The 72,089-nt window shown below is 45.5% G+C and overlaps 1 protein-coding gene and 1 non-coding gene across 2 annotated transcripts; one reads left to right on the plus strand and one right to left on the minus strand.

Annotated features, from left to right (window-relative positions):
- The first annotated feature begins 19,100 nt into the window (after positions 1-19,100).
- LOC120671670 lies at positions 19,101-19,207 on the plus strand. The gene has a single exon (XR_005673769.1). It is a non-coding gene; the product is annotated as a small nucleolar RNA R71 (small nucleolar RNA).
- A 13,262-nt stretch (positions 19,208-32,469) lies between these two features.
- Positions 32,470-38,295, minus strand: LOC120669252. The gene is made up of 3 exons (XM_039949033.1): positions 37,950-38,295; positions 36,721-37,848; positions 32,470-32,921 (listed from the first exon to the last, which is right to left on the minus strand). The coding sequence occupies exons 1-3, from the start codon at positions 38,293-38,295 to the stop codon at positions 32,470-32,472; spliced, it is 1,926 nt and encodes a 641-aa protein (XP_039804967.1).
- Between the last annotated feature and the right edge of the window lie 33,794 nt (positions 38,296-72,089).

Below are 72,089 nucleotides of genomic sequence, written 5' to 3' on the forward strand. Positions count from 1 at the left end.
TCTCAGAATATACTTCAAGCAGATATCGGTAACCATAGTCTAATTCTATTACAAACGACCGAATATTACAAGAGAGAGCTAGAGATGAACCCATACCAAACTCTCGAGCAACTCCGGCGACTCGATGACTCCTAGACTTCTCCTAAACTCCACTAAGCCTAAAGACTTTGCAAGGAATGCAAGAGAGGAAGAGGTGTGTGGTGTGTGTGTGTGTGTTCTATTCTCTACCCCTTCTATTTATAGCAGGGAGCCACTAGCCGCAGCACCCCAAACCGATGTTGTGAGCCAATAGGGAAGCGCCACGTGCCTTGGTTGAGGTGGTGGGGCCCACAGGCCTAGACGGCCGACCAGGTAGGTCGGTCGGTCTGCCCGGGCCGCCAACCACCCCCAACTTCCTGGAGTGGGCTTGTCTTGGTCTCAACTTGTCCTAAAGTTAAGGCACGGCCTGCCCCAGCTGGGTTTGCTTCAGTTCTTGGGCTTCACTTGGTCCATTTGAGTCTGAATCGGTACTCTGATATTTTCTGTGATTTTGTGTTGGGCCAAAGTGTGCTTGTAACCTGCATATTAGCTGGAAAACACAACTTGCATATTCTAAAAGGTAAAGTGTGATTTAGGAACTTTATTGGATAAATATGCGTGTAAGGAATGCAAACTCTCATGATTTTCTGATCAAGTTGACACCTGGAAATGGTCGTTAGTGAGCGTCAACAAGATCCCCCAAGCTGTCCAATGCTTGTCCCGAGCAAAGTAGGACAAATTAGGTTGTTGATCAGAAAATCACTTTGACTCGTACCTTACCTGTCATGTCATAGTATGAAGCAAAGAGATTCATCTATAAGCTTAAATAAGTTAGTTAGCATACCTTTGCTCAATTACCTTACTCCCTCATGGGGCTTTTTAGCTGTCTCCTTGTCTTTGGCTGTTGAGAGTTAGAATGGTGCATAAAACAGTACTTACTTGTTCATAGATCCTCAATCCATCTGGAGACACTTTTTTTTTGAAAGATTTTTGAAAACATGGCAAAGCTCCAGGATAACTCTCTCGAGGCACTCATCTTGTATTTCCTTACCAGGGCAGTGTTTGCCTTTGATCTTCCCTACTACTCAAGGTAGGATAAGAACAGAGCACACTTGTATTCTATTTATTGTAAAGTCAAAGAGAGGATCCATGGAGAAACAAGTCATGCAATCTCGATCAAAAGGTGCAAGTGTATGAATGGATGGATAGATGGATGAATATGGCTTACTCCTTGAGGTAATGACTTTTCTCTCTCGAATCATCCCTGTCTCTCTTTTTTTTAAGACATGGTTACCCCCTTTTTCTCTCTTTTTTTATTGGGTCATGCTTCTTTGGCATGCCATCTTTTCTCTTCTTTTTAGGGCAACCATAATCTAACTTTATTTTATTTCAGGAATATTCTACGAGAGAGATCACCAAGACATGGAGCATTTATAGATGTGAAGTGGATGGTGGTGCTAATTCCCAGTGTAGAAATATAACAAATGGATGGGACGTGTACATGCTTATGATCGAGAAAGCATGAAGAGCATCTTACTAGGCTCACCCAATTAGACAAAACTCAACAAAATATCAAGCAGCATATGTATAAGGGTTTTTCATGGAATATGACATATGGCTCTGGTAGGACATTGCATATTGCTGGGAAACTTGCCTTTAATTTTTTTTAAATTTTCTTTTTTCGAAAACAACTCCAGACTTCAAGCATCACTAGAACAAGCATGCATAACCTTATTTACCATATCTAAACTCACAACAACTTAGACTCGGATCAAGCATATGCAACCCACGGAACTTTCAGGCTTATTGGCAACATATTTGTATAACCAACGAATATAAACTTAAGAGAACTCTTATTTTCAAACTAGGCACAACAGACATGATAGAGCAAAGAAAAACTCATCCTTTCAACTTATCAAAAGGGAGTTAAAACATTCTTACCGCGCATCATGGAAAAGGGAAATAAAGCAGTAAATTTTTATTTTGTTTTTGGAAGTTTTTATCAATTTTTATTGAAAGCAAATAAAGGGATACAGTTGACTTAGGGGAGGGAACCTCCCCCATGCTAGCTCTTAGTTTAGGGTCAAAAAGCAGGACCTTTCTCCATACCTGATCAGGTTGAGGTCGTTTCATCCGTACCTGGAGAAGTAGTAGAGGTCGATGACGTCTTGTTCTTCTTGTGCCACACCTTCTTGGTCTTCTTTGGTGGTGTAGGTGGCGCAGGAACAGGATCCTCGGATGTTGGATAGACGATTTCCAGATCTTCCCATACTGTATTGGTGATGAAATCAGGGATCTTCTAATCATCTTCCACTGGCTCGGTTGGTGGAGTATGAATTTCCCAATCCTCCCAAGCTGGCTTGGAAGAGGGGTGATAGTCTTGATCATCCCAACCGGGCTCTACCCATAGCCCTTGTTTCTCACTATCCTCTTGAATCAGGAATACCTCTTTCTTATTTTGGAACTTAAATTTCATGGTCCTTCCCCTGATACAGAGGCTGATTCTTCCTCTCCCCACATCAATTCTGGCATTTGCATCCTTGAGGAATGGTCGCACAAGTATGAGCGGAATTCCACGACCTCCTTCCATATCAAGGACTACGAAGTCCACCAATATGTAGGTATTCTTGACTTTTACCATTAACCTTTCCACAACTCCTTCTGGATATCTTATCGTGGAATCTGCCAGCTGAACACACATAGTGGTAGGAGAAATTGATGGATAGCCTAGCTTCTCGAAAGTCACCTTGGGCAGGATGTTAACGCTGTCTCCAAGGTCACAAAGGGCATGATCAAATTCATAATCAAAGATTGAGCACCTGATCACTGGGGTTCTGGGATCTTCTCTTATTGTGACTGCCAACTCGCCCCACGCACCTCTTCTTGGGCGTGTGAGCTTCTCTCCATAGCAGTGGAATGTCCGGCTAAGGGGCTCTTTCCACATAGCATTGATGACATTCACGCTTTCTAGAGTTGATTCGGGTTGCCCCAGAATTTTTCCTAGTTCAGCAGCAAGTGTAGCAGCAGCTAGTTGAGCCAATTGATTTTCTAGCGCCTTATTAAAACTCAGCTGGTTCTTCATAGCAGTGGAGAATCCGTCCATCTTGGCATGGATGGTCTCCATGGATTTATCTGTAGCGGCCAACTTCTTCTGAAGGGACTCATTGATCTTCGCTTGGCCGTAGACAAGATCTTTCAAGGTAGGCTGGTTAGGACCGAAAGAATTCGAATTCCCATTACCTCCTTGATAATATGGGCGTGGTTGATTCCACTCCTAACCTCCTTGTGGACGAAACCCATTGCTATTGAGGAATAGAGCTTCTTCTTGGATTTCTGGGCAATTGTCGCCCGAATGTCCAACATTCCCGCAGACCTCGCATGTCATGCGAGTTTCCAAGGCTTGAAGTGTTTGCATCTGAGCCTTATCTTGGGATTAATCCTCAAATTTCTTGAGGAGGAGATCAAAATTCATAGCGAGCATGTCGGCCTCCTTGACGGAGTGCATACCTCACGGGCGCTGTTGGAGGCGATCATCGCTCCAACCTTAGTTGGAAACCATCTTCTCGATCAATGATGTAGCTCTTTCAATGGTCAGCGAGAAGAAAGCTCCACCCGCAGCGGCATCCACATGTGACACCTCTGGTGTCAATTTAGCCACAAGAAGACAATTAGCATATCCTCACACTTAAATGAGCCAAGAAAGCTTAAATAAAACCTCATCAAATTGCTTTTGCAAATCTGTGTGTAAATGTATGTGTGTATGTGTTTGAGTGCAATAAGCTTGAAAAACAATGTTTGGTACACTTTTAAAACTTGACTTGACATGAGTGGTAATAACACACTAAAGTACACCTTTCATAATGATCTACAAACTTTCTATGCAAATCAAATCCAAACTGGAAAGCCCTCAAATGCAAAGATCAATGGAACCATTATTTGATTTATGAAGAGCTACTAGTTTAAACAAAATAAAAATTCGAACAAAAGGTTAAACATTCCATTGGCTCATGATAACAAAGATTTATACAAAACACTAATGCATCCTTGTATAGGAGTATGTGTGGATAGAAAACTTGTTCCTTTAATATTCTCAAAACTTTCAAGCTAAACTTGTCATAACAATGTAGTTAAAAGACACACTCATATTTTTGTGACACAGTTTAATTTAAAAAGACTTTTTGCTAATTTAGAATTTAAACAAATCAAATAAATAGGAGTTCAATTTCTAGTAGTTAGGAAATTGAAATAACTTTCAAAACAATGCAAACATGCATATGAAAATAAATAGACATATTCACCATGTCATGTTAAACTAAAACCTAGTTGAAGCCTATGAGTAAAAGTGCAAAATTCACATGGAATGATAAATACTTCAAATGGCAGTTTTTGAAATAATTAAATAACTCTCAAACCATTGCTCAAATGAAAAAGTGCATAACACGAATTTATAGATCTCAAAAAACTTAACAAAAATGGTATTAAACACTTTTTCATTTGAGGCCATTAAGAAGGAGATAATATTTATTTATAGTGCAGTCCCTGGAAAATTTAGAAATCATGAACAAGTCCCTAGCTTCATCTTCTACCTCTCTCCTCCCCTGAACCGTGCCTACGGCCGGAGCCGTACGCCGGCGTCACCACCTGGCCGGCCACGCGCCGAGCCCAGCCCTGGCCAGCTGCCTTCCCTCGCGACTTGTCCAGTCCATCGTTTCCCTTAACCCCGAAGCAAACCCACAGCCCTGCTCTTGCTCGCCACGCTCTCATCGCCTCCCCTGTGCGCATGCTATGAGGATGGCTGCCGGCGCCACCTGTCCCAGCCACTTGGCTGCGCCACACATGAAACCACCTCGTGCGCCCCTGGTTTTCCCAAAACCGCCCCCTCTTGGCACCATCTGAGCTCGCCATGCGCCCCCGCCATCTGTGCGTTCGCCACGGCGACGGCCATTGCCGAGCTCCTGAGCCACGCACCTCCCCCTGCTGAGCTGCCCCAGTTGGCGCTTTCTCCTGCTGTGCCGCCCCAGGAAACCCTCTTTCTCCTCCTGCGACTATAAAAGGGCAGAGCCCCAACCCCGCGCGCGCCCAGACCATTGCCGGCGAGCAGAGCTCGGCCCACCGTGGAACCACCCCTCCACCCCCACATTCTCCAATCCAAGCTGCGCACGACCTCCTCCACCCCATACGTCACCTCCCACAGCCATCCCCCTCCGCCTTGGCCCGCCGGAATTGCCCAGAACTATCGCCGGACTTCCATTGGCGCCGGCGAGACCCGCCCAACGCCGAACTCCACTCCCCGACCTTCCTCTGCACAAGCCGACCCCTGGAATGGAAGCTCCTCGGCCTCCTGAAGCTCTCCGACCCATCTGCTCCCTCCTTCCCTCACCGGAGCATGGCCGCCGGCGACCAGAGCCACCGCCGGCCACCCATCTCCGCGAACCCGCCTCCTCCGACCCACGAGAACCCAAAGGTGCGGCGTGAACCCCTCTCCCTTTCCCCCCACTTGCCCCTCGACGCCGACGACTCTCCTCGCCGGGAACCGCCGCGCCAAACCTCCCCTATTCTGTACTTCCATCCAGGGACCTCCAGTTAAAAGAAACAAATATTCCAGGGTCTAATCTACAAAATGTGCATAAACTTCAAAACAGTGAACTTGTAAAATACATAACAATTCGTACAAAAATCATAAAACTGCAATATCAACTGTTTTGGAATCCTTGGAACAAAATCTGCAACTTTTGTTACATTCGCATTTTCAGTTTTTGTTTTTATTTTAATCTATATTAAAGATTAAATTAAATAGCTCATAAATGTATCTCATGTTTTAGAGCAATGCTACCTCTGATTTTTGGGTGGTAGCTTCACTTCTATGAATAGAATCTTGCATAAAAATTTCATGACCAGAAACCAAATATAACTAGGTGTTTCATTGAAGCTTGTTTAATCTAAGGTTAAATCTTTGTAGAACAGAAGTTACACATAAATGTTGAGGTGCTAGACCTAGATTAATTATTTTGAACATGATGTTTCATTAAGGATGTTAGGCTAAAAGTTTCACAGTATGGTCTAGGTACTATGAGAATGTTAGCATAAAATTGTGGTATGCATTTCAAATGTTTAACTAAGGTTTTGATTTAATCCATATATAGTGACACTATATCATGATAAATAGTTTTAGCATCTGGAAAAATCTGAATTTTGTAGCAGCACCTCTTATTGAATAGATGAACCAGTATATAAAGGTTGACAGCTAAATTCTGAGTAGAAACAGACATACATTTAACCCATGATTATCCAAGGTATATGATGTTTATTTTATTCTGGTTGTTGTACTATGTATGTATTCATGAAACTTGTACAGAACTATGTTATTGTTGTATAGAAGTCACCCAAAAAGTTTAGGATGTTTTACTTAAAAAGAACTAGCTCAAATAATTATGTATATGCTGAGTTAAGTAAATGCAATACTAAATATTCTGCTGTATAAAAATTCTGATATTTTTACGGAAGCATATTCATGCTTAGGAAAGGCTCTAGTAAAATTTTGAGACCCATAAACACTCTGAAACTCTATGTATAATTAGATCATGATAAATGTAGGTTTAGTTTGGATAAATTTTTGCTTCTGGATTAAGCATAGTAAAATTATGAAACATTTACTGTATGGTTAGTTCTGTATAAATACTTGCATGGTTAGTTCTGTATAAATAGATTTTTATTCTAGCTGTGGCTGTGTAATTCATTTTTCATGTTTAATTGACTGCACCAAATGAGCTGAAATTTGTTCAGTAAACACTTTGTTCAGAGAACTACCTTTTGTAAAAAATTGCAACATCAGAAACTATGTATAACTTCAGTTATGAACATTACATTGTTTCTCTAATATTAATTAGGACAAGTACATTTTCTGCACATTGATAAAATGGAAAAACAGCAAACCCTTGCTTTATGAGCTAAGTACGAAAAATTACTACTCTATAAACGATTACCCAAGAATATGTAAATAAGAAACTTTTTAACCAAAAATTGTGCTTTATTGGATTACAACCTTATAGTGAAATATCTAAAGTTAATGGACTCTAAGCACAACTCATGAACATGCATTTGCATATAGATGCGGGTATTCTCATCGACGGAACGAATGAATTGCTGCCGGAGTCCGAGAAGGATTATTCTGAAACTCAAGCCAATCTAATTGATTTGCTAACTGAATTTGCTGAAGACCCGAACTAATGTTCGGAAGAGCCCAAGGCTACTTTTGAACAGTGCCCAAGAAGGCAAGCCCCGGTGCATAATCCCATTATTTTACGCATTATATTCATCTAACTATTTGTATATGTTGTAATAATTTTATTGCGCATTTACGTTTTCTAGGAGTTAATCGAAAACTTTAGGTGCATGATCCCTAGGTACCTATGTTTGTTATCCGGATCTTTTTCTTGACAAGTTGCCCCGCTAACTAGGTACGGTAGAAGTCGAGAGGTTTCCTGCCTTTCGCGAGATTATAGGAGTTGACTGACTTTAATTCCTGCTGAAATATAAGGACAACGGGCGGGGTTGTGTAGTTGTGATACCCCACTGGTGTAGTCGGAAATGGTTAAGGTCGCGGTGTGTGGCTCATTTTGTTAAGCGTTTGAAAGTACTAGCCACATGCCGAGAAATATGGTAATCGGTAAGCTTAAGTACCTGATTGGACCGGCGAGTGGAACGACCATTCACCCTCTTGGTAGAAGTAGGTTTTATTTTTGTCCGAACATATGGGTGCAGAGTGGTCGGACTCTGTAGTCAGGGAGGGTGACCCGGATCCACGGACTGGAAAGAAAGGGGAACAGTAGCGTGGGCGGGAGCGAAGTCGATCCCCATGCATTTGTGTTAGGTTCCCCTGGCCAGGTTGAAATTCGATTCAGAATCGTCCGCCTCTCACGGCATGAGATTGCTTAACGTTTTCGGTCACATAGAGTAACAAGTTCAAGTTGATGATGATAATACTGCTGTATGGTTAAATGATTGCTCTACCATGTTTGTATAGAGTTAGATGCAAACTTAGAATGGTTAATTCAACTAGAATATGGTAAAGTTAAATTCTAAAAATAAGGATCAACTCTTAGTGGCATTTTTGGCAAAACAAACCCCACCAACCAAAAAGCCTTGCATGTCTAGTTATCGGACTATGTTATATCCGGTGACGGGTAAGTCTTACTGAGTATTAGTATACTCATCCTTGCTTGTGGCACTATTTTCAGGTACTAACTTCGAAGATCTGATTGCGAGTCTTACTTGGCCGTGTACCTTGCCTCCGGGCTGGTCTGTTGAGTGGGATGGCCCTTCAGCTGGTGCTGACCACCATCCCACTGAGTGATGCTTTTCGCACTGGCTTTATCGATGCGTCAGACTTTTCGCTAGTGGTCGTTTACTCCTTCCGCTGCAATAATAAGACATGAATAATTTGTGTAGTTCGGACTTCTGTAGTACTTTGCTACTCTGAATATGATTTGTTATAAATTTCCTTTCTGCTGCAAACTCTGAGATGTATGAGATGATCTGTGTTGTAATCTCTGGGCTCACCTTCGTGTGAGTGTTGTCTGTGCGATCCTGGAATAGCATGGCTTTTATCAAGGCTTCACTCGAGGAACTACCGGTGAGTGCCAATTTGGGTCAGAGTTGCTTAGCAACAAAGATCAGTGCACCCGGGCCCAGTAGTTTTTGGTGGTTCCGCCACAGCTGGCATCAGAGCTCGCAGACAGCCTACCAGAGATGGCAGCCTCGGTTTTCAAAACAACAAATTACAACTTGACTTCAAATCTACTAAAGTTTTTGAAAGAGTTTAGGATCTCCAAGGACAAGTCTAGAACGTAAAGCCCTAGGGGATCTTATGGGTATAATAAGGTGGCTTATATTGTATGGCTAACTTCCAGCACATTAATTTTCAGTATTTAAATTCTATAATTTAAATTCTGCAACTACTTTGTCGCCGCGGAGGTATGCTTGCTCAGTCAGCTGAGGGAGTCTGACCTTCCCGTCGGTGATGCGAGCCTAACGCTGGAGATCAAGCAGTGGCCTACTTGAGCTGCTGCCCATATACCAACCCTCGGTTGATTATATGGGGAGTAATGGTTCGAAAGTGGAATTCAATTCCCCGTCAAAGACGGTTTACAGTCAATACGTTATTTCGATGACGTATGCTTAACGTTGTCCATACGGCGGGAATTGTATGGATACCGATTCTATAGTGATCGGTAATGTATGAGAACACTTTCGTGAGTGCTGGCATGGAAGGTTCATTTATATGCTATTAATTTTCGGCTGGTACGCTAACTCGAAACCGAATCCTAGGCTAGATAGTTATATCGAGTAGTTATATAGCGAGAGACGTATTACGTAAGCCACCGCTAACTACTTGCGTAAGACCAAGATTACTTGGCAGTTCTTTTCTTTGGTGAGGATGATTAGGATCTGCATTCATCTCTAATTCATCATCAAAGAAATGTGCAAAGAAATCGCAATAAAAAAGGATTTGAACCTATCCTTAAGGATAATCTAGGTAATCTGTAAAAATCTAGAGATTATGGTTTCCTCGAATTTCTAAAATATGAAGATCACCTCAAATCGAGTTTGGATTGTAACATTTAATGTAGCTACGTAAAATTCCAAGCTGCTGTAAAAATGTGAGAATTTTTTAAGCTTCCCACCTTAGTGTTTTCAAATTTATAGTAACCTTCTACAAATTTGTTAACTTGGAACAGACTCTCTAAACTGAATTTTTCAACCATCTTAAGTTGCTCATTTCAAAAATCGTTCATCAAAAGTTGTAAGTAACTTAATGAAGAACCTAATGTAAAATTTTGAATTATCTTTGTCAAGTGGATTGGTAGCTATGATCAAATTACTGACTCTTTGGACCACCTGTTTTTCTGGTTTGACATCACTTCAAATCCTCGAGAATATCACCTTGATAGGATCTGAACTGGCCTTATCAATGAGTAGATGAAATGTTCCTCAGTATCCTAGGCATCTTCTGTAAAAATTTGAAATTTTTTGGATTGCTATACATTAGAGAACACTAGAGAGTTTGTTTCCTCTGTTTTTCTGTGTAGCCGTAGAGTTCTACCATTTGAATTTTTTACACCAATAAAAAACCTCTAATGCAGAAAAGTTAAACATGAAACTTGTAGAAAACTTAACAATAAAGCTTCTGTTAAATTTTGAGAATTTTTGACCAAGTATATTGTCCTTGGTGAAGAAAACACTAGCTCTCTGTTCGCTTAATTTTTTGGACATACAGTAAGGAAGACTTTTAAGAAAAAGACCAACATAGGGTTTGATATAGACATAGCCTTGACTAGAAAAATTGTGCACAATGATATTAGGAATGCCCTAGAAAAATTTCAAAAATTTTTGGACCCCTCAATTTAGAGTGATGAAACTCTAAACTTGCTTCCGGTACAATTGAAATCTCATTGTCTAGTTTATACCCTACGGACTATTGCTGAAATTTTCACCCTTGTTGATGACTCTTCTTGGCTGTGAGTTGAATAATAAAGTGGTCACAAAATTTCATGACCTAAATTCTCACAAATTTTTAGCTTCTTAATATTAGTATACTCCAAGTTATAGGCAAAATACTATTGCCGGCCTGCTGAAAACAGCCAGAACAGAGAAGCAAAGACTGAATATTTCAACCATCTTAACCATTGTTTTAGCCTTGGGGTTGAATACCAAAGTTGTTCCGAATTTCCTAAGCTACATGCCTACAAAATTTCAGCTTCATTGGATATATATAGCAGGAGTTATGCCCTAAATACCGAGACTCTGTCTAGAAAACCAGAGGTGTAGTAATGGAATTTTTCGACCATCTTACTCTTGGAATTGGCCTCTAAGTTGACCACCAAAGTTTTAGCAAGTGAAATTATCTAGCTTCTTTCAAAATTTCAAGGCATTTTGATGAACGGAACGTGAGTTATGAATTTTATCGTAACCTGCAGCTACCTGCACATTCGGTTAACCATGCCTTTCGAGTTCTACTCCTCTGCACATCTATCCTTTGAATCATACAAATGTTAGGGACTGTTTTTTTTCTGGTGTTAAGCCTTCCATATTTTTGAAGCACATTGTCCATCAACCTTTGGATGCTGGTTATCAATAGCTCAATACAAAGACGAACGAAATGAATGACTAAAAGTGTTTTTACTTGGACAAGTTGAAGAAATTCTCTTTGCCCTTCTTGCTCATATGGTTCTTTTAAAAACTAAAAATGGTGCACGAAAATGCTAGAATATCATGCATAATCATTACTGCAACATTCATGCATTACATATAGCTAAAGTACTACCGATGCATTGTTAGTGCATTTCCATGGTTAAACCACTTATGCATCTGGAAGGATTTGTGAATATAATCGGGTTCCTCATCTTCCTTCTTGCCACGAGCATTAATTGGGTTGCTATATTTTTACCTTGACGTGGTGTTCGTCACTGACCAATGGTGCCGCGACAGAACCTAGGGCCTCGTGTGTGCTACCGCAACACGATTGTTCTACTAGGTGCACGCTGGTATCTTGGTTAGTGATAGTGACTCCTCGGCAATCTGTTTTTCGCAACCTGAATGCTGTGTTGATTTGTTTGAGTTCTATTTTGATTCAACAAAAATTACGAGTACTTGCATGACCATCCATTAGTTAACCTGCATTGCAACCTGAGCACCGCATGCCTACATGCATGATCATCCTACCAAATAGATATGCCACATCATGCATCTAAACCATGTGCATCAACAATTACACACCATGACCCGCATATCAACCAACTAGCAGTAGACAAATGCATCACACCATATGCATCACTTCATCAAAGTATGGTTATCTCATATTTGTATTGCATCATCATAAGCATACTAAGGGTGCGTCACCTAATTGCATGCAACAAACCTGCATCATAAGTGGCCATTGTATCATCTATATCATGGCATTGAAACATCATGCATCTTTCTCAAAACAAGTACCAACTATTAAATAAAAGCATCTTGAGCAAGAATGTCTTGAGAAAAGTTTGCTTCTGCCGAAGAATAAGATCTCCATACTAGAAAGCTGTCAGATATAAGTGGACCGCCAGGTACAGAAGAGAAACCCAAATTTTTAGACCTGATCAACTACCTCAAAATAAGTTGAGCCTGTGGAACCAAATGTAGTAAAACAAATATCCTTACTGCTGTAAAAATTTGAAAATTGTTAGAGAAGTGTAACCCACAAAATTTAGTCTTTTGGTAAACCCCTATAATTCTATCAACTTGTAGCAGTCTGGCCACATGTATTTTTCGACCCACATAAAAGCTTTTCCTGAGAAAACGTTCAACATGAATATTGTGGATAACTGATTCTAGAAGCTACTGAAAAGTTTTGAGAATTTTGTTTCAAGTGGTTTGGTACTTATAATCAAAATACTAGCCCTCTGTTCAGTCTGAAATCTGGGACAACCTTTAGGCAAACACTTAAGGATTTGACTATCTTAAGCTCTGTTTATGAGTAGGAGTTGACTAGAGGAAATGATCACAATTATCTTAGGAACCTACAGTAAAAATTTGAGAATTTTTAGACATTGGATTCATCAGTTATGCTCAATTTTATCAACTGCCCAAAATCTGTTTTGCAAAAGAATCGTCAAGTACAAGCTCTCTTAAAGATCGGAGAAACCCAAATGCTTGGCTGCGACAAGGATAGAGTTTTATTGTTCGAATCTTCATAGTGGATCAAATGAATCGTGATATCTGAAAACCAATTCTTGATAGGTCACCTCTTTCCAAAGCTTTCCAATCACATGGGTATTAACTAAATGTATCAAGACCCTAGGCAAAATTTCTCGCTAAGTATATCTTACAATGCTATACCGAGACCACTTGTGAATAGCCATTACACTCCAACTTTTGCCGAATAAGGATTTCATGATTGGTTTTCCAAGCATCTCTCCAAGGCTTGATTCCATATGGATCATTATTGACAACCTACACCTTTCCTTCAATTACATACTATTCATACTACCAAAAAGTGTGCCAGTATTCATATTGATCACTTTGTGGTCTACATATCATACCACATACAATTATTTCCATTAGTGGTGCTCAATTCTTAGCAGGCTTTGGGAAATCCCTTGCAATCTTCTCCTGGTACCAAACTGATCTGAAGTTCAACTTATCATCCTGGAACCGACGGCCAAACTGAAAAGTGGACCGAATCTTAAAAGACATGCTAAGATCTTACATCATTCATTATGAGAACCATGAAGACAAATGCCCGTTTTTAGCAGAGTTCTCACCCAGCTATCAAGCAAGCTTGAAAATGGCACTTTTTAAAGCCTCGTATGGTCAAAGGTGTCGAACTCCTCTAAGTTTGTCGCAAACCGAAGACCACTAAATATTTGGACCAGACTTGATAATGAGGAAGAATAACCAGCGAAGATAATACCAGAAAATCTTAAGGCTACCCACTCTAGCGAAATGAGTTATTCTGATAAAAAGAAGAAACCCTTTGCAACTTGAAATTGGTGATCATGTCTACTTTCTGGTTTCACCAACCAAAGGCACACACACTGTCCACACGTAGCATATTTACCTGAATCTCGGGACGAGATTCTTCTTAAGGGGGGTAGGTTGTGACACCTCTGGTGTCAATTTAGCCACAAGAAGACAATTAGCATAACCTCACACTTAAATGAGCCAAGAAAGCTTAAATAAAACCTCATCAAATTGCTTTTGCAAATCTGTGTGTAAATGTATGTGTGTATGTGTTTGAGTGCAATAAGCTTGAAAAACAATGTTTGGTACACTTTTAAAACTTGACTTGACATGAGTGGTAATAACAGACTAAAGTACACCTTTCATTATGATCTATAAACTTTCTATGCAAATCAAATCCAAACTGGAAAGCCCTCAAATGCAAAGATCAATGGAACCATTATTTGATTTATGAAGAGCTACTAGTTTAAACAAAATAAAAATTCGAACAAAAGGTTAAACATTCCATTGGCTTATGATAACAAAGATTTATACAAAACACTAATGCATCCTTGTATAGGAGTATGTGTGGATAGAAAACTTGTTCCTTTAATATTCTCAAAACTTTCAAGCTAAACTTGTCATAACAATGTAGTTAAAAGACACACTCATATTTCTGTGACACATAGTTTAATTTAAAAAGATTTTTTGCTAATTCATAATTTAAACAAATCAAATAAATAGGAGTTCAATTTCTAGTAGTTAGGAAATTGAAATAACTTTCAAAACAATGCAAACATGCATATGAAAATAAATAGACTTATTCACCATGTCATGTTAAACAAAAACCTAGTTGAGGCCTAGGAGTAAAAGTGCCAAAATTCACATGGAATGATAAATACTTCAAATGGCAGTTTTTTAAATAATTAAATAACTCTTAAACCACTACTCAAATGAAAACATGCATAACACGAAAGTTGTAGATCTCAAAAAACTTAACAAAAATGGTATTCAACACTTTTTCATTTGAGGCCATTAAGAAGGAGATAATATTTATTTACAGTGCAGTCCCTCGAAAATTTAGAAATCATGAACAAGTCCCTAGCTTCATCTTCTACCTCTCTCCTCCCCTGAACTGTGCCTACGGCCGGAGCCGTACACCGGCGTTACCACCTGGCCGGCCACGCGCCGAGCCTAACCCTGGCCAGCTGACTTCCCTCGCGACTTGTCCAGTCCATCGTTTCCCTTAACCCCGAAGCAAACCCACAGCCCTGCTCTCGCTCGCCACGCTCTCATCGCCTCCCCTGTGCGCATGCCACGAGGATGGCCGCCGGCGCCACCTGTCCCAGCCACTTGACTGCGCCACACACGAAACCACCTCGTGCGCCCCTGGTTTTCCCAAAACCGCCCCCTCTTGGCACCATCTGAGCTCGCCACGCGCCCCCGCCATCTGTGCGCTCGCCACGGCGACGGCCATTGCCGAGCTCCTGAGCCACGCACCTCCCCCTGCTAAGCCGCCCCAGTTGGCACTTTCTCCTACTGTGCCGCCCCCAAGAAACCCTCTCCCTCCTCCTGCGACTATAAAAGGGCAGAGCCCCAACCCCGCGCGCGCCCAGACCATTGCCGGCGAGCAGAGCTCGGCCCACCGTGGAACCACCCCCTCCACCCCCACATTCTACAATCCAAGCCGCGCACGATCTCCTCCACCCCATACGGCACCTCCCGCACCCATCCCCCTCCACGCTGGCCTGCCGGAATTGCCCAGAACTATCGCCGGACTTCCATTGGCGCCGGCGAGATCCGCCCAACACCGAACACCACTCCCCGGCCTTCCTCTGCACAAGCCGACCCCTGGAATGGAAGCTCCTCGGCCTCCTGAAGCTCTCCGACCCATCCGCTCCCTCCTTCCCTCACCGGAGCATGGCCGCCGGTGACCAGAGCCACCGCCGGCCACCCCTCTTCGCGAACCCGCTTCCTCCGACCCTCTCCCGACGAGCCACGAGAACCCAAAGGTGCGGCGTGAACCCCTCTCCCCTTTCCCCCACTTGCCCCTCGCCGCCGACGACTCTCCTCACAGGGAACCGCCGTGCCAAACCTCCCATGTTCTGTACTTCCGTCCAGGGACCTCCAGTTAAAAGAAACAAACATTCCAGGGTCTAATCTGCAAAATGTGCATGAACTTCAAAACAGTGAACTTGTAAAATATATAATAATTCATAGAAAAATTGTAAAAATGCAAAATCAACTGTTTTGGAATCCTTGGAACGAAATCTACAACTTTTGTTACATTCGCATTTTCAGTTTCTGCATCTATTTTAATCTATATTAAAGATTATATTAAATAGCTCACAAATGTATCTCATGTTTTAGAGCAATGCTACCTCTGATTTTTGGGTGGTAGATTCACTTCTATGAATAGAGTCTTGCATAAAAATTTGATGACCAGAAACCAAATATAACTAGGTGTTTCCTTGAAGCTTGTTTAATCTAAGGTTAAATACTAAGTATTTGTTCTTGCTGTTCTATAGTATATTTTTGGGTGAAACTTTTTCAGTGCACTTGAGATGATAAAATAACAGTACTGTAAAAGTTTAGAAGCCATTTCAACTGTATATCTAAGGTTTTGATTTAAGCTATGTTTAATGGTGATAGTGCATGATAAATAGTTCTACTACTTGGAAAAATATGAAACTTGTACCAGGTGCTAATCTTGGGTAGTTGAACATGGTAACAATATTTGGAAATCAGATTCTTTGTAGAACAGAAGTTACACATAAATGTTGAGGTGCTAGACCTAGATTAATTATTTTGAACATGATGTTTCATTAAGGATGTTAGGCTAAAAGTTTCTCAGTATGGTCTAGGTACTATGAGAATGTTAGCATAAAATTGTGGTATGCATTTCAAATGTTTAACTAAGGTTTTGATTTAATCCATATATAGTGACACTATATCATGATAAATAGTTTTAGCATCTGGAAAAATCTGAATTTTGTAGCAGCACCTCTTATTGAATAGATGAACCAGTATATAAAGGTTGACAGCTAAATTCTGAGTAGAAACAGAGATACATTTAACCCATGATTATCCAAGGTATAGGATGTTTATTTTATTCTGGTTGTTGTACTATGTATGTATTCATGAAACTTGTACAGAACTATGTTATTGTTGTATAGAAGCCACAAAAAAAGTTTAGGATGTTTTACTTAACAAGAACTAGCTCAAATAATTATGTATATGCTGAGTTAAGTAAATGCAATACTAAATATTCTGCTGTAGAAAAAATCTGATATTTTTACGGAAGCGTATTCATGCTTAGGAAATGCTCTAGTAAACTTTTGAGACCCAGAAACACCCTGAAACTCTATGTATAATTAGATCTTGATAAATGTAGGTTTAGTTTGGATAAATTTTTGCTCTGGATTAAGCATAGGAAAATTATGAAACATTTACTGTATGCTCAGAAACATATCTGGAACAACCAGTAAAATTTTGAGTACCAATACTTGCATGGTTAGTTCTGTATAAATAGATCTTTATTCTAGCTGTGGCTGTGTAATTCATTTTTCATGTTTAATTGACTGCACCAAATGAGCTGAAATTTGTTCAGTAAACACTTTGTTCAGAGAACTACCTTTTGTAAAAAATTTCAACATCAGAAACTATGTATAACTTCAGTTATGAACATTACATTGTTTCTCTAATATTAATTAGGACAAGTACATTTTCTGCACATTGATAAAATGGGAAAACAGCAAACCCTTGCTTTATGAGCTAAGTACGAAAAATTACTACTCTATAAACAATTACCCAAGAATATGTAAATAAGAAACTTTTTAACCAAAAATTGTGCTTTATTGGATTACAACCTTATAGTGAAATATCTAAAGTTAATGGACTCTAAGCACAACTCATGAACATGCATTTGCATATAGATGCGGGTATTCTCATCGACGGAACGAATGAATTGCTGCCGGAATCTGAGAAGGATTATTCTGAAACTCAAGCCAATCTAATTGATTTGCTAACTGAATTTGCTGAAGACCCGAACCAATGTTCGGAAGAGCCCAAGGCTACTTTTGAACAGTGCCCAAGAAGGCAAGCCCCGGTGCATAATCCCATTATTTTACGCATTATATTCATCTAACTATTTGTATATATTGTAATAATTTTATTGCGCATTTACGTTTTCTAGGAGTTGATCGAAAACTTTAGGTGCATAATCCCTAGGTACCTATGTTTGTTATCCAGATTTTTTTCTCGACTAGTTGCCCCGCTAACTAGGTACGGTAGAAGTCAAGAGGTTTCCTGTCTTTCGCGAGATTATAGGAGTTGACTGACTTTAATTCCTGCTGAAATATAAGGACAACGGGCGGGGTTGTGTAGTTGTGATACCCCACTGGTGTAGTCGAAAATGGTTAAGGTCGCGGTGTGTGGCTCATTTCCTTAAGCGTTTGAAAGTACTAGCCACATACCGAGAAATATGGTAATCGGTAAGCTTAAGTACCTGATTGGACCGGCGAGTGGAACGACCATTCACCCTCTTGGTAGAAGTAGGTTTTATTTTTGTCCGGACATACGGGTGCAGAGTGGTCGGACTCTGTAGTCGGGGAGGGTGACTCGGATCCACGGACTAGAAAGAAAGGGGAACAGTAGCGTGGGCGGGAGCGAAGTCGATCCCCATGCATGTGTGTTAGGTTCCCCTGGCCAGGTTGAAATTAGATTCAAAATCGTCCGCCTCTCACGGCATGAGATTGCTTAACATTTTCGGTCACATAGAGTAACAAGTGCAACTTGATGATGATAATACTGCTATATGGTTAAATGATTGCTCTACCATGTTTGTATAGAGTTAGATGCAAACTTAGAACGGTTAATTCAACTAGAATATGGTAAAGTTAAATTCTGAAAATAAGGATCAACTCTTAGTGGTGTTTTTGGCAAAACAAGCCCCACCAACCAAAAAGCCATGCATGTCTAGTTATCGGACTATGTTATATCCGGTGACGGGTAAGTCTTGCTGAGTATTAGTATACTCAGCCTTGCTTGTGGCACTATTTTCAGGTACTAACTTCGAAGATCTGATTGTGAGTCTTACTTGGCCGTGTACCTTGCCTCCGGGCTGGTCTGTTGAGTGGGATGGCCCTTCAGCTGGTGCTGACCAACCTCCCACTGAGTGACGCTTTTTGTATGGGCTTTATCGATGCGTCACACTTTTCGCTAGTAGTCGTTTACTCCTTCCGCTGCAATAATAAGACATGAATAATTTGTGTAGTTCGGACTTCTGTAGTACTTTGCTACTCTGAACATGGTTTGTAATAAATTTCCTTTCCGCTGCAAACTCTGAGATGTATGAGATGATCTATGTTGTAATCTCTCGTCTCACCTTCGTGTGAGTGTTGTCTATGCGATCCTGGAATAGCGTGGCTTTTATCGAGGCTTCACTCGAGGAACTACCGGTGAGTGCCAATTTGGGTCAGAGTTGCTTAGCAACAAAGATCAGTGCACCCGGGCCCAGTAGTTTTGGGTGGTTCCGCCACACCACATTATCGCGGGACGACTGTGTCAACCTGTTGTAGAAGTTCTATAGAATGAGCCAATTATCCATTCCATGGTGTGGACATGTCAGAATATACTCCTGAAGCCTCTCCCAAGCTTCCGGAATTGACTCATTTGATGCCTGCTGGAAGTTTGAAATCCGACCACGAAGAGCATTGGTTTTGCCCGTCGGGAAGAACTTCGAGAGGAATGCCTTGGCACATTTGTCCCAAGTATCCACAGCAGCCTTGTTAGCATAAAACCATTGCTTCACTCTCCCCAAGAGAGAAAACAGAAACAGACAGAGCCGGATTGCATCTTGCGATACACCCTTGATAACAAAAGTTCTGCAGAGCTCCAGGAACTGCTAGAGATGAGCGCTGGCATCCTCATTGGCCCTGCCACAAAATGGGCTGGCCTGCACCATCATAATGAGACCCATCTTGATCTCAAAATTTCTCCTCCGGTGTCAACCTCGGGTCCGGTCGGGACTTGGCTAGCAGACGGAGCAGAGTAATCACGGAGTGTCTTCTGGGCCATACCTCTATGAGCTGACGACGATGCGATGACTGGATCAACTGCCGAGAGTGATCTCCGAGGTGATACGAGATGAGCTCGCGTCCTCCTCAAAAGTGACTCTGGATCGGAATGAAAGTTTTTCGGCAAGTCAAAATCGGTCATACACTACCCTGTTTTCATATCAATGAAGACAAGAAAACAAAGCCAAGTTAACCTATTTAGCAAGCGAATACCAATTTCGATTTTGTTCACAAATCTGTCTATATATTTCACTCTATGCCATCCCCGGCAACGGTGCTAAAAATGCTTGTTGGTACCTACCAACGTCACCTAGCAATGATGCCCGCAGACGCCAATTTGAGACGGCAGTATTTCATGAACCACGAATAGATCCGCAAGCGCACGGAATACCGCTGTAGCATTTTACCCGAGAGTATACCGGGGTGTCATTTATATTTCCACAGGGAAGGCGATGAGTGAGAGAATATATAGATCAGTTGGTGAGCTCTATCTAGATTGGATATTCTCATGCATAAATAGGGGTAAGATAATAACATGATAGGAGGTAGTGTGACACACACACAAACTACTCTCTTGGATAAAAGAACAAAGGTTACTTTAGGCCGGTAGCAAGGTAAAATTCAGAGCTCGAGTCAGTTGTGCTAGGCTAGCTATATCTACACTTTCTCATTAGTTAGCTCGTTAGAGATTAAACTACACAACAAAGAGATCGCTATCGAAGTAACGGGAGGAGCCCGTACACCCCGGCGACTGTATGTACCTCCTACCCCCCATACCGAATGTGGAGGATTACTAAAAGGCACGGTCAGGGCTGTCACCACCTGCCGGCTACCTCTATAAACTGTGGGTATAGTTGACATCCTGCAACTCTTAGCTAATCTAGACACCATGTCTACACTAGTAAGGGATACTCTAGTGTCCCGCGCGGAGCCCCCACCCTCTGGATGGACAGACATCACACTAGAGCAATCATATGAATACTGGAGCAGTTGATAGAGTTCTAAGAACAAAAGACTAGCCATCTCCAGCACAGGGCGATCATGCAATGCAAGCATTGAATAATAATGCAACCATGACAAGAAGCATATACTTGATAACTCAGAATATACTTCAAGTAGATATCGGTAACCATAGTCTAATTCTATTACAAACAATCGAATATTACAAGAGAGAGCTAGAGATGAACCCATACCAGACTCTCGAGCAACTCCGGCGACTCGATGACTCCTAGACTTCTCCTAAACTCCACTAAGCCTAAAGACTATGGAAGGAATGCAAGAGAGGAAGAGGTGTGTGGTGTGTGTGTTCTATTCTCTACCCCTCCCCCCTTGTATTTATAGCAGGGAGCCACCAGCCGCAGCACCCCAAACCGACGTTGTGAGCCAACAGGGAAGCGCCACGTGCCTTGGTTGAGGCGGTGGGGCCCACGGTCCTGGCTGGCCGACCAGGTAGGTCGGTCGGCCTGCCCGTGCCGCCAACCGCCCCAACTTTCTGGAGTGAGCTTGTCTTGGTCTCCCCTTGTCCTAAAGTTGAGGCACGACCTGCCCTAGCTGGGTTCGCTTTAGTTCTTGGGCTTCACTTGGTCCATTTGAGCCTGAATCGGTGCTCTGATATTTTCTGTGATTTTGTGTCGGGCCAAAGTGTGCTTGTAACCTGCATATTAGCTTGAAAACACAACTTGCATATTCTAAAAGGTAAAGTATGATTTAGGAACTTTATTGGATAAGGATGCGTGTAAGAAATGCAAATTCTCATGATTTTTTGATCAAGTTGACGCCTGAAAATGGTCGTTAGTGAGCGTCAACAAGCTCCCCCAAGCTGTCCTTTGCTCATCCTGAGCAAAGTAGGACAAATTAGGTTGTTGATCAGAAAATCACTTTGACTCATACCTTACCTATCATGTCATAGTCTGAAGCAAAGAGATTCATCTATAAGCTTAAATAAGTTGGTTAGCATACCTTTGCTCAATTACCTTACTTCCTCATGGGGCTTTTTAGCTGTCTCCTTGTCTTGGGTTGTTGAGAGTTAGAATGGTGCATAAAGCAGTACTTACTTGTTCATAGATCCTCAATCCATCTGGAGACACTTTTTTGAAAGATTTTTGAAAACATGGCAAAGCTCCAGGATAACTCTCTCGAGGCACTCATCTTGTATTTCCTTACCAGGGCAGTGTTTGCCTTTGATCTTCCCTACTACTACAAGCCTTTGTGGACCTCAACGTAGGATAAGAACAGAGCACACTTGTATTCTATTTATTGTAAAGTCAAAGAGAGGATCCATAGAGAAACAAGTCATGCAATCTCGATCAAAAGGTGCAAGTGTATGAATGGATGGATAGATGGATGAATATGGCTTACTCCTTGAGGTAATGGCTTTTCTTTCTCGAATCATCCCTGTCTCTCTCTCTTTTTCTTTTTTCTTTTTTTGAGATATGGTTACCCCCTTTTTCTCTCCTTTTTTTTGGGGTCATGCTTCTTTGGCATGCCATCTTTTCTCTTCTTTTTAGGGCAACCATAATCTGACTTTATTTTATTTCAGGAATATTCTATGAGAGAGATCACCAAGACATGGAGCATTTATAGATGTGAAGTGGATGGTGGTGCTAATTCCCAGTGTAGGAATATAACAAATGGATGGGACATGTACGTGCTTATGATCGAGAAAGCATGAAGAGTATCTTACTAGGGTCACCCAATTCGACAAAACTCAACAGAATATCAAGCAGCATATGTATAAGGGTTTTTCATGGAATCTGACATGTGACTCTGGTAGGACATTGCATATCGCTGGGAAACTTGCCTTTTATTTTTTTATCGGAAACAACTCCAGACTTCAAGCATCACTAGAACAAGCTTGCATAACCTTATTTACCATATCTAAACTCACAACAACTTAGACTCGGATCAAGCATATGCAACCCATGGAACTTTCAGGTTTATTGGCAACATATTTTTTTATAATCAACGAATATAAACTTAAGAGAACTCTTATTTTCAAACTAGGCACAACAGACATGATAGAGCAAAGCAAAACTCATCCTTTCAACTTATCAAAAGGGAGTTAAAACATTCTTACTGCGCATCATGGAAAAGGGAAATAAAGCATTAAATTTTTATTTTGTTTTTGGAAGTTTTTATCAATTTTTATTGAAAGCAAATAAAGGGATACAGTTGACTTAGGGGAGGGAACCTCCCCCAAGCTAGCTCTTAGTTTAGGGTCAAAAAGCAGGACCTTTCTCCATACCTGATCAGGTTGAGGTCATTTCGTCCATACCTGGAGAAGTAGTAGCGGTCGATGATGTCTTGTTCTTCTTGCGTCACACCTTCTTGGTCTTCTTTGGTGGTGTAGGCGGTGCAGGAACAGGATCCTCGGATGTTGGATAGATGATTTCTAGACCTTCCCATACTGTATTGGTGATGAAATCAGGGATCTTCTGATCATCTTCCACTGGCTCGGTTGGTGGAGTATGAATTTCCCAATCCTCCCAAGCTGGCTTGGAAGAGGGGTGATAGTCTTGATCATCCCAACCGAGCTCTGCCCATAGCCCTTGTTTCTCACTATCCTCATGAATCAGGAATACCTCTTTCTTATTTTGGTATTTAAATTTCATGGTCCTTCCCCTGATACAGAGACTGATTCTTCCTCTCCCCACATCAATTCTGGCATTTGCATCCTTGAGGAATGGTCACCTAAGTATGAGCGGAATTCCAAGATCTCCTTCCATATCGAGGACTACGAAGTCCACCAATATGTAGGTATTCTTGACTTTTACCATTAACCTTTCCACAACTCCTTCTGGATATCTTATCGTGGAATCTGCCAGCTGAACACACATAGTGGTAGGGAAAATTGATGGATAGCCTAGCATCTCGAAAGTCACCATGGGCATGATGTTAACGCTGGCTCCAAGGTCACAAAGGGCGTGATCAAATTCATAATCAAAGATTGAGCAGCTGATCACTGGGGTTCTGGGATCTTCTCTTATTGTGGCTGCCAACTTGCCCCACGCACCTCTTCTTTTGCGTGTGAGCTTCTCTGCATTGCTGAGGGATGTTCTGCTAAGGGGCTCTTTCCACATAGCATTGATGACATTCACGCTTTCTAGAGTTGATTCGGGTTGCCCCGGAATCTTCCCTAGTTCAGCAGCAGGTGTAGCAGCAGCTAGTTGAGCCAATTGAGTTTCTAGCGCCTTATTGAAACTCAGCTGGTTCTTCATAGCAGTGGAGAATCCGTCCATCTTGGCATGGATGGTCTCTATAGATTTGTCTGTAGCGGCCAACTTCTTCTGAAGGGACTCATTGATCTTCGCTTGGCTGTAGACAAGATCTCTCAAGGTAGGCTGGTTAGGACCGAAAGAATTCGAATTCCCATTAACTCCTTGGTAATATGGGCATGGTTGATTCCACCCCTGACCTCCTTGTGGACGAAACCCATTGCTGCCATTGAGGAATAGAGCTTCTTCTTGGGTTTCTAGGCAATTGTCGCCCGAATGTCCAACATTCCCGCAGACCTCGCACGTCATGCGAGTTTCCAAGGCTTGAAGTGTTTGCATCTAAGCCTTATCTTGGGAATAATCCTCAAATTTCTTGAGGAGGAGATCAATCTTCATAGCGAGCATGTCGGCCTCCTTGACGGAGTGCATACCTCGCTGGCGCGGTTGGAGGCGATCATCGCTCCAACCTTGGTTGGAAACCATCTTCTCAATCAATGATGTAGCTCTTTCAATGGTTAGCGAGAAGAAAGCTCCACCCGCAGCGGCATCCACATGATCACGGGATGACTGTGTCAACCCGTTGTAGAAGTTCTGTAGAATGAGCCAATTATCCATTCCATGGTGCGAGCACGCCAGAATATACTCCTGAAGCCTCTCCCAAGCTTCCAGAATTGACTCATTTAATGCCTGCTGGAAGTTCGAAATCCGATCACGAAGAACATTGGTTTTGCCCTTCGGGAAGAACTTCGAGTGGAACGCCTTGGCACATTTGTCCCAAGTATCCATTACAGCCTTGTTAGCATAAAACCCTTGCTTCGCTCTCCCCAAGAGAGAAAACAGAAATAGACGGAGCCGGATTGCATCTTGCGATACACCCTTGATAACAAAAGTACTGCAGAGCTCCAGGAACTGCTGGAGATGAGCGCTAACATCTTCATTGGCCATGCCACAAAATAGGCTGGCCTGCACCATCGTAATGAGACCCGTCTTGATCTCGAAATTTTCTCCTCCGATGTTAACCTCGGGTCCGGTCGGGACCTGGCTAGCAGACGGAGCAGAGTAATCAAGGAGTGTCTTCTGGGCCATAGCTCTAGGAGCTGACGACGATGTGATGACTGGATCAACTGCCGAGAGTGATCTCCGAGGTGATACGAGATGAGCTAGCGTCCTCCTCAAAAGTGACTCCGGATCGGAATGAAAGTTTTGCGGCAAGTCGAAACCGGTCATACACTACCCTGTTTTCATATCAATGAAGATAAGAAAACAAAGCCAAGTTAACCTGTTTAGCAAGCGAATACCAATTTCGATTTTGTTCACAACTCTGTCTATATATTTCACTCTGTGCCTTCACCGGCAATGGTGCTAAAAATGCTTGTTGGCGCCTACCAACGTCACCTAGCGATGATGCCCGCAGAAGCCAATTTGGGACGGCAGTATTTCATGAACCACGAATAGATCTGCAAGCTCACAGAATACCGCTGTAGCATTTTACCCGGGAGTATACTGGGGTGTCATTTATATTTCCGCAGGGAAGGTGATGAGTGAGAGAATATATAGAATAGTTGGTGAGCTCTATCTAGATTGGATACTCTCATGCATAAATAGGGGTAAGATAATAACATGGTAGGAGGTAGTGTGACACACACAAACTACTCTCTTGGATAAAAGAATAAAGGTTACTTTAGGCCGGTAGCAAGGTAAAAGTCAGAGCTCGAGTCAACTGTTCTAGGCTAGCTATATCCACACTTTCTTATTAGTTAGCTCGTCAGAGATTAAACTACACAACAGGGAGATCGCTATCGAAGTAACAGGAGGAGCTCGTACACCCCGGCGACTCTATGTACCTCCTACCCCCCATACCGAACGTGGAGGATTACTAAAAGGCACGGACAGGGCTGTCACCACCTGCCGGCTACCTCTTCAAACCGTGAGTATAGTTGACATCCAGCAACTCTTAGCTAATCTAGACACCATGTCTACACTAGTAAGGGATACTCTAGTGTCCCGCGCGGAGCCCCCACCCTCCGGATGGACAGACATCACACTAGAGCAATCATATGAATACTGGAGCAGTTGATAGAGTTCTAAGAACAAAAGACTAACCATCTCCAGCACAGGGCGATCATGCAATGCAAGCATTGAATAATAACGCAACCATGACAAGAAGCATATACTCGATAACTCAGAATATACTTCAAGTAGATATCGGTAACCATAGTCTAATTCTATTACAAACGACCGAATATTACAAGAGAGAGCTAGAGATGAACCAATACCAGACTCTCGAGCAACTCCGGCGACTCGATGACTCCTAGACTTCTCCTAAACTCCACTAAGCCTAAAGACTATGCAAGGAATGCAAGAGAGGAAGAGGTGTGTGGTGTGTGTATTCTATTCTCTACCCCCCTTGTATTTATTGCAGGGAGCCACCAGTCGCGGCACCCCAAAACCAACATTGTGAGCCAACAGGGAAGCGCCACGTGCCTTGGTTGAGGCGGTGGGGCTCATCTCCAGCGCCATGTGCTTGTAACCTACATATTAGCTTGAAAACACAACTTGCATATTCTAAAAGGTAAAGTGTGATTTAAGAACTTTATTGGGTAAGGATGCGTGTAAGAAATGCAAACTCTCATGATTTTCTGATCTAGTTGACGCCTAGAAATGGTCGTTAGTGAGCGTCAACTGTCGGCTTATGAACCGACTCAAGGCAGCCATGCACCCTGTAAGCTTCATCAGGTCCTTTTTGCTCTTGGGAGGTTTCATGAACCTGATTGCATTGACCTTGGTGGGGTTAGCTTTGATGCCCTGGCTACTGACTATGAAGCCGAGTAGTTTTCCGGACGGGACACCGAACACACACTTGGTCGGGTTGAGCTTCCATTTGAATTTTTTGAGATTTTCAAATGTCTCGGAGAGGTCTGTAATAAACTGGTCACTACACTTTGTCTTGACGATGACATCATCGACATAGGCTTCGGCGTTGCGCCCGATCTGCACCTGGAGGCATCTCTGAATGACCTTCTGGTAGGTCGCGCCGGCATTCTTGAGGCCGAACGTCATGGTGTTGTAGCAGTAGGCCCCGAAGGGGGTGATGAAAGATGTCTTCTCTTGATCCGACTCCTTGTGGGCTATTTGGTGGTACCTTGAGTAACAGCCAAGAAAAGAAAGAAGGACGCACCTGATGAAGACATCGCCATGCTGGACATGCATGAACCGGCTTCATCTCCAAGTTACAAGTCGACTCCAACTCGGTTTTCACGTTCATCTCAGATTCAGCCAACACCCTTGCACGGTTTCGGCAATATCTCCCTCATACGGAGTCAGAATGAGGTGATCTTGGATGCGTTGGAATCATGACGATGAGATGCTTCTTTTGGTTCTTGTCCCAGATCCAGAAGCCCCATGGATCATTCTGTGTGGCCATGGGAATGTGCTGCGACACCTATTTTGGGCCTTTTTCAGGCTTTGTATCGTGTCGGGCCTTAAGCCCAAGTTGTGGGTGCCCCCCTGGTCGCCCCCAACCCTAGGACACCCCCTTCTCCTTTAAATTCAGTAGGCTCCACCGTTTAGACTTGGGTTTTGTTTAGTTCTTGTGTTGTCCTTCGAGAAATAGAGATCGATTCGTTGTAACTGTGGCGACAAGTCCTTTTACAGTGATCTAGGGCCCCCGTTCTTGACCTCCTCCACTGTGTCGATTAGTCCTTTGGAATCGAGTTCTCGAACCCCTCTTTGATTCGCTTCATTCATATTTGCAATATCAGATTACGTGTTTACATCTTCTTGCTTGTGTTCTTCGATTCTCTTGCAGGAAAAACCTTCTCGGCGAGGTCAATCAAGTTGTGATTGGTTGATAACCAATGGAGCAGTGGTGTAACGGTTGCTTGACTTCGAATCGTGCTGATTAGAAGCCGGATTGGCAATGTCACACACTCCACCAATCGAATTTACCTCTACCTCTCGGAAGATCGGGCCTAGTTCTCATCAAGTGGTATCAGATTTCAGGTTTCCCGTGAGGTATTACCCTTCGTTTTTCCCTTTAGATTTGTTTCATGTCACTGTCCTAGAGTCCACAAAAACCCTACAAAAAAATATCAATGTCCTAGATCCGTTTTAGCCTTTGCAATTTCGTTTCAGATTTGCTTTGTTGAGTTTGTGTCCGTGGTCGAGTCTTGTTGCTGGTTTAGTGTGTTCGTAGTCGTAGTTCAATCGCCCGTTACAGTTTGTTTGTTTCCGCCGCTATCCCATCCACTTTTACCCAAACAACAAGTCGATCCACCCCATTACTCGACTTGCCCTCGCTAGCTGCCTTGCATGAACTCTCGCCACGCCAGCCCTAGATAAGTTGCAAACCGCCTTGTTTTTTTTGCCTTGCATCGCATCCTTTCTTGATTTCATCTGGCGATACCTATTGCTGCATATACCAGGGATACTTTGCCCTAGCTGAGACGCTTTGTTCAGTCGCTTTGTGTGCCGGGGATAGGGAAGCTTTGCCCTAACCGCCGCCGGCCAATCTGCCGAGTTGTGCCATTGGAAACGCATAACTTGAGTTACCTTCGGTAAAACAGGCATAACTTTTCGCTCGGTGCTCTGTTTTGGCTCAATTTTTTACAACAGAGAGAAGATAAATTCTGTACATACAATAAAACTGCTTTGCCATTTGGAGCCAATCTCAAAAAATTCAAAAAAATTCGGGAAGAAAGAGTTTTGAGGCTTCCAAGTGATTTTCCAGTTTTTAAGAAACGCTCCTGATTTTCTGTAGGCCACATCCCACCTCTGTTTAAGGAGCAAATTTTTGTGGTTGGAGCTTGTGTTACATCTGTTCGGAGAAAATATAAAAAAAATAGTTAAAAAATAAGAAATATTGATTCCTACTAGTCCTGGATGTTTTTCGGGGAAAAGATTAAAAACAAGTGCATAGAGTGCTATTTTGCTTGTTCTTTGAGCTTTATCCACCGTTCTTTGTTCCAACTTGTTGTGCTATGCCTAGGACACGTCTTAGCCAGCAATTGTGACTTGTACTTTGGATACTTATTGAACTTTGCTAATCTGCATTCGTTATTTGCTACTCCTTGCTACGTATTGTGCCTGTCCCACAGCTCCACATATACTTCGATCAGTACAGGTTCATCTTGCAACTATTACACCCAGCTCAACAACAGATTGTACCATCCTGTTTGGCTTTGGTAATAACACTTGCAAGACGGTAGTAAGCCGCTTGAGATTTTGCTCTCCACTTTCATCATCACCCAGTACTTGTTAGTTGATAGGGATAATACCTTGGTGTTGTCTTTTGCTGTCTTCTAACCATGACAGGGTCAGGTAAAGGAGAGGAGTCCCCTACGGACTTCAATGAATGAGTCTCCAAGGATGAGCTTAAGAAACTTGTTGATGACCAGCGCACCTACATTGACGGGAAGTTCAATGAGATGATACGCAGTATCAATGGAGTTGTCACACGCCTTGAGCATATTGAACAACATCCCCCTCGACAGCGACACCGACGCCACCCTCCTGATGGTGATGAGGACGAGGATGAGGATGCCGTCCTTTATGATGATGAGGATCGTGATGCGTACCGTCTTCGGCGCAATCGTTAAGGTATGGGAGGTAATCATAATCGTGGTAACAATGATTCTTTTTTTAAAACTAAATTTACCATGATTCCTTTTGCTGGAAATGCTGATCCTGAGGCCTATTTAGATTGGGAACTCGCTGTTGAACAAAAGTTTAATTCTCATTTGGTTTCTCCTGAGCATAGAGTTAGACTTTCTACTAGTGAATTTACTAGCTTTGCTTTGTTTTGGTGGAATGATCTTTGCAATGCTGGTAATGCTGCTGTTGTACCTCAAACTTGGCCTGTTTTGAAACAACATATGAAGTCTCATTTTGTTCCTCCTTATTACCAGCGTGATCTATGTTTAAAATTACAAAATTTAAAACATGGTGATAAAGGAGTAGAGGAATATTATCAGGAATTGCTTATTGGTCTAGCACGTTGTGGTATTCGTGAGGATGATGTTGATACTAGTGCTAGGTTCTTTGGTGGTTTAGATCGTGATATACAGGATATTCTTGATTACAAAGACTGGACTCGTTTTTCCCAATTGTACCATCTTGCTCTTAAGGCAGAACAGGGAGTACAGGGATGCCTCATTGTCCAACATTCTTTTAGGTCCAACACTGGGAGATCATTTCAGCAGTGTTTCGACGTTGAGAAGCCCAAGGCGCCTGTTGCTAAGCCCCCAGCAACACCACCAGCTCCTGCGCCAGCTTCTGAGGTAAGCAATGTGTCTACTGTGCAGGCCCAACAACACAAGAAGCATGCTATGCTTGAAAGGGGGTCTTCGAGTAGATCATCTACAATCATCGTGTGCCACCGTTGCAAGGGAATGGGACATGTCATGAAGGATTGTCCAAGTACTCGAGCTTTCATCGCTGCACCTGATGGTAATGGATATGTAAGTGCTAGCGATGTTGAGGATGAATTGGTTCTTGCAGCTAACTTTGTTGCAGATTCGGAGGACGAGGGTGAGGCAATTGATTCTGCGGCTGCGACAAAGGACCTTCCTTGTCTTCTTGTGCAGCATGTGCTGACTTCTAAAGCAGAACATGAAGATGAGGAGAAAATCCAACGCAAGAATTTGTTCCACATGTTTCTCCAAGTTAAGGATTGCCGTGTTCTCAGCATAATTGATAGCGAAAGTTGCAGCAACTTGGTGAGTTCAGATTCGATCAAGAGGTTTGGTTTGCCCACTCGTTCTATTCCTCAGCCTTACTACCTTGAATGGTTCAACACTAGTGGTAAGACTAAGGTAACTAAATCAGCACGCATACACTTTTCGGTTGGTTTTTATCATGACTATGCTGATTTTGATGTTGTACCTATGCAATCATCTTCATTGTTGTTAGGACGACCATGGGAATTTGATGATGATAATGCACACCATGGTAGAACTAATACATACACTTTCATGCATAAGAAGAAAAAGATTACTTTGCTTCCTTTATCCCCAGCTGATATTAGGAAACATTTTAATGAGTTTGCTGCAAATGATAAGAAAACACCTCCTAGTAATGACTCTTGTGATGCTCAAACTAATGGAATTAAATTGAAGGATGGTGTTTATATTGCTACTACATTTGCTGCTGCTGCGTTATGTGATAACTCTGATGCACCTTGTTAGCTTTGTCGGGATATGTGTTTTATTAACAATGATCTTGTGCCACATATTTTGCATCCTGTTGTCACTAACCTTTTGCAGGAATTTGATGCTAGGATGGAGTCGAGGATGACTCCAATTCAAGAAGGGGAGGATGATGAGGACTTCTCCATGCTGGACATGCACAAACCGGCCTCATCTCCAAGTTACAAGTCAATTACAACTCGGTTTTCACGTTCATCTCGGATTCAGCCAACACCCCTGCACGGTTTTGGCGATATCTCCCTCATACGGATTCAGAATGAGGTGATCTTGGATGTGTTGAAATCGTGACGATGAGGCACATCTTTTGGTTCAGGTACCAGCTCCAGACACCTTGTGGATCATTCTGTGTGACCATGGGAAGGTGCTGCGATACCTATTTTGGGCCTTTTTCAGGTTTTGTATCATGTCAGGCCTTAAGCCCAAGTTGTGGGTGGCCCCCTGGTCGCCCCCAACCTTAGGACGCCCCCTTCTCCTTTAAACTTAGTAGCCGCCGCCATTTAGACTTGGGTTTTGTTTAGTTCTTGTGTTTTCCTTCGAGAAACAGAGATTGATTCGTTGTAACTGTGGCGACAAGTCCTTTTACAGTGATCCAGGGGCCCCCATTCTTGATCTCCTCCACTGTGTCGATTAGTCCTTTGGAATCGAGTTCTCAAACCCTCTTTGATTCGCTTCATTCATATTTGCAATATCAGATTGCGTGTTTACATCTTATTGCTTGTGTTCTTCGATTCGCTTGCAGGAAAAGCCTTCTCGGCGAGGTCAATCAAGTTGTGCTTGGTTGATAACCAATGAAGCAGTGGTGTAATGGTTGCTTGACTTCGAATCGTGCTGATTAGAAGCTAGATCGCCAGTGTCACACACTACACCAATCGAATTTACCTCTACCTCTCGGAAGATAGGGCCTAGTTCTTATCAGCACCCGGCCATCGAGTCGACGACCTGGTCGATGCGTGGTAGAGGAAAGGGGTCCTTAGGGCAGTGTTTGTTAAGGTCGGTATATTCAACACACATTCTCCATTCACCATTTTTCTTTTTTACAAGGACTGGGTTTGCCAGCCAATCTGGGTGTTCGACTTCTCTGATGAAACCAGCGGCTAGGAGCTGGGTTACTTCTACCCTAATAGCCTCCTTTCGATCCTGCGCGAAGCGACGAAGCCATTGCTTGACGGGCTTTGCCTTCTTGTCCAGATCTAAGGAGTGCTCATCCTCCTCCCTTGGGACTCCTGGCATGTCAGATGGCTTCCATACAAAGATGTCCCAATTCTCCTGGAGGAAGGAGGTGAGTGCGCCTTCCTACGCCGTGTCGAGGTTGGCCTCGATCACGGCAGTCTTGTGCGGTTCGTCGTCCCGGAGGACGATGGTCTTGGTTGCCACGGCTGGCGTGAGATGTGACTCGGAAGTCGACTCCTTGGCAGGAATGAGCTATTGATCCTCTGGGAGGTTCTTTGCTGCCTGGGCAACAAGAACCGAGTTCCTGGATCATTCCAGGGTGTCGGAGAGTTCGATGTTCTTGGCTTCGCATGCGTAGGAAGTCTGGAAGTCTCCGTAGACCGAGAGGACCCCCTTTGGAGCTGGCATCTTCAAGAGAAGATACGTGTGGTTGGGGATCACCATGGACTTGGCGAGGGAGGGTCTTCCCAGGATGGCGTGATAGGAGGTCTCGAACTCAGCGACCTCGAAGTTGACGTACTCGGTGCGGTAGTTGTCGCAGGTGACCGGCAGGGTGGCCCGGGCGACCGGAGTCAACCCGGCTCCGAGGATGATGCCGTAGAAGGCCTGGTCGGATGGGACCAGGGATGCCATGTCATAGCCCTCGCTCTGCAGCGTGCTGGCGAAGATGATGTCTAGGGCGCTGCCACCGTCGACGAGTACTTTGGCCAGGCGGACCTGGCTTACCACTGGGCTGGCCACGAGGGGTGTGGCAGAACCTCCTGAATTATCCCGGCTCAAGTGCGCAGGCCATTGCCATAAAGACAACACCAGCTCAAACGCACTTCAAACGGAACAATCCTTGGTCTGTCGGGTAACGTCCCGATACAACCACCGGTTCTCGGATCGAACAAGCATACCCCACACGAAGGCGAGTCCAGAGATATTACAACCACAATTTTTCAATCACAGGCATAAAAGTTATTACAATTTTTCAATCACAAGACCATCCTTAGTAAAGCAGTTATACAAGCCATAACTAAAAGTTTAGAGTTTAAAACAGCGGAAGATAAAACACGACGGCTACACACGTCGCAAAAGTATACCAGGCTAGCCCAAGCATGGTATCACTCGTCATAGTCATTGCCGGTCGCAGACGTATCCCACTCTACGAACCAGCCAGGAGGCAACGAGCAAGGATAGGTCAAGCTAGCGATTTGCTCCTCAAAACTCATACCTAAAAAAGGGGTTCAACAGCAAGGCTGAGTATTCTAATACTCAGCAAGACTTAACCGACAACGGGTATAAGTAGCCCACTTTAGCTAGACTATGCAAGGTTTGCGAGGCTCTGGTTTTCCTTTTTTGCTGAAAAGCAATAAAGAGTAGGTCCTTACTTTCAAGTTTTAGCTTTCAAGATTCTAGTTGATTAACTATTCTATGTAAGCAACTACTATCCAATCATGGTAGAAAACTAAGCAAACATCAAGATTGATAAGTAATATTGTTGCTCTTATTACTCTGTGTGGCAAAGGGATCAAGCAGTCCCAAACTGTGAGAAGCAGACAATTCGAATCGAATTTCTTAACCTGGCCAGGCAAACCTAACACACACGTCTGGAACACCGTCGGGTCGTTCCCAAACAACCGTTGACCTTTCTTTCCGGCTTGTGGATAGGGTCACTCTCCCCGACTACAGGGCTCCAAGGTCCACCCTTCTACGAGGTCCACCCTTGTCTCTTGAAGTCGCAGTGTTGATCAACAATAACATTTAAAAACCTATCTCTAAAGAGAGAGTGAAAGGTATATCCACTCCCCGGTCCAATCGGCTACTAGGCTTGCCGCGTACCATATTTACGGCATGTGGCTAATACTTTCAAAAACTTAACCACCGCTACCACACACCGCGACCTTAGCAAGTTCATCAACACAGATGGGGTCTCACCAAAGATCATGAAATCGAACACGACCCCGTCCGTCGTCCTTATATTGATACAGAAAGTAAACAAGCAATTCCTATAAAGCTCGCGAGTGACAGGCAATCACTCGACTTTTACCGGTCCTACAAGCTTATCAAGTAATCGAACTCAGGTCTAGTGTTCAGTACATAGGTTCCTAGGATCATGCATCTAGGGTTTCAATTCAAATCCTAAGAACTGTAAATGCATAAGCAAGTAATAACAGTAAATGATAATAATTTGAAATATAGGTTATGTCCGGGGCTTGCCTTCTCGGTAGTCTCTAACTATTTCAGCTCTAGGCTCTTCCGAACTTTGGTTCGGGGCTTCAGTTAGTTCAGCGGCGTTCACCTAGACTTCTGGATCACCTCCGTCAGACTCCGGGATCAGCTCGTACGTCCCGTCCGACAAAGCAGTCGTATCTATATGTAATGCAAGAACAGTATTATAAACACACTTGAGCAATCATTTATAGAGTAGTTAAATATCAATACTAACTACACAAGGCATCATGATCAACAGCACAAATGAAGTTTACTAACTTCATAAACAAGTGGGGGTGATTTCCTATAGCAATTAAATCTAGGTTTGCTAATAAATTAACAACTCAGAGCATGATCAGTAATAAAAGTAGAAAAAATTACCCTAAACAGAACATGAACATAGTAAGCTACCCCGTAAAATTCATGCCAAAACATGAAGCCATTTAATCACAACAATTCATTCATTCAGACAGCACCTAGAACAAGCTTGAATTATACAGGTCAAACTAGAACAAAGAAGAACCTCAAAATTTAACAGGAGGTCGACACAGAAAATAACTAGCTACTGTAAAATTTTCATGATTTTATCTACAAATAAATAATTATGTGAAAATAAACAAAACAGAACAACAGATTAGGAAGATTCATTTTTAGCTCCTGTTCTAGTCATGAACTAATGCTCCAACTTCATGGACAAGCTAAGCTACTCAAGAAGAACATGCAGAAATATTTTCATGATTTATTACCATAATTAAAGTCTATTAAAAAGGATTAAATAAAATAAATAGCTATACATGAGAACTGACCACGAAATTTTTATAGAAATACTAGTGTCACATGACTAAAACACCATAAAAATGTCAGAGCAAGACAAGCTTTCAATCATCAGATAAGAAAAATATTAAATAACTAGTCTTTATTTACCTAGTGACACAAAACAACTTGTACATCAAAAATTTGCAACAAAAGCCTAACATATTATGATTCTACTGCATAGATCTCTTCAAGAGGAATCCAAAACATCAAGATTTGCTATTTTACAAATTTTCTATGAATTGATATTGAATTTCAAAGTTTACAGAAAAACATAGCAAAGAAGTCCCTATAGCACTATTCCACTGAGTCACTGACAACGCAGATAGCCCCTTGGGGTTTTTCAAATTCAAACACCGAAGTCCTTGGTCGGGTCAGAGAGGGGAGGCGGGGTTTGACCGGCCGTTTTCGGCGCCTAGGCTCACCGGCGGCGAGGGATGGGTTGGGGGAAATGGAGTAGAGGTCGATGCGCACCTCTTGGTGCTTGGAATCGAGGCTAGGGTGGTCGGAGATGGGGTGTCGACGGTGAGCGGCGGCTTGCGGTGCTCGGAGCACGGCGGCGGGGTAACTCCGGTGGGTTTTGGGCGACGAGAAGCGGCTGGGAAGCTGCGCTAGGACGAGGCGCGGCTAATGGTGGGGGCTATTGGGGTGGAGCGGGTCTGTGGTGGCGGCTCCGCGGCGGAGGTGAGCTCGCCGGGGTTCGGTGGGTGACGGCGGCGGCGTTCTGTGGCGTGGGAATGAGGAGAGAGCAAAAGGGTGAGAGGAATCGCATTTTGGGGCTTTTGTAGTGCTCATGCGCGCGAGAGGAGAGAGCGGCGGCCTCTGCAGTGGGCGTGCCACCGTGGCGGCGAGGTGGCAGCCGGCGGGCTGCTCTGGGCGGCGTGGCAAGGCGAGGAGGCACCAGCGCAAGCAAAGGAGGGCGGTGGGGAGCAACAGGGCGACGCGTGGCCAGAGCTAGCAGGCGGAGGTGGCCTCCCGGCCGTTTCACAGCGGCGGGCGCTGCGCCGCTGTCTGCCGGCGGCGTGGAGCAGAGAGCCAGCAGGCTGGAGGAAGGGGATAAGGACCTAAGCGCTATTTCCAAAATTTTCAGGGACCCCACTGTAAAACAGCGATAACTTTTAAAATAAGGCTCAAATGAAAGAGTGCCCAACATGAAAGTTGTTCAACTTTTCAAGATCTACAACTTTGATGTTGTGCAAAAATTTATTTGATCAAAGGATAGAGAGCTAATTTTGAAAACAAAGAAAGGAATTTGAATTCAAAGGAACTTGTCTTTTTCAATGAAATTTCACTTCAAACTTGGGCTGATTTGAAAAGTTCCCTGCCATGTAATGATTACACCACATTTTGCAAAAACACCCTCCACAAAAGCTATAATTGCACACCCAATTCAAATATATCTACAGAAAGGACCTTGCATAAAATCATAATTACACATATAACCTTTTATAATTACAAAAAGATCCTTATTCAAACAATTAAGCACATGATGCATACAATCAATACACAATTACTGTGCAGACACCTAGGGTGTCACAAGGGGGTAGGCACCCGGCCTAGGCAGGTGGACCCAGTGGTCGCGGCGGTCGAAGGTGATCAGCGTCTCCGACAACCGGAGGGGTTCAACCGGGTGTTTGAACACCAGGTTGACTTCTCGGTCATCCAGCTTGAGCTTGCGCCGGCATGATGGCTTGCTTGGGCCGCCGTATATGAAGTTGACGGCCCTGTCTTCTTCCTGGAAATTCCCTGGGGAATCTTCCCTCTGCTCGTCGTCATCTCGCCTGGGCGAGTTGCGCCCTCGTGGGCACGCCCGGGTGGTTCTGGAACCACCCGGCCTGTCGCGGTCGTCGCAGCGGGGTCGGTTGGGGTCATCGTCCTTGATGACGCCGTTGGAGAGTGCTCGGCACTCCCGGGCAGTGTGGTTTGCGTCCTTGTGCCAAGGACACTTGTCATCCAGGAGCTGATCCTGGTCCGCTTGGTTGAGGGTGGAGCGGAACTGGGATTTTTTGGGGATGGCGATGGTGTTCTCGGGGCCACGCTTGCGGTGCCGGTTCTTGGACGACTCGGCGCGGTCGTGTTTCTTCCCGTGGTGGGGTGGTCGCTCATGGCGGCGGCATTTCGAGCGGTTGTCCCGCAGAGGGGGATGCTCGGAGTAGTCGTTCTTGTGCCGGTGGCGAGCCCGCTCGGCTTCCTCCATGTCGGCGTGCTTGTTGACGACCGTTATATTGTCGCCCACGGTCTTGGGGTAGGTCTGGAACATCTTCCTCCACAATTCGATGTTGTGGAGGCCTTCATTGAAGTAGTGGATGACATCCCTGTCATCAGCTTCCATAATAGTATTACGGTTAGCAAAATACCTCTTGATGTAGTCGTGGAGGGACTCGTCCGGTTGTTGCACAACGCTGGCTAGATCCCATCTGTTTTTGGGACCCGGGCAAGATGCCTGGTAGTACTGGATGAAGGCGTTGCAGAGATCCTGCCAGCTATTGATGGAACCAGTGAGAAGCGCCTCGAGCCAGTTGAGAGCTTGGGGGCCCATCATGACCGGGAAGTAGGCGGCCATGATGTCATTGTCGCCGCGCGCAGCTCGGACAGCGATGGAGTAGGTGCACAGCCATGTCTTGGGGTCCGACTCGCCATCGTACTTCTCGATCCCGGTAGGTTGAAGGTGGCGGGCCACTGGATGGCCCGGAGCCGACGAGAGAAGGCGGAGAAACCGTCAAGGTCATTGCCGGGGTCATTGTCGCGGCGGGGACGTCGTGGGCGGTTATCGCCCCGACGGCCGCGGTTCAGGTAGTCGATGTCGGAGTCGTCGTGTTCCTCGTCATACTGGTCACGTCGCTCTCGCTCGGCGGCATCGCATTGGCGGTGACGGTTGTTGATGCGCTGACGCAGGTCTTGCTGGTTGACTCGGAGGCGGAGGTCGCCTTGGTTGACCTCTCCGTCGTCGCCATGGGATCGTGTCGAGTGATGACTTGACTGGGCGCAGTAGGCCGAGTTGTCCTCGCGCAGCTGCTGGGCTTGCGTGGCGGCCACATGCAGGCGAGCACGAGCCTTGACGATCTCGGGGGTCTCCTGAAGACCCTCAAGCACTTGGAACACTGCGGCGAGGTTGGCTGACGGCATGGCGAAGACATCTTGGCCGTTGTAGTTGAGGACGAAGACGGCGTCGAGGTTGCGAGGCCGGATCAATCAGCGTCGATTCCTGGGATTGCGGCGTTCGGCATTTTCCAGATCGCGGTTGGCCCGATCGATGGCCTCGTCGTTGCGCCTCATGTCGGCGCGGACCTCGTTGCGGCGGAGTCATTGGGCCTTCTCCTCGTCAGTCTCGTTTTCACGAGTGTCAGAGTCGTCAGAGACGATGAAGATTCGGTGATGCTCCGTCGCAGAAGAGCAGTTGGGCGGGAGGGTGAACGAAGCGTGTTGGAAGCCAAGTTCCTCTCCCGAGGTCGGGTCAGATCTGATCTGTCCGAAGGTAGCCGGGTCGAGTAGTCACACTCAGATCTGGTCCGAATATACTACAGCAGCGTTGCGGAGCCCGAAGGGGATCCAATCCAAGTTGTCGTGGTGATGGAGTGCGTCCTCGCCGAGCCTGATGTACTCGGCAATGGATTTGCCGACTTGATCTATCTGATAGATAAGATCGTCAGCTAATCTGGCTGGACGACGGGTCGTCTTGGAAGAAGTGATCATTGCGGAGTCCGCCTCGGGTTTGGGAACCCTAGGCGAGGCAGATCTCGGAGTGACTAGATCAGATCTGGTTTGGTAGGAGCATTGCCGAGTTCACGGATTACATGGTCGGGGTCATCTCGATGGCGAAGCATGAATTCGCCGAGTCGAATGCACTCGGCGATGGATCTACTAACGCAATCTATTTGGTAGATCAGATCGTCAGCAGACTCATCAGGGCAATAGGTCACCCTGGTTGGCGTGGCCGCCACGTCGTGGCTCTCGGATTCGGGAATTCGAGATGCGGCAGGTGCTTGGGGGGTTAGATCGGATCTAACCCCGACGAAGACATTGCCTCCGGCGGCAAGAGAGCCGGAAGCGGGGTTCCTGAGAACCATGACCTCCGGGAAGCTTCCGAAGGTGAAGGAGAAGCCGACTATCGCCTCTATCTGGGTGGTGACGCTGGCGGAGAAGACAACGCCGGTGTTGGCTGCCATTGAACTCGACGTATGAGCCCTGAGTCCCCTACCTGGCGCACCAACTGTCGGATTGTTATTCCGGCCAGTCCACCAGGGGTGTACCCGGCGGTAGAGTTTCAGGATGGGCATCTCAGGACCAAGAGCTCAATGGTAACACGAAGATGCAGGGACTTAGACAGGATGGAGCCGCAATGAGCGTAATACCCTACGTCCTATGTTCAGGGTTGTATTAGGGTTTGCAGAATGCTGCGAAAAGTGGAGAGAGTCTATGGGTCGGCCTACATCTCCTTTATATAGACCAGGAGGCGTAGGGGTACAAGGAATGATATACTCAGGTTGTTTTACAAGGAAGAAGGTCGGTTAAGATCCCTAGATATCCGGGTCTCTAGTTAGAGCCTCTTGTCCTGATCCTCTGAGGATCCTCTTTGCGCACAGCCGAGTCCCGTATGCCGAGTAGTTGTAGCCGAGTCACCAAGCAGGGTAGTCTCCCGGGTTCGGGGACCCCACTCGGTAGGGAGGTATGTAGATCTACCTCCGTTAGCAGGGTTACCCGTCTTTATCGGGGGCCTTCTACTAGAGCAACCGTTACGAGAATGGACGATGAACCCTTAAACAAATGAATAACTTAAGAATACTAAACCAAGAACTTAACAGAAGATGAACTCCGGATACTTACTCAAATGATTCGTACCTGTCGAGGTACAAGACGAAGAGAGGCCGACACGTCTGGCTCTTCTCCGATCCTTCTCGTCGCACACTCCCTCTACTCTAATGATACTAGTGGAGTCCTACTACTACTTCTCCAACAAGTGAATGGAGTGGTGAATGGTGTCTTTGAGAGGGTGTGTGGAGGCCCCTTTTATAGCTCCAAGGGTCGGTTCCCGCCATCGACAAATATGGGAACACTGCAAACCGCCTTCTAGAGGATAAGAACGACGTTCCCGCCACAACTCAGCGTGAGATCCTTCCATGTGGGGTCGGCAGACCCCCTATGGCCGCCTCTAGCCACCACCTTCGTCCGGGTCTCTGCTTGGTGGGTCCTGATGTCAGATGGTCGGTGCTGGGGTTTGGTTGGTCGGTTTGGTCTGGTTTGTGGGCCTCCTTTGCATGTGTGACGCAGCGTCAGATATTCTGTTTAATTGTGTTGCGTCTTTTGTCTGTTTTTGCTCTATTCCGGGTATGGGTGCCTGCAATCCCAGAATCACCAAAACTCGTGGAAATGATTAGAAATCAGTTCTACAACTACTTTTGGTGTTTGAAAGTTATGAAAAGATGCAGGAGTTGACGGCTTTATTTCTGACTTAAGGACCGTCAACAACACCCCCACACTTAGCCTTTGCTAGTCCTCGAGTAAAGAGGTGAAGACTAAGGTAGATGCAACTCCTTTTGATGAAACCTGCATACAAGTTATTTCAAGTTTTTTCCCAGACTTGTGAACTTTTTAAGTGTCTACCATGCTTATCTTGGTAATTTAAATTTGGAACGGTTTAAACTTCAGGTTCCTTAGTCTCCTGAGCTTAGATACTTAGGTTTTATGAATTTTCAAAATCAAAACATAGCTCCTCAGCTTGTACTCTCCGATCTCTCTTTTTGCTTTTTGGATTCCTTACCAGGGCTGATCATGCTTTCATTTTCTCCTACCTCTAAAAAGGCTTATGTGGAGCTCAGTGTAGGGAAAAAAGTTGAAGGCATACCTGTTCCTCTTGTGTTCCTAAGTCAAAGGCCGGATCCTTCAGGAGAAAGAAGTCATAAACCTTGATCAAGATGTGCAAGTGTGTAGAATTTTTTTGTGGATGATATATGAACTCCTTTCATGAGCTCTTTCTCTCTTATTTCTTTGGACATGGGTATCTTTCTTTTGAAAAACATTGGACCTTCATGTGTCCATATTTCTTTTCTTTCTCTTTTAAATACCTTGGACCTTCATGTATCCAATTTTCTTTTTTTATAGCCCATGTCATTGCTACTTGGAGAGAATAGCCATGAATAACATGGAGTTTTTATTTTGTGGAATGGAATGGATAAAGTGTCTTTGCACAACTTCCAGTGTAGAAGTTGGCAAAATATGTGGAGTGCACGTGATCTTGATCATGGGAGTATGAAATGCATCTCTTAGAAGGGTCACAATAATTTGACAAAGCTCAAAGAGAAAACAAGTTGCATATCTAGACAAGTTTTAAGTTTGAATCAATATATGGCCTTGGATAGGAATTTTATAAACAAACGAAGAGCCATGCTTTCAAGTTTTTATTATTTTTAAAAGAAATTCTAAGTACTTTGCAAGGGAGAACTAGGTTCCATTTGTTTTAACCATATCTCAAAAGTCAATTACTAGATTAGCATGGGATCCCTATCATGAATTGGTTCACAAGAATGAGGTAAACACAAGGAATAAAAGGTATATCTTGAAGTGCATGGAGTGCATGGTTCTTTTTAATTTTATTTATGAAGATTTTGTGCAGGATTTTTATTGGAACATAGGGGAGACAGAAGTAGAGATACAAACCGAGGCTCAGGAGTTTGCAGGGCCGAGATGGGCTCTCCTTGGGCTTGGACATACCCATGGGTCAGCCAGCCCAGGGGTGGCCCCTCTGGCCTTGCCCTTTTTGTGTGTGGCTCGTCTCGGTGTTGTGTGCTGTGTTAGGTACGTGCTGCTCCCCCACACTGGTCTTTTGCCTACGATCTCATTCAAAAACATATGGAAACAAAACAAAACTTTGTCGGTTTTGAAAACTGGGGAGTTGATCCTTTATTCAATTATCAAATATGGGGGCACATTACATTTGAAGGGAAATACATGAAAATAAATACTGAAAGTAAAGTGGTAATGTGACCAAGGATAAATGTGAAGGGTGATGTGCAAGCTAATGGTTGCCCTTCTCAGCACACTTCTTTGGGCATTCTATTTTAACATCTAGACCGCGGCAGAGTGTATCATAATCGTCCTTGACGGACTTGAGCTCTAAAGTGAGCTCCGCCACGCGGTCGCTAAGCTCCTTATGCCTATCGCGCAGTTTGATCACTGTGCGGAGGAGCTGGGCAACCTTAGGTCCCTTGAGGACCTACTCATCACCGCTCTCAAACTGCCCACCAGGACGTGTGATCGGAGGAGGGGGGATGTGCCTCTTGACACGCTTGGCACCCTTAGGGGAGGATGCCACGGACTCAGCTTCTCCTTCATGCTTAGGAGAGAGTCCGGGCATCAACCCCTTGCCATACCCACCGCCAGGGGTACGGATGCCCACAACATGAAAACGTTGTGGAGGTGAGGGTGTTGTGGTCGTGCGTGTGGGTGTAGTTACATAGTTATGGCTAACGACATCCCCACTCTTTGTGTACAACGAATATACGTGCTCCTGACCCTCCTCTAACGGCATCGGTGGGAGCGGATCGGCGAAAAAGGCATTTGGAGACGTCCTTTGGCGCGAGCATCCCCGTCGTCAGACGTTCAGAACTTCCTGAGCTCAGGCATCTACCCCTCTTGGCGGAGATCTTCCTAACAGTGCGCGGTGTCGAACGGGAGGCCAAGGGGCCGCTGAGGTGGTTCGGCCGAACCAGGGGTTCGGCCGACCGCCCTTTGGCGCCCCTCGCCGCCTCCTTCGACGCTGGTGCAGGGATGACCGCCAATGGTGTCTTGGCGATGTGCTCGGCCTCCTGGTCAACCTCCATGGTTGCAAGGGCAAGGTTCGCCGGCGAGGGCTCCCCCTCGAGGGCAAACGTGGACGAGGCTTCGTTGAACGGAATAATCGCCTTGCCGGCCATGGAGAATGATCAGAGTTGTGGAGGAGATGAGAGCAAGAAGATCAAGATGGAGGTGAGGAAGAAAGGAGGAGGAGAGGGTCATTTTAAAGCCAAAACCGGGAGAAAACTTCCATTCTGCAGCCCGGCACATATGGAAATGAGAAATGGCCATTTGAGGGGATTCAAATATGAAATTTGAAGTGCTGTTGTTGCCAGGTGGGGTCGGCCGACCCAGGGGTTCGGCCGGCCCCACTTGGGCCCCTCTGGCTCTCATTTTTCTCTCACTAGTCGGGGGGCACGAGGTGGTCCCCACGCAAGTGGTTTTGGGTTTTGGGCTAAGGAGTTTGAAATGTGTCGAATTCTACTAAATTTATAATATCAAATTCGTCACTAGAGTTATATGGCATATGAAAAACTTTTAAATGCTGGCCATTTACCTTGAATAACTTACCTTCGTCGCCTTTAAGTGTGACGACTCCATGTGATGATGCGTTGATGACGGTATATGGCCCCTTCCACTTGCTTCGGAGCTTGCCTTCGCCGAAGAGCTTAACCCTAGAATTAAACAATAGTAACTTATCTCCGGGTTTGAATTCCTTCAGCTTGATCCTCTTGTCGTGCCATTTTTTTGTTCTGTCCTTGTAAATCTTGGCATTGTAGTAAGCCTTCTCTCTCCATTCTTCCAACTCTGCCAGTTGGATATGCCGATTCTTTCCAGCTTGATTCAAATCCAAGTTACATTTTCGGATGGCCCAGTGGGCTCTGTGTTCTAGTTCCACTGGCAAATGGCATGTTTTGCCGTAGACGAGCTGAAATGGGGACATTCGATGGGGGTTTTGTATGCTGTCCTGTATGCCCAGAGTGCATCAGGAAACTTACTTTTCCATCCTTTCCCCATCTCGTTGACGGTCTTCTGCAGGATATTTTTGATTTGTTTATTGGATGTCTCTGCCTGACTGTTGGTTTGTGGGTGGTATGGAGTGGCAATATTATGCTTGGCCCTAACTCCCTTAGGTAGTTTCAAAAGGTCTTGTGAATGAAGTGTGACCCTCCGTGACTTATTACCATTCTTGGAGTTCCAAACCGGGGGAAGATGACTTCATGGAACATCTTCCGGGCGTGTTTGGTGTCAGCAGCTCTGCATGGTAATGCTTCCACCCACTTGGATACGTACTCCACTTCCACCAATATGTACTCGCAATCCTGGGACTTCGGAAATGGTCCCATGAAGTCAATGCCCGAAACGTCGAATAATTCGACTTGGAGATTGTTTGTGAGGGGCATTGCATTGCGAGTTGTTATGCCACCATGCATCTGGCATCTTCAACACCTTCGAATGATTTCTCTGGTGTCTTCATACATTGTTGGCCAGAAGAAACTACTTTGCCAGATTTTTGCTTGAGTTATGAATGCTCCATAGTGGCCTCCATATGCTACAGTGTGGCATTTCTCGATGATTTGTATGGCTTCTGCTGCAGGTACGCATCGTCTCAGCAGACCATCTGAGCATACCCTGTATAGGTATGGATCATCCCAAAGTTGTCGGTGACTCTCATAGACCAGCTTTTTCTTATTCTCCCATGGTGGCACATATCCTGCAACTATAAAGTTCACAATATTTGCATACCATGGGGTAGAGTCCGTCACCTTCAGAAGCATGTCATCGCGTCGAAAGTCGTTTATCGGAGGTTCCTGCAAGTTAGTTGTAAGCATCTAGGCCCTCAAGGTATGTTTCGGTGATTAATGACAACCATTATTGTGACTAATGAGTTTGTGCAGCTTAATAGATCATTATCGCTCATTTGGTCATATGTCAAAAGAGGCCCCTCAATTTCGGTTATCCTAAAAGGCGATCTCGGTTTTCAACTTATATATGTCAAGGCTAAGGATCTTTCTAGTCCTAAGTGTCACAAGGTTGAGAAGGACACTTAGGTTAGTATAGGTTTTATAGTTTTGTAGTGATCGCACTATTAAGAGGGGTTAAGGCTTAGTAACTTGAGCATGGACATGGTCATTTGAAAATGGATGCACACTATGGTCACTCAGGTTTCTAGAAGTTCAAATAAGTGGTTCTCAAACTATATCTCAAGAATATTTGGATTTCATTCAAGACTCAAATCAGAAAAGACAAAATCAGAAAAAGTCTATACACCGGTTTAACCGACGCTCTCAATTTTCTATACGTCGGTTAAACGAAGTCAGCAGAGTCTGGACAAATTCAATACACCGGTTAAACCGACGTGTTTGAATTTAACGTCGGTGCATTGGTCCAGAGTTGGTTTTTCCAGGGAAATTCAAGTTCTATTCACCGGATTAACCGACGCTGTTTGAATCAAGACGTCGGTGCAATTGACCAGTGAGATGGTTTTTCAGAGGAATTTAAAAGTTGTACTCACCGGTTAAACCGACGATAGGTTTGAGTTAACGTCGGTGCAGTTGTCCAGAGACTTGGTTTTTCAGTGGTTCAGTGGACAACTACACTCACCGGTTAAACCGATGCTACGTCGGTTAATCTGCCCCAGTTGTAACGGCTAGTTTTCAGAAGAGGCAGTTTACATTCACCGGTTAAACCGACGATGACAATGGGGGGTACGTCGGATTAACCGGCGCTACGCAGTTTTCTGGCAGCTTTTCTCCAACGGCTCTATTTGTGTGAGCTGCCTATATATACCCCTCCAATGGGTCATTTCGCCCACTCTTGACACCAGGCAACATCCAAACACTCATACCATAGTCAAGAGCCACCTTGAGCTTCATCATTCACATACTTGTGCATTCAATCAATCAAGAAGCAAGATTAAGGACTTGAGTAGAGAGAAGCTAGTGTGCATCCGTTCTTGGTGATCGGTTCTTGCTCAAGTGAAGGCCTTAGCTTGTTACTCTTGGTGATTGGCATCACCTAGGCGATCTTGGTGATCGAGGTGTTTCTCGCGGAGCTTGCCAAGGATTGTGGGAGCCCGGAGAAGAAGATTGTACGTGGCTTGATCTCCACCACGCCGGGATGGTGAACGGAGACTCTTAGTGAGCGCCCTCGTCTCGGTGACTTGGGAGGTGACAAGACTCTTTGAGAGTGTCACAACGTGGATTAGGGGTGTGTGCCAACACATCGATACCACGGGAAAAAATCCGGTTGTCTCTTGTCCATTCCTTTTATTCAAGCATTTTCCTTCATGCAATTTACTCATGTGCTTGACTTAGAGATCATAACTTAGCTCTACCTTGCTAGGCTTTACTTTGTTTTTATCTCTCTTAGCTTGTGTAGGTAGCTTAGTTATCCGGTTGGTGAATTGGTGCCCTACTAGTATTGCATAGGTTAAGGTTGCTTTACCTTGCTTTAGAATTTGAAAAAGGCCCAATTCACCCCCCCTCTTGGTCCATCGATCCTTACAATTGGTATCAGAGCCTCGTTGCTCATTTGGATCATTAGGCTTCACCGCCTAGAGCCATGGCCAAGATGGGTGGTTCGCCGCCTCACTTCGAGGGCAAGAACTTTGCCTATTGGAAAGTTCGCATGGCCGCATACCTTGATGCGATTGCCCCCGAAGTATGGTTGGCGACTAAGACCGGGTTCACCGGAACTCCCACCACCGAACAATTAAAATGGAATGCTAAGGCTAGAAATGCAATTTTCGAAGCCATTAGTGAGGAAGTCTTTGCTAGAGTTAATGGCATGGACTTAGCAAGTGATATATGGAAAGAACTAATTGAAATTCATGAAGGCTCCACAAAAGTCCGTGAACAAAAATATCACTTGTTTAGAGCTAAGTATGATTCTTTTAAAATGCTAGCTCATGAAAATTGCAATGATATGTACTCTCGCTTGAATGTCATTGTCAAGGACATTAATGCACTTGAAATATCCAAAATTGACAGTGCCTCCATCAATCGCAAGATTCTCATGCTCCTCCCGAAGCCCAAGTATAACATCATCAATGCTATGCTTCAAAAGGAGAATCTTGACACAATGGAAGTAGGAGAACTTGTGGGCGAAATTCGCGCTCATGAGATGAGTATCCTTGGTATGTCCGAAGAGCCAACTTCAAGCAAATCAATTGCTCTAAAGACCAAGGCAAACAAAGCCCGCAAGCTCAAGATGATCAAGCAAGATTCTAGCTCAAGCAATGAAGAAGATGATCATCATGAAAGCTCATCCGATGTTGAAGATGATGGAGAGCTTGCTCTTATGATGAGAAAATTCACCCGCTTGAATGACAAGATCAACAAGAAGGGGTTCAACTTTGACTCTAAGAAGGGAATGTTCCGGCCAATGGATGTCAAGAACAAAATTTGCTACAATTGTGGAGAAAAAGGTCACATCCGTCCAAATTGCCCCAAGCCGGACAAAAGAAACAAGGATCACAAGAGCAAGCATCGCCATGATTCAAGCGATGATGATGAAGAAGAAAGGAAGAACAAAAACAAGAGACTTGGGAAGAAAAAGAGCCATGACAAGAAGACCAAGCTCTTCCCAAAGAAGAAAGGGCACACCAAGAGAAGCTTCTTGGTGGAAAAACAAGAGTGGGTGACCGATGTCTCATCAAGCGAAGATTCAAGTGATGAAGAAGACATAGTCACCATCGCCCTCACAAATGAAGAACCATCACTACCTCCACCTCCAATGTGCCTCATGGCCAAAGGTAACTCTAAGGTATGTGAGAGTGAAGATGATAGTGATGATGAGCTTGACCCTAATGAGTTTGCTAACCTCATTAATGAGTATACATCCGTCATCAAGAGGGAAAAGGGCAAAGTCAAGATTCTTGAGAGCACTCGTGCAAAGTTAGAGCTTGCCCACTCCGATTTGCTTGGCAAGTACAATGACTTGCTCAAAAAGCACAATGAGTCACTTGTACTTGCTAAGCAAGTTGAAGAGAGCCACAAAAAGCTTAAACAAGAGCATAGGGAGTTGGCTCACAAGTATCAAGAACTTGAATTTGCCTATGAAGCAATTGACCCAAGTCTTGAGAACTTTGCTCATGAAACTATTGAGAAGGTCAATGCTTCTACTTCATGTGATGACCTACTCATTAATGCAAATGCTACTAATGCTTTGCCCGAGCTTGCACCTTCTAGGGAAAAGGAATTGATGGATCAAGTTGCAAGCCTCAAGAGTAGTGTGGAGAAGCTCTCAAGAGGAGAACACATCCACAAAGAGATTCTCTTCAACAATGCCCGTGACTATGGCAAGAGAGGTCTTGGTTCATTTCCGGAGCCAAACATAGCTACTACTCCTTCTCCGGAGATCAAGATTAGCTTCATCAAGGAAGTTGGATCATATTGCCAACATTGTCAAGTCACCGGGCACCACACTAGGGAGTGCACCTTACCATCACGTCCTCTTCCCACTTTACCTAAGAATTACTCATCAATGTTTGAAAATAACCATTTTCTCTTGAGTAAAGTGAAGGGCAAGGTGAAGGCCAAATTCATTGGCAAACTCACTAAGGAGTCAAAGAAAAAGCTCCCCAAGCAACTTTGGGTCCCAAAAGCTCTTGTCACACATGTGCAAGGCCCAAAGCTTGTTTGGGTTCCTAAAACTCAAAAGTGAACTCTCATGTGTGTAGGTGAACTACAAAGCCGGTGGAAAACATTGGGTACTTGATAGCGGTTGCTCTCAACATATGACCGGCAATGATAGCATGTTCACCTCCCTTGAAGACCCCGGCGATCATGAACATGTCACCTATGGTGATAACTCAAGGGGAAAAGTTTTAGGTTTGGGTAGAATAGCAATCTCTAAAGATTTATCTATTTCTAATGTTTTGTTTGTAGAAGCACTTAGTTTTAATCTTATTTCAATTGCTCAATTGTGTGATCTTGGACTAACGTGTGCCTTTGACAAGAATGGTGTTGTAGTAACTCATGAAAAAGACAAGTCATTGGTATTCACGGGGTTTAGGCATGGCAACATTTACTTGGTGGATTTCTCTTCAAAGCAAACAAGCACCATGACATGCCTCTTCACCAAGTCTTCTCTTGGGTGGCTTTGGCATAGAAGAATTGCTCATATTGGCATGAGCAATCTCAAGAAAGCCCACAAGAGAGGGATGATCACCGGCTTGAAGGACGTCACCTTTGACAAGAACAAGCTATGTAAAGCATGTCAAGCCGGGAAGCAAGTTGCAACACATCATCCCATCAAGACGATGTTGTCTACCTCCAAGCCGCTCGAGCTACTTCACATGGATCTCTTTGGTCCAACTACATACAAGAGCATTGGTGGTAACCTCTATTGCCTAGTAATTGTTGATGATTTTTCACGTTACACTTGGGTTATGTTTCTAGGCGATAAGGGTGAAACTCCGGAACTCTTCAAGACATTTGCAAGAAGAGCTCAAAGGGAGTACAACTCCCCAATTGTGAAGATCCGGAGTGACAACGGCACCGAGTTCAAGAACATGAAGATTGAAGAATGGTGCGATGAAGAGGGCATCAAGCATGAGTTTTCCGCCACCTACACGCCTCAACAAAATGGAGTGGTGGAAAGAAAGAACAAGACTCTCATCACCCTAGCTAGAGCAATGTTGGATGATTATGGCACGTCCGAGAAGTTTTGGGCGGAAGCAATCAACACGGCGTGTCATGCATCCAACCGAGTATATCCTCACCGACTCCTCAAGAAAACTCCATATGAGCTCATCACCGGGAAGAAACCAAATATATCATACTTTCGAGTCTTTGGTTGTAAATGCTTCATCTATAAGAAGAAAAGGCTCGGTAAGTTTGAAAGTAGATGTGATGAAGGTTCCTTTCTTGGTTATGCATCAAACTCCAAAGCATATAGAGTATTCAATCAAACCTCCGGGTTAGTTGAAGAAACATGTGATGTGGAGTTTGATGAATCTAATGGCTCCCAAGAGGAGGTTGTTGGCTATGAGAATGTAGGTGATGAGGAGATTGATGAAGCTTTGAAGAAGATGTCCATTGGGGATATCAAGCCGGAAGAGGTGCATGAAGACAATGATCAAGGGGGAGGATCTTCCTCATCTACACCAAGCACCTCCACGGCGCCCCAAATGGATAAATATCAAGAAAAAGATGATACACAACCTCAAGAAGATATGCCAACGCCAACACCCCAAGTCCAAGAACAAGAAGAGCAAAACGTTCCACCACAAGCACAAGTCACCCATGATCCACCCCAACAAGCATCCACGCAAGTACCGCTAGTGAAGCATGGTCGCATCTCCAAGGATCATCCAATTGGTCAAATCATTGGTAGTCCATCAAAGGGAGTAAGAACTCGCTCTAAACATGCTTCATTTTGCGAACATCACTCGTTTGTTTCTTGTATTGAACCCACTAGCATAGAGGAAGCGCTTGAGGACTCGGATTGGGTGATGGCAATGCAAGATGAGTTGAACAACTTCACCCGCAATGAAGTTTGGGTCCTCGAAGCTCCTCCGAAAGACAAGAACATCATCGGCACCAAGTGGGTCTTTCGAAACAAGCAAGATGAACATGGGGTGGTGATACGCAACAAAGCAAGACTTGTGGCAAAAGGGTTTTCTCAAGTCGAAGGTTTGGATTTTGGTGAAACCTTTGCTCCGGTCGCAAGACTTGAAGCTATCCGTATCCTTCTTGCTTACTCTTCACATCATAACATTAAGTTGTATCAAATGGATGTGAAAAGTGCATTCTTAAATGGCGTTATTAACGAACTTGTTTATGTTGAGCAACCTCCCGGGTTTGAAGATCCGAGGAATCCTAACCATGTTTATAGGTTGCACAAGGCACTCTATGGGCTAAAACAAGCTCCAAGGGCTTGGTATGAGAGGCTTCGTGACTTCCTAATCATGCAAGGCTTCAAGATCGGGAGGGTGGACACCACGTTGTTCACAAAAGACGTCAACGGGGATCTTTTCATTTGTCAAATTTATGTTGACGATATTATCTTTGGCTCAACTAATGATTTACTAAGCCATGAGTTTGCTACCATGATGTCTAGGGAATTCGAGATGTCCATGATTGGCGAATTGACCTTCTTCCTTGGTTTTCAAGTCAAACAAATGAAGGAAGGGACATTCATCCATCAAGAAAAATATACCAAAGATATCTTGAAGAAGTTCAAGATGGATGAGTGCAAGCCAATCAAGACACCCATGGCAACCAATGGGCATCTCGACTTGGATGTGGACGGTAAACCGATTGATCAATCCCTCTATCGTTCTATGATAGGGTCTTTGCTTTACCTTACCGCATCTAGGCCCGATATAATGTTTAGTGTGTGCTTGTGTGCCCGCTTTCAAGCTAACCCAAAGGAGTCACACCTTTCGGCTGTGAATAGGATCCTTCGGTATCTCAAGCACACTCCTAGCATAGGCTTGTGGTACCCCAAAGGCGCTAGTTTAGATCTCTTGGGATACTCGGATTCGGATTTTGCCGGAAGCCGTGTGGATCGCAAGAGTACCTCCGGGGGTTGCCACTTGCTTGGGCGTTCTCTAGTTTCTTGGTCGAGTAAGAAGCAAAATTCCGTGGCTTTGTCCACCGCGGAAGCGGAATATATAGCGGCCGGTGCATGTTGTGCCCAAATCCTATATATGAAGCAAACCCTTTTGGACTTTGGTGTGAAACTAGATAGGATCCCACTCCTTTGTGACAATGAAAGTGCCGTAAAAATTGCCAAGAATCCAGTTCAACACTCTCGCACAAAGCACATTGATATTCGCCATCACTTCTTGCGTGATCACGAAGCCAAGGGGGACATTTCCCTTCAAGGTGTGAGATCCGAGGAGCAATTGGCGGATATATTCACAAAACCTTTAGACGAGAGTACCTTTGTTAGGCTAAGGAATGAGCTTAATGTGTTAGATGCGGCAAACGTCATGTAAGTTGCCATGTCATATAGAAAAATGCATACATATAGGACACTTGTCTAACCATGGTAAGATAGTGATGAGCAAGGGTTTAGCTAGAGGTGGTGGTCCACTTGTTTTCCTCTAGGCTTGTAGAAAGGCTCATCATGAAGAAGCTTCCCGTGGGTTCAAACTTGACAAGTAGATCTTAATTTCTTGTTATGCATTTCTTGTCATATAGGTGTGCACTTCATGTTTACTATACTTTCGCATGTGGTTATAGTTTGCATCATCATTGCATGCGTAAGGGTCACAAAGGAGATCACTTGATGAAAATGAGACTTGTTTTCATATACAAGATCTTAATTCATGAAAAGTGAAAAGAGCAAAGTGTTAGGTGCGTTATTGCCTAGTGAGCAATGTCATGATGAGTTTGAAGCTTTCTATCTTCAATATTCCTATGACATGGCACATACATTTTATTTGGCGCTTTGTCTCTCTTGCGGCTTTTCCTTGTGTTTAAAAAGAAATTTATTTAAGCAAGTGTGCTATCCTATTTATTTTGAGGGGTAAAGTCGCCTATGCAAGTCCATTAACTTGAGTTTATTTGAATTTTATAAGTTTATTGGACTTAGCATAGAAGAGTGAGCTGAGTGTGGTTTTTGGCTTCACCGGTTAAACCGACGTTCAATGGAGCATCATCATCGGTTCAACCGGCGTTACTAAAGTTTGTCTCAGCTCAGTCAAGTTTCAGGCGTTCAACCGGCGTATACAAAAGTCACATCATCGGATCAACCGGTGATCATAAATGCAAAACAGACCTAGCAATCAACCGGTGCTTTGATCAATCAACCGACGAGTTCATTTTTGACAGCATCGGTTCAACCGGCGTTCAAAAACAGATCTGGTAGAGCCTCGGGTGAACTACACCGACGCAATCAACCGGCGTTCAAACCCTACGCGTCGGATCAACCGGTGTAAAGGAAAATCGCGGGTCCCACCTGTCATATATGAGTCGTGCTCGAGCCACCGCCTCTCTTTCCTCTGTTTTGCCCGCATTCGTCTCGAGCCGCCGCCGCCTTCCCTTCTCGCCGCCGCCGTCTCTCCACACCGCCGCCGTGCGCCCGCGCCGCCACCACTCGCCGCCGCTCGCCTGCACGTCAAGCCGTCGCCGCCGCGCCCTCGCGCTCGCCCAGCGCCGCCCGTGCGCGCCTGCGCCGCCGCCTGCGCTCGCCGCCGCCGCCGCTTGCTTTTCGCCCTCACCGCCGCACGAGTCTCCCTCGCCGAGCGCCGCCGTACTCCATGCCATCCTCGTGCTCAGAGCCGCAGCCCCGCGCCGCAGCCACATCCGCAGCACCTTTTCACCCAGTGCTCGCCAGGTGCTCGACGTTTTGCCTGAGCTGTTTCTTTCGCGCCGCGTTCGTGTTCCGCACACCGTCAGTCGAAGATGGGTCGCGAGAAGAGGAAGGGTAAGGAAGTTGTGGTCGAGAAGCCCGCTCGCAAGCGGACTCGTGCAGAGAAGGAGGCCGAGAAGGCCGAGATGGTGGCCAAGGCTGCCGAGGAGCAGGCATCAGGCCGCGCTCGTCCGTTCCAGATCAGGGAGGACCCCAGAGGCAGAGGCAGAGGCAGGGGCATGGGCAGAGTGAGAGGTGCCAGGGCCACCAGAGCCGCGACAGCAGCAGCAGCAGAGTCAGATCAGTCAGATACAGCTGCAGATTCAGATTCAGAGGCAGAGCAGTCCGAGCAGTCTCAGGGGCAGAGCACACAGGAGTCACCGACTCTACGACGGTCTGGCCGCACTCGGCAGACATCCCCAGCAGCAGAGACTTCACCAGCGACCGAGCGTCGCACTGGACCGAGGACGCGAGGAGGTCACCAGCCACAGGAGCCTCGCAGGTCCACAGCTGCAGCAGCAGCAGCTCGTAGAGCCGAGGCCCTAGAGGCCGAGCGCGCAGTGTTCCGTATGGACACTGTTGTGCGTCTGGAGCCAGGTGTGCTGCTCCAGAACTTGACCCGAGCCAATGCGGCCAAGGTCAAGAGGCTCAGGTGGAGTGTTGACGAGGAGGTCTGGTTCCCGGTGACCCGAGACAGCAGAGTCGACAGGAGGTTCTGGACTTTGCTACAGGCCAGTTTCTACGAGACCTACCAGAGGCGGGGCCACCGGATCTTTCAGCACAGGGTTCTTGACTGGGTCTCACTGAGGACAGCCGCAGGGGGAGCAGATGTGAGAGCACACTTTGCTCACTTCAGAGGTCTGCCTAGACTGCTAGAGATGGAGCAGAACCGTTATATCGAGGACTGGGTCAGAGTGTTCTACGCTACAGCTTGGATAGCCCCCGAGCGCAGAGCTGTACACTTCATGTTTGGAGGGCAGGACTTTGGTTTGTCGAGGGCAACCATTGCTGGCATTCTTGGAGTTGACCTGGTCGACGTCTCGCTGCACGAGAGGGTTTACGGGGACTCAGATCCGCCCCGCAGGGCGATGGTTGGCGGGATTGCTCCTTCTCACGAGGCGATCACTCAGTGCTTCCGCCAGCCATTCCCAGCCTCCTACGCCAGAGTGCCGAGCTTGCTGACCCCAGAGGCTTACGCTGTTCACATGGCACTCCGGAGGACTCTGTTACCGAGGAGTGGCTACCCAGAGGGGTTTACGGGACTGCAGCAGCTCCTGCTTCTACACATCCTCACTCACGAGCCCTTCGACATAGTTGACTTTATTCTGGCTGAGATAGAGGATGTGATCACAGACGGGATGGGTGTGGTGCGACAGTTTCCCTATGCGCACTGGATCAGTTTCATTTGCTCTATGATAGTGCCAGCAGAGTCACCCATCAGTGCTCCTTACCGTCACGACGAGGCTCCCAGGTTCCCTGTCTACCGACCCACAGCTCCACAGGACAGGAGGAGGGGCAGACACGCAGATAGAGCAGCGATGGCTCGACTGTCACCGGAGGTTCAGGCACGAGTGGCAGAGGAGGATGAGGCACTCCTAGCAGCAGAGGCACAGCTTCCCGGGGGAGATGATGAGATACACTGGTCTGAGCTTGAGTCAGACTCCTCCGAGGACGTAGAGTACTTCCCTGCAGCAGCCCCAGCTAGTCACGACCACGAGGCAGGAGGGTCTAGAGAGCCAGCTCCAGAGTCACCAGCAGCTGCTACAGTCTCTGAGTCTCAGGTGACTCAGCCGTCCGAGCTCACTTCACTTCTACAGCAGCTCGTGACCCAGCAGAGAGAGGACAGACTTGCTCAGGAGGAGGCCAGGAGAGCCCATGAGGCTCAGATTGCTGCTATTCAGAGAGAGGCAGCCCGAGAGCGTGCAGCGACAGAGGAGCGTTTTGTCGGCCTCATTGACAGAGTTTCACAGAGGACAGACGCTCAGTTCCAGCAGATGCAGCAGGGCATGATGGCGATGTTCGGGATGATCTCCCAGCTTTACTCTCACACCGGACTCGCCCCACAGCAGCAGCAGCCCGGACTTCAGGGTGTAGGAGCACCTCAGCTTGCCGTCACACCAGCTCCTCCTCCTCCAGCTCCTACTGCAGCTCCAGCTACCTCAGCGACACCGGAGACCACGTTCTCGATGTCAGCACTCTTTGGGTCTGCCGGTCGTCCGCTCTTTTCACCACTGCCGGCGACCACACTCTTTCAGGACTCACCGCCAGCGGTTCAGTCGGTCGCCCTCCCCTCCTCACTTCAGGCAGCACCTTCAGGGGGAGGAGCAGTAGAGGAGTCCCTGCTTCCACAGTCGACGCAGCCGGCAGCCTCAGCAGTCACCTCTTCAGAGATTGATACTTCTTCTGCTGACCCGGTTACGACTTCTACGGATCCTCTACCAGGCAGTGCCAGCACGAGAGCCTCCACGACAGTTACTCCCCCAGTGAGCTCAGACCCAGACCAGCAGCTTCCGTCTGTCACCGAGGGTGAGAGTTCTCCGTCCGACGACGACGACCCGGACCGCTTCGTCGCCGTACCACGACAGCACGACCCGTAGCTCGCCTTTTGGTGCTTTGATGCCAAAGGGGGAGAGGTGTTAGGGGGAGCACCAGAGTTAGGGGGAGGGTAGAGCTAGAGAGAGCTCGTAGTTATCAGGACTTTGTTTCTTTGTATCACATTTGGTGTTAATTCATGGATATGTACATTTGTCGCTTGAGTATGCCGTTCTTTGAGACATATCTATGGATTTCGTTTGAGCCTTTGAGCTCTTTGGTCCTGCTTTCGAGTTTGCTTGTGTTTATCCTGTTTTATCTTTCTCGCTCTCTCGTTATTTATGTTTGTGTTGTCATCAATCACCAAAAAGGGGGAGATTGTAAGCATCTAGGCCCTCAAGGTATGTTTCGGTGATTAATGACAACCATTATTGTGACTAATGAGTTTGTGCAGCTTAATAGATCATTATCGCTCATTTGGTCATATGTCAAAAGAGGCCCCTCAATTTCGGTTATCCTAAAAGGCGATCTCGGTTTTCAACTTATATATGTCAAGGCTAAGGATCTTTCTAGTCCTAAGTGTCACAAGGTTGAGAAGGACACTTAGGTTAGTATAGGTTTTATAGTTTTGTAGTGATCGCACTATTAAGAGGGGTTAAGGCTTAGTAACTTGAGCATGGACATGGTCATTTGAAAATGGATGCACACTATGGTCACTCAGGTTTCTAGAAGTTCAAATAAGTGGTTCTCAAACTATATCTCAAGAATATTTGGATTTCATTCAAGACTCAAATCAGAAAAGACAAAATCAGAAAAAGTCTATACACCGGTTTAACCGACGCTCTCAATTTTCTATACGTCGGTTAAACGAAGTCAGCAGAGTCTGGACAAATTCAATACACCGGTTAAACCGACGTGTTTGAATTTAACGTCGGTGCATTGGTCCAGAGTTGGTTTTTCCAGGGAAATTCAAGTTCTATTCACCGGATTAACCGACGCTGTTTGAATCAAGACGTCGGTGCAATTGACCAGTGAGATGGTTTTTCAGAGGAATTTAAAAGTTGTACTCACCGGTTAAACCGACGATAGGTTTGAGTTAACGTCGGTGCAGTTGTCCAGAGACTTGGTTTTTCAGTGGTTCAGTGGACAACTACACTCACCGGTTAAACCGATGCTACGTCGGTTAATCTGCCCCAGTTGTAACGGCTAGTTTTCAGAAGAGGCAGTTTACATTCACCGGTTAAACCGACGATGACAATGGGGGGTACGTCGGATTAACCGGCGCTACGCAGTTTTCTGGCAGCTTTTCTCCAACGGCTCTATTTGTGTGAGCTGCCTATATATACCCCTCCAATGGGTCATTTCGCCCACTCTTGACACCAGGCAACATCCAAACACTCATACCATAGTCAAGAGCCACCTTGAGCTTCATCATTCACATACTTGTGCATTCAATCAATCAAGAAGCAAGATTAAGGACTTGAGTAGAGAGAAGCTAGTGTGCATCCGTTCTTGGTGATCGGTTCTTGCTCAAGTGAAGGCCTTAGCTTGTTACTCTTGGTGATTGGCATCACCTAGGCGATCTTGGTGATCGAGGTGTTTCTCGCGGAGCTTGCCAAGGATTGTGGGAGCCCGGAGAAGAAGATTGTACGTGGCTTGATCTCCACCACGCCGGGATGGTGAACGGAGACTCTTAGTGAGCGCCCTCGTCTCGGTGACTTGGGAGGTGACAAGACTCTTTGAGAGTGTCACAACGTGGATTAGGGGTGTGTGCCAACACATCGATACCACGGGAAAAAATCCGGTTGTCTCTTGTCCATTCCTTTTATTCAAGCATTTTCCTTCATGCAATTTACTCATGTGCTTGACTTAGAGATCATAACTTAGCTCTACCTTGCTAGGCTTTACTTTGTTTTTATCTCTCTTAGCTTGTGTAGGTAGCTTAGTTATCCGGTTGGTGAATTGGTGCCCTACTAGTATTGCATAGGTTAAGGTTGCTTTACCTTGCTTTAGAATTTGAAAAAGGCCCAATTCACCCCCCCTCTTGGTCCATCGATCCTTACATTAGTAACCTGCATACGCGATAGATGATCTGCAACCGTATTCTCTACTCCCTTTTTATCTTTTATTTCAAGGTCAAATTTTTGGAGTAAGAGAATCCATCTTATTAAACAATGTTTGGCATCTTTCTTGGTGAGAAAGTATTTTAAAGTTGCATGATCAGTATAAACAATAACTTTTGCTCCAACCAAATGAGATCTAAACTTGTCTATAGCAAAGACCACTGTTGTCGGTGTTTACTGCCAAGCCTGCTGAGGGATACCCTTAGCAGTAGGGTTTGTAGGTAGGGATCGACGGCTCTGGAACTCGATGGTGCAAGGAACACAAGGATTTAGACAGGTTCGGGCCGCGAGTTGCGTAATACCCTACGTCCTGTGTGGTGGTTTGTATTGCCTTAGGTGTTGATGTGTTTCGAAGGGGTCCCTGCCCGCCCTTATATATCCGAGGGGACAGGGTTACATGGAAAGTCCTAGCCGAGTACAGATGGAGTCCTACTACAGCATGATCGGGTAGTTTCCATTGTACTTCATCTAGTTCTACGCCTATTTGTGTAGTTTACAAGAGAGGTAAGGTACATCCATGAGCTATCCCTTACTCTAGAACATTCTATGCCTATAAGCAGTCCCGCTGCCCCGGGTCTGACAAGGCCCCGAGCTCTTCGTAGCCGAGTCCTGCAGGCGTCGAGTACTTGGCTGGGCGTCATCAAAAACTTTAAATAGTCTGAGCATCCTTCCGGCTACTTCTAAGCCTTCCTCCAGGTATGTCGAGTAGTCCTCCAAGTACTTCCGTTTGCTTTGAGGCTGTGAGGTGCTCAAGCCCCAAAATCTTGATCATATATGGTGCGCGAAGTACTCGCTCTCCATATGGAGTAGCCTACGAGCCTTAGGTTGAATCGCAGAATCAGGCTGAGAGTCACTTCAGTCTTTTTCTTCTTTATTTTCCAAAAATTTGAAAAATAAATCTCTGATACATATATCCCGCAGCCCCCGAGTCTTGAATTTAAATCTCTCCATTTAGATTTAAGAATCAATGTAAACTTGTGGCAAAATGTAAACTTTCCTGAAAAGGAAAGAATCCGTTGGAGTCCCAAATATTCACGAAATTGCCACCAGAGACTGTATAAAGCCGGTTGAAAACTTTCGAGGGTTTTACCCCTTGAACTCCTGGCCGCCGTCAATCTCAGATTCAGACGTTTCTTCTCCTAGTGAGTTCCACAGCCCCTCTCGCAGCCCCCGAGTCTAAACTCGTGACATTGAGATGGCTCCCAAGAAGGATAGATCCAAAGCTAGAGATGGAGCAGTTGCCAATATGTCCACAGGCTGGCGTAAAAGTAAGATGTCTGAATTATTTGTGCAAGAATTGGAGAATATGGGTCTCCTCCAAGCCAAGGGCGTGATCCAATGGCGCGCTGGTGAAGGAGAAGATTACCCTATGGAAGGTACCCTTGAGACTATTATGTTCCGTGATTTTGTTGATCGTGGTCTCGCTCTTCCCGTGTCAGAATTTTTCTATAGACTTCTTCAATTTTGGGGAATCCAATTACATCATCTTACTCCCCAATCCATCTTGCATCTTTCCATTTTTTCTCATTTCTGTGAAGCATTCCTTGGGATTCTTCCCCATTTCCACCTTTTACAACATTTCTTCTTCCTTGTTCCTGTCACAAATGCTCCCAATCCTGCCGTCGTCGGGGGATGTGAATTTGTCCTTCGTCCTGAGACCCGAGGCGAGTACTTGGCTTATGATCCAGCAGGTAAAGGAGCCCAATGGAAGAAGTTCTGGTTTCATGTTGGGAACTTTAAATCCCCACTTCTAGAAAGAGTTGCTGGCGCCCCCCCAAGTCCAAGAAAACTGGTCGAGTAAAGGACCTGGTGGCAAGCAAGTTGAAAGCATTCTTTGTGTTATTGTCATTATCAAGAACAAAGGAGTCACTGGAGATCATGTGGTCTTCTCTTTTATTAGTCGACGAGTCCAACCTCTCCAGCTCCGAAAGCATCCTGCCTTTAGATATGAAAGCACACAAGACCCCACTAGGATGTCTCCAGAATCAATGGCTCAGTCTGAAGTAGTCAAGAGGTGCTGCAAAGTACTCGACAACTTCGACACGTCTTTGAAGCTTCCAATGCTCTTCTGGGCACAAAATCCTCCCGAAAATACCTGGGTATGTGTTTTGAAAACCATGTCGAGTACTTGCAATTAACATTTTTGATCTTCTGACAAATACTTTGCTCCTTTCTGCAGAAAAATTATAAGTCTTGGTATTGTATGCCTCCGACTTCTATAGATGCTGACTCTGATGGCAACAAGAAACGAAAGGCAACTCCCGAATCTTTATTGCAAAGAAACATTCCTCGTCTCGATGCCAGCCAGTAAGGATCTGATATTCTTTTGATTTCATCCTGTTTGCCTCAGCTTTCTTATTCATAATCTTGCTTGGCTAGGATCCAATATCTCCCTGCGCATGAGAAGGAGTAGATCCAAGATTTTCACAACTGGGTGTCGAGTAGTTCAGAGGGAACTAGTCGATCAGCCCCCGAATCGCCGATAATTGGGTTGATTGAGAACCCGACTGTCTGTATGCTGAGTGCTGAAACATCAGACAAGCCAAACCCTAAAGTCTTCGAACATACTCCTGCAGCTGCTGAAGGTACCTCTAATGCTGCTGAACCTGGTAGTAGTGGAGCTGAAGGATCGAAAGGTCCTGCCATTCGACTAGTGCCCTTTCAATCTATGCCACAAATAGCCCAGGAGGAGTTGGGAAAAGAGCTTTTTGATGATCCTCTGTTATCCCTAGACAACATGAAGAAGCTCGCACACTATATGCAATGGAGCTTTAAATTTACCAAGGTGAGTCTTATGCTTGCTACTTGTCTTCGTCGAGTAGTTTTTGATGTCTAAACAATCTTGCCTTGTATGTCACAGGATGTAGCCAATCGATCTTTCCTGAAGCCTCATGCTCTGTATAAGACTGTGGACAATCGGAAGACCTTAGAAGAGCAGAAAGCCATGATTGCCAAACGATTGGATGAATCCCTTGCTGCTCGAAATAAGCTCTATGAAGCAAATTGACAGCATCATCTGGAGGTTTGTGCCATGAAGCGGTAGATCAAGGACCTTGAAAAAGAAAGATCAAAGCTTCAGGAAGAAAATTACAGGCTTCAAAAACAGTTGCAGACTGCCCAAGCCTATAAGTATCCAATCTTTTGTCTTGATTTTGCTTTGTCAACAATCACTGAAATATCCTTCTATCAGGTTCTCCAGAAGAGCATACTCGACTAGTAGCAGTAGCTCAAGCTCTTGTGAATGTGGTTGATTCTGAAGAGGAGTCATCGAATAGCAAGTCCTTGGTGGAGCGTTTGGAGGAGGCTCCCCAAAAGATTTTTGATGTCATGACGGCTACCTCCAAGAATTATCTGACCCACATATCGGAGTTGTTAAGTCTTACTTACCTCAGTTTAACTTAGCTCCCATAGCTAAAGGAATAGCTCCCAATTGCTCCGATGAGAAATTTCGGGACTATTGTAAATAATCAGAATTGATTGCTGAGGAAATTCTGAAGAACATGGCAGAGTAGACTGCTTGTAACAAATCTTGTAATCTGCAGTGATTTCTTGTCGTTGTTCATAGCTTATATCATGTTGGTGTATCTTCAGAAATATGATCTGATACCGTGGGATAAGTACGAACTTAGTCGATCGATCGAGTAGAATACTCACACGGAGTAATCCTTAAAGTTAATCAGTTAGGATGAGTCTCGTCGGACTATCCAAATAGAAGAAACTTATACAGATGTCCATAAACTACTCGAGCAAGCGAGTAGTGTGTCCCAACCAAGGTCTGGAGTAATCTGTAAGACAGAACTGTTAGGTACGAACCCCGTCGGGTTGCCCAAGACGTAAATGTCGAAGGGATATCCAAAAATTACTTGAGCAAGGCGAGTAAGGTGTCTAACTTATAGACTGGAGTAACTACTAAGATTGACCTGTTAGGGCGAACCCCGTCAGGTTGCCCAAGATGGACAAAATGTAGTAGTATCCATAACGTTCTTGAGCGAGCGAGTAGTTTTGCCTTTACAACAAGGCTGGATTTCCTTATAGTTGACCTGTTAGGATGAACTCCGTCGAGTTACCCAAGATGGACAACTAGCAAAGGTATCCATACACCTTCTCGAGCTAGGCGAGTAGGTTGCGTCCTTATATTAAGGACAAGGATGCGGCTTGTGTAGTTATCCTGATGGAAAATTGTGTAAGCTATCCTGGGCTTGTGATGTTGACATATATAGAAATAATCTTCAAAGTAGTCGATACGCTGGTAAAGACCCTTGTTTTATTAAAGAAATCAACTAACATCACCTTATTACTTGGATCAGGGATAGAATTTGCGCAAGTGCTCGATATTCCAGGAATTTGGTACCTCATTGCCATCTGCATCAGTGATTCTGTATGATCCTGGTCTTATAACTTTGGTTACGATGAAAGGACCTTCCCACCTGGAATTTAACTTGTGCAGTCCCGTCTCATCTTGGATCTTTCGTAATACTAGATCTCCGACATTGAAAGATCTTTGCTGGACATTGTGATCATGATAGCGTCTGACTCCTTGAAGATATCTAGCCGATTGAGTTAAAGCATTGACTCTGACTTCTTCAATTGAATCCAACTCAAGCTGTCGAGCTTCCTCTGCTTCTCCTTCTTGATAGGCTTCTACTCTTGGAGATTTTCACATGATATCTATGGGTAGTATGGCCTCGGACCCATAAGTGAGGAAGAAAGGAGATTGCCCAGTTGCTTTGCTAGGCTGGGTTCGTAGCCCCCAGACTACATGAGGTAGTTGTTGAATCCACTTCCCACCTTTCTTGGTGTTGGCGTCATACAGTCTTTTCTTCAACCCGTCGAGTACTAAACCATTGATGTGCTCAACCTGACCATTTGCCTGAGGATGAGCAACTGAAGCATATTTGACCACAATGCAGGAGTTATCACATAAATCCCAGAAAGATTGTGACGTGAAGTTGGAGCCAAGATCTGTAATGATGGTGTGAGGAAAGCCGAATCGGTGGATAATGTCAGAGATGAAATCCACTGCTCTATCAGATGAGATCTTGATAATGGACTTGTACTCAATCCATTTGGTGAACTTGTCGACTGCTACCAGCACATGATTGAATCCTCCTGGAGCTACGGTTAGTGGTCCGATCATGTCCAAACTCCAACTAGGGAACGACCATGATGGAGGGATTGTTATCAAGTTGTGTGCTGGGACGTGAGTCTTTTTGCCAAAAAAAACTGGCAGCCAGGGCATCGTCTGACAAGGTCCTCTGCGTTTGAAACAGTTGTTGGCCAGAAGAAACTTGACCTATAAGCCTTGCCGACTAGTGTCCTTGATACAGCGTGATTGCCGCAAACTCCTTCGTGTATTTCTCTAAGGATGACTTTGCCTTCTTCAAGGGTAACACACTTCATGAGGATGCCTGAAGCAGAGCGCTTGTATAGGTTATCGCCGACAAGGACGAAAACCTTGCTACGCCTGATGATGCGGACAGCTTCAGTGCTTTTAGGATCAATATGTGGAGGAAGCTTGAACTCTTTGATGAAATCGATAAACTAGGTCCGCCAATCTTCTTCAATCATCAGTATTTCTCTGACTATGACCGGAGCCTCTGTGTCGGTGACCTGTTGGCTTGGTACCTTGACTGATGGATGATGAAGTTCGTGGACAAAGACACCCAGTGGAATAGCTGCTCGAGTAGATCCAAGTTTGGAGAGGACATCGGCTCCCACGTTATTATCACGGTCGACGTGGTGGATTTCTAATCCTGAGAACTTGTTTTCGAGCTTTCTGATTTTTTCGACGTATGCGTCCATGGTATCCTTGTTGACGTCCCACTCCTTATTGACTTGCTGGACGACCAGTAGAGAGTCGCCGTAGACAAGTAGTCGCTTGATGTCGAGAGATACTGCTAGTCGAAGGCCGTGTAGCAATGCCTCATACTCAGCTTCGTTGTTGGAGGCCTTGAACAAGATTTGAAACACATACTTCAATTGTTCTCCCTTGGGGGAGATGAACAAAACTCCCGTGCCGCCTCCGTCGAGCTTGGGCGATCCATCAAAGTACATTACCCAATGCTCTGGAACGTTATGAGGTGCTAGAATCTGATTTTCTCGCCATTCAACTAAGAAGTCGACTAGTGCCTGTGACTTTATTGCTGTTCTTGGCTTGAAGTTGATTTCCAGGGCTCCCAGTTCAACTGCCCACTTTGAGATTTGTCCAGTGGCATCCCGATTGTGGAGTATATCCCCCAATGGGAAGTCAGTTATAACTGAGATCTTGTACTCGTCGAATTAATACCGGAGCTTCCTGGAGGTGATTAGAATTCCATACAGAAGTTTCTGAATTGATGGATATCTCCCTTTGATTTAGAGAGTACTTCGCTGATAAAGTAGACAGGTCTCTGAACGCCGTAGGCGTGGCCTTCCTCCGGCCGTTCGACTACTATCGTTGTGCTAACCACATGAGTAGTCGCGGCGATGTAGAGGAGTAATTCCTCGCCGGGTAGTGGAGCTATCAGAATCGGCGGTGACTGGAGGTGATGCTTGAGGTTCTCAAGTGCTTCCGCGGCTTCTGTAGTCCATTCGAATTTGTCTTGTCGCTTTAGTAGCTTGAAGAAGGGCAAGCCCCATTCACCAAGTCTGGACAATAATCGATTCAAGGCTGCCATGCAACCTGTGAGCTTCTGGACGTCCTTGATGGTAGCTGGAGCATCCATGGCCATAATTACATTGATCTTCTCTGGATTGGCCTCAATTCCTCGGTTACTAACGTTGAATATGAGTAGTTTTCCAGAGGGTACGCCAAAGACGCACTTGGTTGGGTTGAGCTTCCAACGGAATTTTTGGAGGCTGTTGAAGGTCTCTTCCAGGTCAGAAATGAATTGATCCTGGGTCTTGGTTTTGACGATGACGTCGTCAACATAGGCTTCAACATTGCGATGCAGTTGATCAACGAAGCATAGCTGTATCGCACGCTGGTAAGTAGCACCAGCGTTCTTCAACCCGAAGGACATGGTCTTGTAGGCGTATGCCCCGTAAGGGGTGATGAAGGCCACCTTGATTTGGTCTTCTTCTTTCAGGGCCATCTTGATAACAGGACACATCCTGCTGTCGAGTCGATTACTTGATCAATACGTGGTAGCCCGAAAGGATCCTTTGGGCAGTGTTTGTTTAGGTCAGTGTAGTCGACACACATCCTCCACTCGTTCTTGTTATTCTTCTGGACGAGCACAGGGTTAGCCAACCAATCAGGATGGTAGACTTCCTTGATGAACCCTGCTGCGAGTAGTTTTGCCAGCACTTTCTTGATGGCTTCTCGCTTGTCCGGTGAGAAACATCGTAACCATTGTTTTTTTGGTGTGGCTTTAGGGTCGACCTTCAAGGCATGCTCGATCAACTCCTTGGGTACTCCTGGCATATCCGCTAGTTTCCATGCGAATACGTCTCGGTTGGCCCTAAGGAAGTTGACGAGCTCGAGTTCCTATTTGTCGCCCAGTCCTGCTCCGATGATGGCTGTTTTGGAGTCGTCTCCCTCTTGTAGCTGGATAGTCTTGGTGCCCACATCACCGGTTGGTTTAACTGATGATTGGCTTGGCTTCTTGGAAGGCATCGACTCCTTGAGTGAGAGTTCCTTAGTAGCAGCAAGTATTTCACTGACAGAGCTAGGGACCCGGATTGTGGTAGCATGATCTATTGCTTCCTTGTCGCATTCAAAAGACTTAAGGAGGTCTCCATGTAGTGAAAGGACTCCTGTGTTGCCTGGCATCTTGAGGAGCAGGTAGACATAGTGCGGTACAGCCATGAATTTGGCTAGTGCAGGTCTTCCCAAGATAGCATGGTAGGAAGATTCGAAGTCAGCTACTTCGAATTTGATGTACTGTCCTGAAGTTCTGTTCTGTACCAAATGTGACTGGGAGTGTGACCGAGCCAATTGGTGTAGAGGAATTCCCGGGGACGATGCCGTAGAATAGAGCCTTGCTTGGGGCAAGCAGACTCATGTAGTTGAGGCCCATCTTTGCCAACGTGCTTGCAAAGATCAGGTTGAGCCCACTTCCGTCGTTGATGAGTACTCGAGTAAGATTGGAGCCCTGGACGACTGGATCGAGTACTAGCGGGAACTTTCCAGGTTCAGAGAAGCTGGTCCATTGATCCTCCCAAGAGAAGGTAATGGGGACCTCGCTGTATTTGAGTGGCCTCTGAATTGCTGGCTCGACTGAGAGGATCTCTCTGAGTAGGATCTTCTGAGCTCGCTTGGAGAAGCTAGGATCTCCTCCGAATATGACATTGACGACGTTTTGTTGCTGTTGGAAACCGTCATGGTCTTTCTTGTCGTCTTCGTCATCTTTGTCTTGTTCCTTCTTAGGGGCGACTGCAGGTGCCGATTGGAAGGACTTGCGTAGGATCGTGCATTCCCACATCGAGTGGTTGCTCTTGGGGTGGATTGGGCATCTCTTGTTGTGGAGAATCTTGTCGAACTGGTCCTGCGGCTTGTCGCCCTTCTTACCGCATGGGGTGCGATCCATTGTGCCGACTGTATCATCAGGCTTATGCTAGCGCGTAGGATCCCGCTGGTTGCTGGGCCTCCACGGTCATTGTGGCGCTTCCCGTTGTTGCGGTGGGGGAAGCAACTGTGTTCTTGCCCTTCTTCGTCCGCCCAGCGCTGCATCATGTCTCATAGCTCCACTACCGTTTTGGGGCGATTACGCCTGAAATCACGGTATAGTGACTAGACGGTGATGCCGCTCTAGAAGTAGTCGATGACGTCATCGTCGGCGACATTGGGGATGGTAGCTCTTGTGTCGAAGAAGCGCTTGACGTAGGATCTGATCGATTTGCCTTGCTCCTTCTTGATCATGGATAGGGCGTGGCGAGTAGCTACTCGGTGTAGCGACCCTTGGAAGTTGTCGACGAACGCCTTTTTGAGGTCCTCCCACGAGTTGATTGACTCGCGCGCCATGATTTTGAGCCACGTGAGGGGTGCAGGCTCCAGGGCCATCGGGAGGTAAAGGACCTTAGTGTTGGTGTCTCCCCCTGCAACACTAACAGCGGTCGAGTATAAACACAACCATTGGGCAGGGTCTTGCTTACCGTCGTACTTTTAGATGTTCGTAGGCTTGAAATCGTTCGGGTACTCAATGTTGTCGAAGGCTCTGCTCAGTGCTTGGAAGTGATCGGAGTTGTCCGCGAGGTGTGCTCTGCGTCTTGCGTTGATGATGTCCCGTGCAATGGAATCGGCTACCTCTTCCCTGTTATGCCCGCGTTTATTGTTGTTGTGGTTTGGCTAAGGCCCAGGGGCTTGGTTTATTGGTGGTTGGCTACCCCAGGGCGATGGTTGCTCGCGACTTCTTGATCCTCTTGATTTCTTTGGTTTTGCTGCTCCTGCTGCTGTTGGTGCTGGTGACCTCCGGGGTTACGGCTTGCCTGAGGTATGACTGTTGCAGTAGCCCTTGATCGTGTGCCGTGGAGTGAGGACAGCGGGTTCTGACTCTCGAGTTGTTCAACAGCATTTTTGGTGAGATTTATGACTCGGTCTATCTCTGGATTCTGGGAATCGTCATAAGTTGTAGGGTTGCTTCTGTCATCGCATCGATTGGTGTTCTGAAAACCGGATCTGCAACATTGTTCAACTCATTGTTGAGGTTGCGTGGTGGAATTCGAGCACATTTAGCTGCAAGAACCCTGCGTGCTTCTTTACGTTCATTCCATGCCCTACGGGCTGTGCGAGTAGCTTCATCTTCGTCTGCTGGAGCATCTTGGGTCAGATTGTCTGCTGAAATCTGATCCAAGGCTTTGTTTGGATCGTGATGACTAGGTTCTGGCTGTTGAATGATCACTGGAACCAGTTGTTCGGTAGACAAGCTTTCCAGGTCTGAATCGTAGTCAGCTAGGACAGTTTCTCCAGACCCAGTTTCCCTCTCGGTTACGAGGAGATCATTGTTGGCGCTCCTTAAGTATCCATTTTATCCCCTGTTTAACTTTGATAATGGCATGAATTTAATATCAAAATCACTAACCATCCTATCCTCGGCCCAATTATTGGTCATTTTCGCGTTTACACATATATTTTGGAGGTACTTCATTTTTGCAGGTTTTTGACCAATTTTGGAGCATGAAATGGCGAGGCCCACGATCACGCGATGACACGAAGGAAGACAAAGGCCAAAGCCCGAACAAAGGGTCGAAGGCCATGATGATTAGAGGCCCGTTCATGCACATCCACCCTCCAATGAAGCCCAAAGGACAAAGGCCACAAGATAAGATCAAGATACTTCAGGGCTAAGCAAAGCAAAGAGATATTTAAGGAAGGATTTTCCATCCTATCCTTCTCCTCGAAGATAACGACGTCTAATGGGGTGCAATCGTGAAAGACATAAACTCTAGAAGATTCCAGGAGACTTGGGGAGAAAGAAGAACACAAGACGGCGAAGGAATGAGCTAGGCCGGCCGGCCTAGGCCCATTGGGCCAGCCGGCCCAGCCCTTTTTTAGGTCGGTTCGACCTCCCCTTTGACCGAGGGTTCCCTGAGGCTATTTAAAGACCCCTCCCCAAGGTTCACGCAGAGATCAATTCGGGAGACGACGCCAAGGAGCAGAAAAGATAGAGGGACACCTCTCGGAGAGCCGAGGGTCGTGCTAGTTGTCTAGGGGATTCCCTAGCCGACATGGGAACCTTGCAAGGAAGACCACGTCGGAGTTCTGGAGCTAGGATCATCAAGATCAAGGTAGGGCCCCGGTTGTGATCTTGTGATGTACAATCATTCATGGTGAAGTTATTTGTGATTTCGAATGTTTAGCGACCATGTTCTCTCTTTCGATTTCATTCTTTTCTTTGGGTTTGCTTCATCCTAGATCTATTATCGAGATAGATCGCTTAGCATGATCTTGTAGTCATGGTGGCTAGAGGTTCATGGCGGAACTACCAAATGGGGTTCGACTTGCTTCAGGGTACTTTTGTCGAAATGGGTGGCGTCGTGACAGGCCGTTGCCACTAAGTAGGTGGGGTATCGAGGGATCGGATTGGAGATTTTGAGTTTAAAGATGCTTTTCATTGAGATTCACATCTATCTTACTTCACTACATCTAGCTGGAACTACAACATATGCATGATCTAGGTGATCTAGATTGGTTATCTCTAACTTTCTCTTGCTACCTTCGGTGTTTGTCGGTTTTAATAGATTAGATTTGTTTTTCACCATCTCAACTTAAAGGAATATCTATGCTAGTAGATTATTTCTTGTATCTTTGGTTCCGTGGATTGATAAACCTTGGGAGAATACTCTGAGGGGAAAGCTACACGAAACCGTGCGCTTGCGGTATATAAATCGGGGGGCGCTAAGGAGCGTCAACAAGCTTTTCTGGAGTCGTTGCTGGGGAACCATCGATTCAAGATCAATCTTACTTGCATTCGTAAATATTTCTTGATTTTTCTTTTTGACCTTTTTAGATCTCTTATTTTTCTGAGCTAACTAAAAAAATGGATCTATTCCACGAAAATCAATCTAATCTAGAGTTTGCTTTATTTTCTTTTATGTTTTAGATCTTGTATATTCATCTTTTAGATCTCGTATATATTTTTTCTTTTTCACTAACCCCTAACAGGAGATGGACGGGAGCCTCTCCAACAAACCTGAAAATTTTGTGGATGATCCAGAAAAAATTTACAGGCAAAGGAGACGAGAAACACCATCAAGGAAGCCGGAACTAGTAGATCCAAAAGTCGAAGCCGACGATTCATCGTCTTCGCCTCAAGCAACTCCACCAAAATCTCCGGACGCTACCGGAGCAGGAGCGTACGATCGGAGAGCTATGCACTCCGGACGTTCGGGACTTGTCGATCCAAAATCTCGACAACATCGGAGTTCCGTTCGAGATCAAGACTTCAATCATAAGGATGGTGCAAAGCTCGCCCTTCACTGGAAAAGAAGACGCTAATCTACATCTTCAAGCGTTCCTCCAACTATGCCGCACCTTCGACATGCAAGGGATGACTCAAGATCAAATAAGAGCGAGGCTCTTTCCGTTCTCTCTACTTGGGAGAGCGTTGCAATGGTTTCATTCTCTACCACCGCGCACGGTGCAAAATTGGGAGTCCTTGATGAAAGAGTTCATGACGGAGTTCTACTCGCCGGGCAAGACCCAGATCTGCGCAACAAGATTGCAACATTCGCGCAAGCCCCGACGGAGACTATTGCGGAAGCCTATGAGCACTTCAACGACTACATCCGCGCCGTGCCTCATCAAAAGTTCTCAAGGGAGGATGTGGTCCAGAAGTTCTATCAAGGCCTCACTACGGCATCAAGGGGGATCATTGACGCATCGGCCGGAGGTTCTATCATTGAGCTCATGCCTACTCAAGTTTTCAAGCTATTCAATAAGGTGGCAGACAATGACGCATGGGCATCATTGGGGCGCCTACAACCACTCCAAGCCGTGGGCGCCGCGAAGAGTGTATTGCAAGTGGAACGTGAAGAAGTGCTAGAAGGGAAGATCAACTCGCTCATGAGAAAGTTGGAGAAGATGGAAGTGGAAAAGAGAGAAGCCCAAGCTATTGATTTGAAGGCGGCCAAAGCAAGGTCTACATGTGAAGAATGTGGAGAGTATGGCCATGTCCAAAAGAATTGCCCGGAGGAAGCCAAGATGCTCGACTACATGAAGAAGGGAGAATGGATCCCACCACCCAACTTCCGCTACGGGCAAGGTAGACCCCAATTTAATGCAATCTCTTCCATTCAAAACTCGGTGCTTCTGCGTATACAATTGAAGGAGTTCATGGAGGAGCAAGGCAAGATTAACAAGGACACCGTCACCAAGTTCAATGCTATGGACAAGATCTTGGAGAACATTGATGGCAAGGTGATGGAGGTCGGGAGCTCTAACCTTCAAGTACTCCACATGATAAAGATGCTAGAAACGCAAGTAGCGCAGCTTGCCGGACGCCTATCTAGCAATGAAGGAAAATTGCCCGGGCAACCTCAAAGTCCGGAGACGGCAAAGGCAATTCAAACTCGCTCGGGAAAGGAAACCGAAGAACACGAACATGCAGCGGGAGCAAGGAAGCCTAAGCCAATAGTTGAAGTGGAGACCATCATCAAGGAGAAGGCACCTACTCCTATGCCAGAGATAGTCACCGAAGAGCCGAAGTTTGAGCTAGATGATATAGACACCAAGATTCTACCGCCAAGACCACGATACCGCAAAGGTAAACATGAAGATGAGCAATTCAACAAATTTGTTGACATGGTACACAGGTTGAGCATCAATATGCTGCTCTTGGACGCTCTACAAGTTCCGACGTGTTCTCGCTACTTCAAAGACATCATGGGAAACAAGCACGAGATACCGCCAAGCACTGTCAAGCTAACCGAGGAATGTAGCGCGGCAATCGCTAATGAAGATGGACCCCGGATGTCCTACCATCCCGTGTTCCATTGGATCTCTTATGTTCGAAAGAGCACTTTGTGATCTCGGTGCAAGTGTGAGCGTCATGCCAAAGAATGTGTTTGAGAAGCTACGCTTACTGGAGCCGGAGCCCACCGCCATGCGCCTAGAGTTAGCGGACAATTTCGTTCGCTATCCTTTGGGAATCGCCGAAGACGTGCCCGTGAAGATTGGAGAACACTTAGTCCCCGTTGACTTTGTGATTCTCGATATGGGAGAAGGGAGAAAGGCGCCTCTCATACTTGGGAGGCCTTTCCTCAAGACCGCAAGGGCGAACATCGACGTTTGCAAGGGGGAGATAAAGTTCGACATCAATGGCACCACAAGCGAATTCAAGTTTCGTCCACGCCTCGAGGTATGCAATGTGATCAATGTCAAATATATTCCGCCTCACCGCCGTATAACAGAGGAGAAACCAAAGAAAGAAGAGGAGCCGAACAAGAAGGAAGCAAAGAAGGAGATAGAAGTCGTCGCATCCATCGCGACAAAGAAGATCGCTGCACCCGTCAAGAAGAAAGCTAAAAGCCCGCCTGTGAAGACCAAAAAGATGACTAACCTAGAAGACAAACCCGCACCACGAATTGTGCGGAAGTGGGTACCCAAGACTGCAGTGCCATCACCGAGCGTTGGTCCGAAGTGAAGAAGAAGAAAGTCTAGCTATAGACTATAAACGAAGCGCTTTGCGGGAGGCAACCCGTTCGTCGAGTCAAGAATAAAGCTGCCGGGAGTTCAACCCGTTCGTCGAGTCAAGAATAAGCTACCGG

This window comes from Panicum virgatum, chromosome 4N (assembly GCF_016808335.1).
Source record: "Panicum virgatum strain AP13 chromosome 4N, P.virgatum_v5, whole genome shotgun sequence".
Lineage (NCBI taxonomy): Eukaryota > Viridiplantae > Streptophyta > Magnoliopsida > Poales > Poaceae > Panicum > Panicum virgatum.

Excerpts from the sequence above, each read along its gene's own strand:
- LOC120669252 (XM_039949033.1), bottom strand. The coding sequence starts at position 38,295 with ATGCCGTCAGCCAACCTCGCCGCAGTGTTCCAAGTGCTTGAGGGTCTT. Across the intron at positions 37,849-37,949 it reads CGACTACCTGAACCGCGGCC|TGGCCCGCCACCTTCAACCT; the intron begins GTCGGGGCGATA and ends CGGGCCATCCAG. Across the intron at positions 32,922-36,720 it reads GGTCCACCTGCCTAGGCCGG|GAGGTTCTGCCACACCCCTC; the intron begins GTGCCTACCCCC and ends GGGATAATTCAG.